At 34.2% G+C, this 72,089-nt stretch overlaps 2 protein-coding genes across 3 annotated transcripts; one reads left to right on the forward strand and one right to left on the reverse strand.

Annotated features, from left to right (window-relative positions):
- Positions 1–1,849: 1,849 nt before the first annotated feature.
- LOC111511832 (Myosin light chain alkali) lies at positions 1,850–13,049 on the forward strand. 2 transcript variants are annotated; one of them, XM_023167851.2, is made up of 7 exons: positions 1,864–2,075; positions 3,304–3,331; positions 5,507–5,647; positions 5,719–5,886; positions 7,276–7,362; positions 9,446–9,502; positions 12,784–13,049. In XM_023167851.2, exons 1-6 carry the CDS (start codon positions 2,073–2,075, stop codon positions 9,469–9,471), a joined length of 453 nt encoding a protein of 150 aa, XP_023023619.1. In that variant the 5' UTR covers positions 1,864–2,072; the 3' UTR covers positions 9,472–9,502; positions 12,784–13,049. The 2 variants fall into 2 exon arrangements, with proteins under 2 accessions (XP_023023621.1, XP_023023619.1); XM_023167853.2 differs by lacking the exon at positions 9,446–9,502 and having other exon boundaries at positions 1,850–2,075.
- A 3,273-nt stretch (positions 13,050–16,322) lies between these two features.
- On the reverse strand, positions 16,323–41,695 carry LOC111511836 (myosin light chain alkali). The gene is made up of 6 exons (XM_074177911.1): positions 41,566–41,695; positions 29,696–29,723; positions 29,504–29,641; positions 22,741–22,911; positions 22,595–22,681; positions 16,323–16,472 (listed from the first exon to the last, which is right to left on the reverse strand). Exons 1-6 carry the CDS (start codon positions 41,566–41,568, stop codon positions 16,414–16,416), a joined length of 486 nt encoding a protein of 161 aa, XP_074034012.1. The 5' UTR covers positions 41,569–41,695; the 3' UTR covers positions 16,323–16,413.
- Positions 41,696–72,089: the final 30,394 nt, after the last annotated feature.

The raw sequence follows: 72,089 nt of genomic DNA on the forward strand, positions 1-72,089 counted from the left end.
TAACATTGGGGTTTTAATTGTAGACTCGACTTCAAAAATTTCAAGTAAATTAAGTAAAGTGTCTTTTTGGTAAACATGTAAAATATCTAAATCAGAATCAATATCAAAACTATGGTTTTTATGCTTCGCAAATCTACTGCACTCCACTTTAAGATATAATGGACTTCTACCACAGAAATAGGAATGAACGTTCATCAAATTTTTCTTGTTTCAATATAAATTTTCTCGTTTGTTCTGTTGTAATTTCTACACAAGCTGCAGATATTCTGACGCGCAGTTCATCTACTGACTGCGGTCTGGACTTGTGAACTTTTTTAATTCACAGTACGCCAAAGGAAAAAATCTAGCAGTGTCAGGTCCAGTGATCTTGGCGGTCACTATGTCGACCTATACATCGATTTCCATAATTCTCTTATATACCAGCATTTTGTACAGAAGACCTACCTAACTGAACCTTTACTGGTAAGATATATATTGTCGTTCGTATGGGGGCGACAGCTGATTAACGGAAAAACAAATTTTAAAAACAGATTTTTTTAAAACAGATTTATTTTATGGGAATATTGCCTTTTTGAGTTTATAATCCAATTAGGATTATCCTCAGACCAGTACCTTGAATTATGGGACGAAACTACTCTATTTGTAGTGAACGTAGAAGAAGCCGTTCGCCAGCTTGAATGAGGATTGTTACGAAAATATTGCAAATATTCCCACAGTATTTCTATTCTCACGATGTGGATTGTTTTTGTTTTTAAGCATATGCCTTGATACACAACCTGTTTCTTTTAAACCATAATTTATACGTTCAATTTCATCTCGCACACTTAGTTCTCCCATGAACTAATTCCTACCGCTTCACAAAATATAAAAAATATATTCAACGAAAGTTATGTTTTGTGGAGGAAAATCAATTTTTGGTTGACCTATTTTGGGAATTTTCATCTTCCACAATCTGAAAAATATGAAAATTATAATGGAGAACTTTATACAAGTGTAGAAACGGCAAACTTTTCAGTTTACCCCGATAAGTTTAATAAAAATCAAAGTATTTTTCACGGAGAGAAATGTTTTTTTTATCAGTAACTTGTCGTATTTAACAATTTTGCATATGAAAAAAATTGCTAAGAAATGATACAATACTTATCTTAACGTTTCAGATTGTAAAAGGTAAAAAATTACCAAAAAAGGTTCATAAAAAATAAAAAATAATATTCGTTTATTCAATTTGCCACATAGTTTTCAACGACTACTCGATTTTCATTAAAGTTTCCAGTCTGTCTGTCCAGTCTTCTCTCAGAAGTTGAGAAACTTGTGCGAGCTAAGGACTAACGAGGTCCTACCTTTTAACGTGTGATTCCTAACACGGTAGGTCCCTCAGATACTTGAATTAATTCATAAAAAAAATATTTGATTCGATCACAGAATTATTAATATAAAATATTTTTTTATGAAATTTGGTATACCATCATTTGAGAAGGTGACCAGTCCCATGGCGATTTAGAATTTTTCCTAAAAAATCGCTAATACGATTTCTTGTATTTCAACCTGTAAAATATGCGCAGCAGGCCTCGGTTCTAGAAAAGATATGAGTTTTAGGCAGGTATCCCGCATTCATGTGGGTCACAGTGTATTACATAACGTGTTTCGAAAATCGGATACCGGCATCTCACTGGTAGGATTCAACTTTTTCGGAAACCACATTATAACCGTGATTTCACCTAGCCTTAATATCACGCAGCCGCATTGATCAATGACACATTATAACTTCTCTATTTGAAAAGATCATCAATTATTTCTGTGAACGCCACTGGCAATATCGCATGTATCATTTTGGGCACATATACGGATTCCAAATCTTTACTCGTAACCGACGAGGATCCTCCAGATACCTGTCTCTACCTCGTTGCCAAGTTGCGTTCATCAGTCTGAGCCGGTTTTCAGGGGTTTCAGTTTCAGTGAACGGTCGGGCACCGAAGCGCCATCTATTCATATAAAACTTGGGTCCCGTCTTACTCCTTGCTCCACTTCTGGTCATTTCTTACTAGAAGGCAAGTTAGCAGTACAATCACACAATGGTAAGTAGTTTTTAAAACAACGAGCACGACTTTTGTGTAACTTTTTCTGTTTGGATTTTCGAAAATGGAACCGAAATCCAGCTTGGGTGAACCGGCTTATGTCAGAGCTTTCAAGTTCTGGAAAAAGAAGATTTACAAATCGAAAATAGTATTGAACTTTTCTCACTTTCAAAGTATTTTTTACAATGATTTCCTTTCAGAAATTTCATTCGCCAATAGGTATTTTGGATTTGGATTTAAATTTGGATTATATATGTTGTGAAGTGTCCGTCCGATTTGGTTTTTATATGTGCTTTTTGATAGTGTACAGTGCTGGACAAATTTTAAAGAAATTGTGGAAAAGTGAAACATGAGAAAGGTGGAAAGGTGATAGCTGATATTACAAGAATACGCTTGTTTTCATGTTTCTTTATCGCTTTCTAAAATATTTCCAATAAACTCTTAGAGATTCACATTTGCACCTTGCTACTTGCTCATCTCAAGTAATATTCAGTTTGAATATTCTGGGGGTTTACATAATTTCTTGTAATTTGCCAGCAAAAATGTTTTGGTAGTATTGGGCCATTTTGGTGTTTCTGATGTAGTGTCGTATCAACTTACATAACTTTCTTTTCTGTCTATCTGTGTTTCTGATGTAGTGTCGTATCAACTTACATAACTTTCTTTTCTGTCTATCTTCATCTGTGTATCTATGTTTCTATCTGACCTGTATCTATCTGTATCTATCTTTCGTGTTTGTGTCCGTAACTACTCCATAACCTATAAGCACTGGAAAATGGATGAATTTGGAATGGTATTTTATAAATGCATTCGATTTTCATAAATTTGAATGACTGTATATATTGCCAAGCTTAGATTAGGCATATGGTGAATAACAAAAATCAAATGCAACTTTTTTTAACCTGAAGAATCTAATCAAAATTTTAAAAGCACACTAAGAAGTGTGCTTTCTGTTACATTCATTTATAAAACAAAATCTCTATTATTTTATGACGAAAATCATTTTTTTTAAATTCTTGGTTCCAACTAAAAATTTGTTCACTATATGATTACCTACCATTATTATATTGTTAGCGACGATATTGTCTTAAACTCAATAAGTTGCAAATTCTTTTCAAAAACAATCAACCCTCTGAGAACATTAAGAGTATTGACCTCCAATTCATTCCATTTTTCAGTATGAATACAAGCCACTGTGATATAACTAAAAAAATATTATCCATTTCAGGCTGATCTTAGTGCCAGAGACGTTGAAAGTGAGTAGATATTTATTTATTCAAATGAAACGTGTGGTAGTTGAATATTTTTGTGCCACGCAACACTTCTGGCTAAATTTAAATCGGGATCTTATAAGGCAAGACTTGCCAGGGACTACAGAGAGGGCAGATCTAATTTAGTAACAGAAATAAAAGTTCACTATAATTAGAATGGACGGAGTTTTCGTTTCGTTTCCATTATTATTTTGTAATAGTGACCTAGTTCATTCTAATAATGACATTGGGTGACATACTCGTCTGCTGTCATGATTATAAATGAGTTAATTACAAATAATTGACTGTGAGTCAACGATTTTTGAATTAGTCATTGGAATTTTAATGAATTTTTCCAATTTATAATGTTTTGAAAACTTATTATCCCCTTACTGAAAACGTTAGTTCTGTTTTTAGAAAAAGAGTTTGTCTGCTTTTATATTGAATATTATTGAATGTATTTAATAAATCGATAAACTACCCTGTATAATTGAAGCTATTGAAGCATCATAATGTAATTTGTTTCAATAATTCGGTATGGTCCTTTTTTGTTCCCTATACTTCCTCTGAAGTTTTCAGATTTCACTTTGATCAGTTTACTTGCAGTATTATCATCATTTACTGATATCAATATCAACTTACTTAGGTTATGAAGTAAATGAAAAGTAATCTTCCACTCATCTATGATGTAGATTCAACAAATGTAAGCGAACAGGCAAAAAAAATACCTTAATTTTTTTCACTTTCTACATAATGAACCATTTTTCGGTAGACATTGAAAAGTTTTTAATAATTTCACATTTATATTTATATTCAAAAACAATTCCATTGTGTACTTATGACGCACTGTTTGGAAACTTTGGTGTAGTAATGAATACTACTGGAGTTTTTTCCCAACACCAAATCGTTATTTTTAACACCTCGACACGTGTTTCGATCACCAAAACTGAGTTTCAATCCCCTCTTTGAAGATGATCACTTGATGATCGAAACACGTATCGAGGTATTGAAAATAACGATTTGGTGTTGGGAAAAAACTCCAGTAATATTAATTTCATTGTGGAACGTTCACTGTGGTTTATTGGCTTTGCTTTATTTCGGATTCTCCTAAGAATCTTTGAGTTCTTCATGAAGGAGAAGAACACTCCTGGTCACTGACAACTGCACTTTCAACCACTTTTTTAACCGGTGAAATTTCATATAAAGAATACAAATTATTGTTTTTATTCATTGTAATAATATTCAATATATGTTCGATTTTTTCAATTATATAAAATATAATAAATATAAGTAGTCTACCCCAAATATTTTTCATGTAATTTCAACTTTTCTGAAATACGAATAAGAGTCGAACAGTCAATATTTCATTACGGAGTATAAGATAATATTTCTGATGAATATTTGATTAAACCTAATCATTAATATTGAGCAAGAAATTTTAGTGAATTTCAATGAATTTGTTAGGTACCTACTCCTGAAATTTTTATTATTGAAATAACATTCATTAATTTCATATCATGTAGCAGAAATTACTGAGAAAATGTTCAAAATATAAGAACGTTCAAGAAATGATAAATTCATTGTGTAAACAGAATAATCAGTTTCATCTCAAACAATTGACTTGAATCTTTGAGTATTAATCAATTATCTTTAAATGTATTGATGAACACTTTTTTCTGTTGGTCCCGTTTGAGCATAAGATTTTTAAATAGATATAAAAGCGTTCAAATAGTTTTTCAAATTGAAAACCAATTCAAGTTCAGAACAATTGTCCAATGTCCAATCATCACTAATTAAATGTGAAAATTGGTCAATAGGCATGTTTTTATATTTTTTTATATCTACAATTGTGTAATTGGCAAAAATTATTATTATTTCATTCTGATGTACTTTGAAAATGTGTGTAGGGCACTTTAGTATTTTATTTGTCGTTCAAGTATCGTCCAAGTTTTGATTTTGTCGTAATTTTAACTCAAATAAACCGTTTTCATTTTCATTGCTGAATAAGTTGTGTAACTTCAATACAAACTTTTCTTTACTTACAATTTTTCAAATAATTTCAATCAAATTTCAATATTTTTCCTTTGCTTTCTCAAGAAAAGCCCCTGTGATCCCAATTATTCTGTATTCACTTTACATATTCCCAAATATCTCCAAACATAATGAAAATTTATGTTTCAGGGGCAAATTTTGTCTTCTCCATCTACGATTTTGAAGGCAATGGCACTGTTGATGCTGTTAACTTAGGAGACATGCTCCGAGCCCTCAACCTCAACCCAACATTGGTTACAATTGAAAAATTGGGTGGAACCAAGAAGAAGAGTGAGTACATAATTCGATAGAATCTGAAAGAATGAGTTGAACGGAAAACTATTGATATTATTTATTCTCAGATGAAAAGAAATTGAAAGTGGATGAATTCCTTCCCATCTTCAGCCAAGTAAAAAAAGACAAAGAACAAGGAAACTTCGACGATTTCTTGGAATGTTTGAAACTGTACGACAAGGAAGAAAATGGTACCATGATGGCTGCAGAACTTGCCCACACACTTCTTTCTCTTGGTGAGTTCAAAAGTGTTTTTGGGGTAATACCAATTTTTGGATGATATGGCTCATTTCACTGGATATTATCCGACATTTCCAATACTTTTGATGACTTCATCTTCCATTACAATCTTCTTATATTCAAAGGTAGACGGTGATGTATAAGAATACTGGTTTCGGGTTGAATCGCCTCTTGAGTTTTTAATTGTTCGACGTTTCGGCTTTGACTTTGAAGCCATTTCCAAGAACTGAAAAGACTGCATTGAGGTCCAATCTACCTACTCCTCAGATAGTTACACACCCAAGCGTAGCTTTTTCAGGTTATTGGTAACCTATCGACCATAAAAATGTGCTTCATGTTGAAAAAAGGTTATTTCGTCAACAAATCGTGTTATTTTGAACAGATCAGTATTCATATACACTCTTCTCCCCGAAAGTAGTTTTTCTCGTTTCTAATTATATGACGGTACAGCATCAAGAATGTTCAAATCTAAAAAAGTCAATATACTTGAAAGAAGTAGAAAACTTCATTGATAAGTTCATAAATATGATAAAGTACTCAGTATTTCTGAAAAAGAATTACAGGTTCTACCCAGAAGCTAAGTTCTGGTCACACCAGTACGGCAGAAGAAGGGGTAATACACTGACCCTAAAATAAATTAAATCTGTCATCTAAATGATAAATTTCAAATATCTGAATTACATAGCCTACCTTGTATGTACCTTGTTATTATTTTTTACATTTTCTTGTCGTGAAGAAGTATTCTAGACTCTGTTGAATCTCGTAAACGTTGCTTTGTTTCCATCATCAAGAACGTTCTCCTGTCTTCAAGTTTTACTTTTTTTGTTGATGATTTTAAAAGAAATATCCCTTGAAGAACTGTAGTTTCAATTATTCTTACAATTTCAATCATCGAAGGCTCTTCATCGGAAATATAATGAGGTCTTCTTCTTTTGGAGAAACAATCTTGAAACATGACCTGAATTCATAACCAACCAGTTCAATACATACGATGAAAGTGTAAATCTGCTTTTCTGTGCATTAGTATGGAATAATATCAAAAACGACGCAATCGGTTTGGATGCGGTTTTTGCTCTAAAGTATTATGTATAGCTTCACTTAACATTTAGTATTTGATTCAATGCAATCGGTTCATAAATAAAGAGTTACGTCAATACTGTTTAATTGATTTGACTAAAATTTTGGTAAACTATATTAGAAGTTTCTAAAACGATTTTATTCGAGATTCAAAGATATGTAAATAGATGTGAACATTTTGCTGTTAGAAAATCTGTTGGAACTCTAAAACTCAAGTTTACGCGAACGTAGTCGCGGGCCCCACCAAGTATTGAATATATTTGACAGGAAAGCACAATGATTATGACCAATAAAATATTTCATTCCAGGTGAAAGGTTATCAGATGCTGAAACAGAAGAAGTATTAGCAGATTGCATGGGACAAGAAGATGATGATGGTTTCATCCCTTACGAACGTAAGTACCTACTACATAATTCAATGGTTTGTTCATTAAAAGTGAGAGTTAGAATATGAGAAGAAAAACCTCTTCGTTTTTTTTGTACCTTGTTGTGTGTTGTACCGTGTTGGATTTTCGTTATATTCTTCTGGACGTAATTTCGTACGTCCATATATTGCCTGCCTCCTGTGATTCAGTGCCTCACATTCGCAAAAGATGTGTAGAGTTGTTTCTATCCCTTCGTTGCATAATCTGCAGCTGAGGTCTCCGTTGTACACACCCCATTTTATTCAGGTGTCCTTTAAGCGATTAATGACCGGTTAGTAACCCTGTAATTATTTTGAGCCGATCCCTACTATATTGAAGTAGTTCTCCGGTTCTTTTCTCGGACGGTTCCCTAATGAAGGTTCTACTGTGTTGTCCAGTACTCTGTGTGCTTTTCATTGGTCCATATCCTAATATGGTTTCGTATCAATGATATTGGTACCCCCAGAGCTGGTTCAGGACCTATATATGAAGTTGATGATCCGCGTCTAGCGCATTCATCAGCTTTATCATTACCTGAATGCCCTGGCACCCAGTACAAAGTTAATTTGTTCCTGTTTGCAAGTTCATTCAGTTCTTCATGGCATTCCCAGACCAGTTTTGATGTCACCTTCGGGTTCGTCAGAGACCCTAGTTGCGCTCTTGCTGTCCGTTAAAATATTGATCCCCTCATTTCATTGAAGAAAAACCTCTTGTCGGTGATAATTTTTACGTTATTTGAAATTGTTTTTTTTTGATTATGCAAGAAGTATAACCTCGACCAGTAAAGTTTTTGTAGGGATATCTTATTGAGAATTTTTTTTTATTTCTACCTCTCCACAATTGAACAAAAACTGTGGAAAACTTTCATAGAAAAAAGAAAGAGAATATTTACAATAAAAACTCTTCATCAAAATATGAAGAGCATACGCTGAAGTTTCTATAAGTTACAAACTGATATTGGAAAACCCTTTCTAAATAACTACTTCCACATGAACATTCAAAAACACAAATGAAAGAAATCCTTTCAAAACAACTACTTTCAAACGAACATTGAGTTACACGAAAATCATTTTTTATATTCAATACGTATTGACCTTTTATGGATTTCTCACCTTCCACAATCTGAGAATTGTAATGGAGAACTTGATACATGTGAAAGGGCAAACTTTTCATTTCACCGCGATAAGTAAATTGGTAAACTCAAATAAACAAATAAAAAAATTATATTTGTCGTATTTGATAATTTTGCCTAACAAAAGAGAGCTAATAAGTTATACAGATTCTTCTCTTGATGTTTTGGAGGCTGAAATCTGAAAAATATAATACATCTAGCAGTTTTTTCTTCAATATAATCTAACTCTCACTGTACACATTATATCCACAATGTAGTTACCTCAGACTGAAAAACCCGATGCTTGTCAAAAAGAAATACACAAAGAAAATGGTGTATTTCCTAAATAATATAGGTAATAGATAAAACCATGATTCATGATCAAAAAAATATTTCAATACGGCACTCATTGAGGCATTATATTTTTTTAATTCAAAGAATATATCAATAAATATTAAATAATTATTGTTTTTCGTTTAGAAACCCCTAATTTCATGATCAATTGATTCAACACTTTTCTGTACTATCCAAATGAACAAAATAAATATATTTAATGGAAATTAGAGGTTAGCAGAAATTTTATACAACGTCAAACTGAATAGATGATTCACTCTTTCGTCACCTAAATTATTCTGTACTCATGTGTCTTTTTCTGGAATTGAATTTACATTATATCATTTCCATGAAATTTTGCCAAGACCTGTGATTTCTGTTACTCACAGGTGGCCTTTCTCAAAATTTAACTAGTTAATTTGTCATTCCCTATGAATGACGTAAACGTTTTGTAGAGCACTGGGTTTCATCCAAGTTTGATCCACGAACAAGGGAATCTATTTTTATCACGACAGTAATATTTTCGGCTCTATTGAACCCATTTATCCTGGTAACTAAATAAACAAAATGTAAAAAACAATTTTTTGTTTGTGGACTCATAATAATGAAGATTTTCTTGCCAATTTGCAGCATTCCTCAAAAAGTTGATGGCGTAAGCAGTTATATTTAGATTTTTTTTATTTTTAAGTAAGTAGTTATTTTTGTTATTTCGCCGTCTTTGCTGCTACGCTTTCATCATGGTGCTTGCGCTGCTTGAGTAATTAACATTTTGGATATTTCCTTTGATTTGGGAAAGTTAATTGGCAGGATGTTGGTCAAGTGAGTGCAGTAAAATGCATTCAGATATCATATGACATAAGTAGATCTAACAACTATTTACAGATGGGAAATATTTCTTATTTACACGTCAGTTACAATATTGACTATTCATAGGTAGACTGATTTAAATTTTTTTGATAACTGAAAAAATTAAACTCAAACAATTTTTTTGTCAGAAAGTTGTTCTGCCACTATCAAACTCAGTTTTGAAAGAGAAAAGGAAAATGGTAACTGATAGTTACAACACAGAAAATTCAAAGCAAAAATTCAGCTTCGTCTTGAAAATGATGTATTCTTTTTAATAATATCGCACTTGCCAGGATCAATTAATTTGAAATGGAATTGAAGAAACTGCTTTTCAATTTGATTTTTGGAAAATGTTCATATTTTTTTAATATTTACAACCATTGAACTACCATATAATAACAAAAATATCAGTTATGAACAGAGTACTATGAAATAAACAATAATAATTAAATGATGATGATAATATCACCTTCAATATAGAAAATATATCCAAGTTAAACATATATGATGAGCCATCTAAAACGTACATCAACAAGAATTGCCGAATGAAGAACTGTTCACAAACATCCAAAATACGCCAAATTTGGGGGACAAGTTTTGATTAAAAAACTATTGGGAGTCGAGTAATACCTCATTTCGACTTACAAATCAATTGATGCTTTACTTTTGTAAATAGGTTTACTCGTTTGGAAAAATGTAAAATTTGAATGGATTTCCTGTGAAAACTAATTATGATAACAGTAATGAATTTAATCTGAAAATCTTTTCCGGCTAACCTACATACGAGTAAACTTTCATGGCCGTAGTCTACAATTTTGATGTCTGACGTTTCGTCTGTTTTGATGACTACCACAGTACTTTGTTCGTTGCCTCAGCGCATTTGATAATGTCTACCTCAGTCTATGTATATTATTTGTGAGTAATGTGGAGGAATATTGCTGGAGTTCTATCGCAACACCAAACCGTTATTTTAACACCTTGATACTTATTTCAATCACAAAGTGATCATCTTCAAGAGGCAGATTAAACTAAATATACGTACAACTACGTATACCTACCATAGATACCTCTGCTAGGTACCTGTGTCTTAAGTGTTTTGAATTAATTTCACATTGATGCCTTATTTACTAGTCTTAAATTGATTTTACAATCTGTCCTGATGTAATATTCAGGTAAATCTGATACTCTCGTAGGCATCTAGATGCCTGAATATTGCATAAGAACACATTGTAAAATTAATTCAAGACCAGTAAATAAGGCAACATTGTGAAATTAATTTAAGACACTTGAGATGCAGGTACTTAGCAGAGGTATCTATGGTATAAATAAGAATAATATTGTACGTATATTTAGTTCAATCTTCCTTGTGTGTGCGATCACTTGGTGATCGAAGCACGTGTCGAGGTGTTGAAAATAATGGTATGGTGAATGAATTCCGGAAGAAAGAAGGGATCCAGAAGAAAATTTCCAAATGGTACAAACATTTCCAGTGTATAGAAATTTTTGTACCATGTGAATAACCCTGGGATAGTTATCGGCCTATTGACATTTCAAAAATTACACTTTTTCGAAAAAACACACATCACGTACGCTTATAATATATTTTTGTATACTTCTGTTCAATTCGCAAGACAAAATATTTGAATCTTTTGGTAAGCAAAAACCTGATACTCGCTGAACGTTTGAAACTGCAATCATTCACTGATATACTAAAATTCCATAATAGTAGCCACTAATTCCTCAGATATATATTTTTTCATTGTGATTCTGTGATTCTGTATATTTTATCATTTGTGATTCTATATATTTTATCATATCATATCAATACATGAATTTAGTGCCTACTATTACGGAATTTCAGTATAGAAGATTGGACATGTTGCAATGGTTTCAAGTTCAAAACTCGCGACTCTTACAAGTCGCGACATGTTTTCGAACGTTTGCAATAACGTTTTTCCCTGGCAGTTCTGCATGTGGTATATTTTCGGTGGTTCATCATTTACAATATATGTAATATCATATAACTCACATAACTCACATTTTTATCTCATGAGAATGAAATATAGCTGAAATTATTTGAAAATACAATTAAAAAATCCGTGCTAGGTATTCAAGTTGAAAGGTTAGACCTCGTCAAACCTCGTCAAACCTTGGCTCACACAAGTTTCCAATAGATAAATATAAAGGCAAGCCTATGCAATTCAACTGTGAAAACGGAACTACTAACCCAACTGAGTGAAAGTACTGATCGTTTAATCAGTTCAAAAAATAATGCCTTTCAACATTTGAGAAACTGTTCTCCAGAACGATGTAATCGTCCTTGACGAATGGATTGTATTAATTTTCACAGGACAGATGATTCTATTAAACATCATACAATAAAAAAAATATTTTGTGAAATATCTGAAATAAAACAAATTCGCAATAATCCAATTCACCTCAACTATATCTTAAGATACTTGAAGCAATATTGAAGTATATCATCTTTCAAATTTCCAGAGTTGAAAAATAGTTGTTCACCACGACGAAATCATAGTAAGACTGTGATGAACAGTAGAGAGGGATTTTTTGAATAAGTACAAAAATATTGGTTTATTGCTAATAGGAACATTTGGATTAACAGAAGTATAAAAAATATCTCTCGATGTTTCTGAAGTACGAAACCCCTAACTTTTATAGATTTATATGAAGTAGTCCATGGAAGGAAGGAAAAAACAATTATTTTTTTAATGCAGAGACAGTGTTTTCTCTTTCGAAATGGATATGATACGTATCCAAACTGCTATATATCCAACATAAAAAACATTTCAAGTTATATCTGTGTCAATTTCTGTTAATTGAGTTAAAAATTATTATTAATTATAGTTTCATCTTTCTAATTAGTATTTAAAATCATTTGTTCTATAGTATGTGAATTAAATTTAGTAGAGGCCAGTTGCTGGAGATGAATAATACAAATGAATAGAACTAGGATTGACGATTTGTTAAAAAAAATTCTTCTTTCCTTACAATTGCTCACCGTATTATTGTTCATAGATGTTGTTACTAACATATGCCCTGCCTATCGCTTTCAGTGTTCACGTCAGAGATGCCAACGCATTCATAAACATGATATTTTTTAGTCACCTGAAAATGTGCTGTTTATCAATATGGCTTTTCCAACTCGAACAACGTACCACCAGGAGTCAAACTGAAGACCAATGATCAAGTTTCTTGGGCACTGCCACCACCACACCATCTATTTAAAAAAATGCTGAAACGCAATGTATTTATTTTCAATTATTTTATTATCTTATGTAAAAATATAAAAAACATTCGTTTAATATTGTATATTATGTCCATAAATAAAAAATAAAATCTTGAAAAATACATTCATTGCAGAACTGAAGTATTTGGGAAAAGATTTTTATTTCAATCAACATCTTGTTCATACTTCGTCAGTGAGTATCTCAACATGAAAACAGGTAACAGGTAACATACTTCCAAATTCTGACTTTGAACATTAAATATCGAGTTTTCTGGTGATCTGAAGATTGAACCAATAATCTGAGCGGATCACTACGGAAATAAAATAATATACTTATGTTCCCAATTGAAATTTGAATGCGAGGTTGCTATATTTTTTAGAACAAAGAAAGCGAGTCATCCCAGAACAAAGCCGATTTCGTGAAAATTGATTTATATTATCGACAATTTTTTACAGTATATTCATGCAGGATACGTTTCTGAAAGATAAAATGGCATGGCAAAGACCTACAGACCTTTGTCTAATTCATCGAGTATTAAAAGTGGAGGGTGAAAGTTGAAACTTATGTTTCTGTAAGGTCGCTCTATATCTTTTCAACGCATTGGGGAGGAACAGTTCTAAGTTTCAATAGAACTGACAGTTTCAATAGAACTATTTCATGTTATCACCTCGTCAAATTATTTTTAGGACCTTTTAAAAATGTACAGTTTCAAAGTGATTTTCCTAATTTTTCTATATTCTATCTTTACACAAAGCCTTCTCAAAATCTTTCTTCTTGTATTCAAAAGAAATGGGGTTTATAACTGTAAAACGATTTGTCACTGGATTCTTCGAACTTGATTTTATTCTGTGTTTTTTTTGGATGCTATGTGTGGAATTTTAACAATCTCGTTTACAGATTTAAATTAATCTCTTGTTGACTTGAAAATTTAACAGAACACAAAATCAATATTTTTTCTCATTTCCTCGGTAGTGGTCAGAATCAAATGTATAGGTCCAAAGCGGGTGTTAGATCACAAAGGACACTGATGGTAGGTAGCCGGTCGGTTCGACGTGTGTGCTTTGTTTACTCACTCGAATCGACTGCCGTGTTAGTCGGTGGTTCAAGCCCCAGGCTGAACGATCGATTTTCACTTGCTATCGTCCAACTCGTGTTAGGAATCACATGTTAAGAGGTAATATTAGCCGTTAATCCTTAGCTCTCATCAGTTTCGACTTCTGAGGGTTGTCGTTCGTAGGGGTGCGATAGCTGGTTAACGGAAAACATATTTCAAATAGATTTTTTTAAGCCTAAGCTCAAAGTGTGTATAACAAATTGAGTGAAATTGTTCAATTGTAAAAAAATATGTTACTCTTCGAGAAGTATCTGAGGCTGGGATCTCAACGAATCTGAATCACTTCGAATCAAAATAACCACCATGATTTTATACCACACATGGAGACCAAATTTGTCATCTTATCTCGGGAAAATTGTATTTCTAGTTGTCATTTAAAGCCTTGATCCTTTTGGCAGAACTTTGAGAAAATTGTCCATTGACTCAACAATACCCTTATATGTCGCAGCTATTTTCCAGGATTTTTGGCCGTGGCTTGCCAGTTTTTATACCTGACGTATCGTCTACTAGTGCGGTAGACATTATCAAAGGCGTTGAGGTATAAGTCAAAGTGCCCGAGTTGGTGATGGAGTTGTTGTTCCCAACGCAAAAACTACAATGCTCAAGTCAAAAACGTACGTTCAATTTTGAGTTAATACAAAGTTAGTTTGTGATGTAGTTATGAAGAGGGCCCTGCTATAGGCTTATGCTTTTTCAGGGTTGTACAATGCTGGTATTTGACTCCGGTTTTTTATTAGATCAGTGGGCGTGGCTTGGTGTCTCTCAATTGGATTACCTGGCCTTATTTAGTGTACTATTAAGATGGGTAGCCAGATTTCATTAGAACTCATTGCCTCTTTTTTTCTATTGAGATTATCTCTATGTTTTTGAATTTCTGTTGCCTCTGTATATACCCTTAGATAGTAATTTTGAGTTTTATCAGATATACTGTATTTTCGTATGAGATAAAGTGAGTGTCTTCTTTGTTGAGAGCATGTTATTCTACAGCTGATTTGTCGATTAGACTGAGGAGACAATTTCTCTTGTGTTCAGAGAGGCGTGTACCTATACTTCTTTTCGAGGCTCCAATATACACCGACCCGCAGCTACAAGGAATCCGGAATACTCCGGGTGTTGTTACAGGTTCTCTGGAGTCCTTAGCTGACCTTAGACTTTCTCCAAGGATCACCTGAGTATACGCTGCTATGAATAAGCCCTCGTTGAAGCTGTGTCGACTGATGCTCTTACTTTCTATACCGGTTGGGAGAAATTTGAGCCAATGAATAGAGTAAGAGTTACAAAGAAGATAAAATGTAGACGAAGTTGTGGAACCTATTCTCATAATGTTGAGAAATCCGAGCAGGTCTTCTTAAAGACTGTTATATTTTCTGTCCCCACCATAACATTGAATTTTCATATGAGATCCTGTGACTATTTTTCGGGACCGAAGACCGTCGATTTTTGGATTTTCTTCATGACGTTTCGCTGACACAAGTGGATAGCTTCTTCAGAGGTTTATACAGTCTGAGTTATCTTCGATGGCTGGATATTATGGCTGCGTAAAGCGCATTTATGTTGACTCAGGTAGTTTGGTGTGCCAATACCTGTATCTGGATTAGATAAATTGTCGACTTTTTTCAACCTGCCGTCAAGCTGCATATTATTCTTGAACTTATACTGGGATTCCATGTTCAGTTGAGGTTCACAGCTTCTTTTCTGTTGCTCCTTCATGCTCCTTAGGCTTTGTTCCATGGGAGCATCTGTAATTCGTGTAATTCAATGTTCATGTGGGAGTAGTTGTTTCGTGGGGACTTTTTCTAAAAGTAACTCCTATGCATGATCTACACATCTTTGTAGTTTTTTAACTTGATTGCTTTTATCCTTCCTTCGAAAGTTTCCCAAAGATTTGTTTGAATATGTAATGTTAGTGTTGTACTATTGTTTGTTTGTTTACGAACTCCTAGAAAACTTTTGTCAGTAAAACTGTTTGAAAAGTCAATAAACTGAAATATACTACTGAGCCAGATGTTTCTTCATTCACGGGCACAATAAAATATGTTATACGAGTATCCAATTTGATTAATGTTGTAATCTACTGATTCAAGAAAAACTATCAACAGTACCACTTCACAATCCTATCAGCAGATTCTAAGGAAATCATACCAAACCACTACTGAGTAAATAAACACAGTTATTTGACTCCATCACATCCGGTTCATGAAAGTTCAATTTAAATGATGTGTTAAATTAATTGGGTTTTTATAGAGCGTCTAAATAAACAAATATTATTTATAAATGATAGGAAACAAATACTGCCAGGCAGTGTATATCTGTTTATTTGTTATTTTCAAGCAGCGTTATGTAGCATATTCACAAGCACAGGCAGCATTATCAAAAGAGTAATTACTGGTTCACTTCTTCTTCTGTGGTTTCAATGGAGGGTCCAATTCGCACATTCTTCTCAGGAAAGCTGAAAATATACATGGGTCATGTAAGACACTCGAATAATTTAGAATTTCTCTAGAGTGATTCACAAAATTTCATATGATATTTTGCAGCATTTATGACTGAATAAAAAATAACATTTCAGGCTTCTGAACTGGCGAGGAGTTTTGAAAGTGATCTAACCAGAATCACTCAGTTTTCAAAGTTATATTTCCAAAAAAAATAGGATTGATTTAAAAAACCAAACTAACTAACCAAACTATTCAATTGAATGCATTGATTACATTCCATTGAAACTGTGAATATAATTCAAATCATAACTATTGACCAGGAATCCCATCTCACTAAAACACTCAGGGGGATGAAAATAAATTGTGATGTGAATAAAAAAACTAATATGGAAAATCTTGATAAATATCTATTATAAAGCAATTTATCACTGTTCAACCTTTGATGTATCTATAATGTAAACCCGAAGAGGTTTCGATAAATTATGATGACCACAAATAGAAAAAGCAGCCAACAATTGACATTTGAAACATATAATATATACAGGTTACATAATATGCAACTTGATTATTTTCACTAAAATGGTTTGTGGTAACTCTTATTGGAAAGCAGACAGGTGGTTACCTCGTTCACAGGCAGATGAGGCGATGACAAACCTGTTGTTGTTGTCTACTCCTACTTAGTTCAAGGAATTCTATTTTCAAGTATCGGAAATCATCGACTTTATGTTGGTGATATACACTGCCTTGCACTGACGAGTGGCCAAACAGCCCGAAACCGGTCTGAAAGTGTGTTCCAATAATTTAAAATCTATTGCGGCAGTTGTATCGCCAATAGCATATGCAGGAATACCTTCAGTGAAGAATCCTGCACTGACACCTGTCGGATATAATCCAACGCCCTTCGTGGTATTAGCCAGAGGTGTAGTTGTTTTCTGATAGGTGTCAGTCCATTAACCTACTGTATAGGGAGTTGAGACTGGCTTGAACGAATTGTTTTTTTAGATGATTTGATTTATAGCCAGTCTTCAATTATACCCACTGACTATATGTGAGAAGTCAATTTTATTTTCAAAAAATATTTGTAGGTTGTTCCTCTGCGAGGGGTGGATATTACAATCAATATCAAATAGGAAAGGTACCAAATGACATATCACTTCAATAAGGTTTCTAATTCCCTTTCCAATGGTATTATGATTTACTCATAAGACTTTTTCCGTGCTTAGAGTATAAGTTATAAAGTTACTATTTGCCTTCAGTAGAAATGAAGTAATTGAATAGTTATATCTTGATCTTAGTTCCTTTGCGTTCATCAAGCGGTAGCAGAATTGCAGATACAGCTTTATTTTTTGTTACTTTCTCTACCTTTGAAATATTTTGAAGCAGCCAGTAGCGGAGAAAATTCAATAAATTCAATTAACATTCAGTTTTACTTCAATATATTCAATAACGAATTGAGATGATTTTTATTCAAGGAATGGAAAAGTTGGAAAGTGGTCAAAGAAAATCAGACCTTCAAGTGAGTCATAGATATGTTCTTGATTTCGTGGCAAAGTTTCCTTAAACTAGTTCAGGATTACATGTAGAAAAAAATTAAACTTGGAATCCTAAATGAAGATGTTCGAGTGGAGGTTATACAAATATTTGTTGCAGAGCCCACCAGTTCCTCACAAATAGTAACAGAACAACATTTGCTACTGTTAAAAATGTACCAAAATACATAATTTTCATTGCCATAAAATGTAGTTTCTTTTAGAGTTGTATGAAAATGGTTCTGATAAAACCATGTATCACCTAGTTAGTATCATCCCTAATATCCTGCCAAAAATCTGTTTTATCGATTTTTAAACATTGTACCACTAAAGTAGTGAAAGCCCATGAATATTTCAAGAAAGGCGTAAACACAGAGAATCAAAAATAGGGCAGATTCAATTAGAAATACCATTATCGGTTCTCAATTGCTTTTAAGGTGGTCCGTTGCGAAGCCACGTTTCAACATCGACCTAAGAACGAAATTTGTCCTCTAGCTTTCACTGCAAACCAACTAGATGAATTTATGATCCAACATCGCTGTTTCGACCCGCCGTATTATCATCAATGGTGCTATGCAAAACCACCCATCTGTTTTAACAAGGACAAGCCTGAAAGTAGGGATGATATATTTCCTTGCGAAGACGTTGCGAAGCTAAGCTTCGACATTGAACGCCGAACGGCATTCGGCTTTTGTCTTTCACTGTAAGGCAACTATGAACTCATGATCAAACACCAAACAGCGCTGTTCCGACCCGCCAAAACTTCATCGATGATGCTAGGCTGAACCATCCGTCTGTCCCAAAATGAAAACAAGCCTGAAAATGAAACCGATGACATCTCTCCCTGCGAAAACACCATCTGTGGGATCGAAACAAGACTCAATCCTTCACCATAAGAGTTAAACGAAGCTTCCAAAGCGGTCCGTTGCAAATCCAAACTTTGACATCGCCCGCCGAACGACATTTGTCGACTGTCTTTCACTGCGAAGCAACTAGTGGAGACAGAAATCAAAAAACAAAACATACGTCTTCCAATACCAGGTAGCGCTGTTTCGACCAATCATAAGTCTCATCAGTGATGTTTCTGTCAATCACATAAATGGAGACTTCGTAGTCAAAGTAGCAGAGTCAAAAAAAGAGTATTTTAATTTCAATGTACTTTGAGTTTTACTACACTCACCACTTTGTCGAATTATTAGAAAATTTAACACATTTTTAGATTTTTTATGGTTCGAAGACGTGGAGAGAACTACTTTTCTATCTCAAAAATAAGTTAAAGAAAAGATAATAGCCAAGGAACCAGTAATTTGTATCCTCATCTTTTTATTCTGAATGTAATATGATTACAATAGGCTTGAACATTTTTGAGTAATTGATAAAAAACAATCATTTGTTAATAACTGACACGGTTAATGACAAAATAAAACAAGTTAAAACAAACAGATTTTGCGAATTTTTTTCATGAAATTCGATAAAAATCACTTCTCGAAATTGAAATAATCACTCATCTATAGGGTATTTTATTTTAAATTTGCAGATCGATACCTAGTTTTAATTATGATAACCTGAAAAGATATTCACAAAATGAGTTGTTACTTGCTTGATGTTTTCTCACAAAAATTTCAATTCATTATACATTCGATTTTGAATCGTGATTTTCATTTTCATAACTGATACACACTTACATCGAAATGTGCATTTTCATTCGGATGGCCAGCATCCAAATTCAATCTTTGACAATATTTACAAAATCAATATTCGAAGATCTTCAACAAATTACTGATTTGGGCAAAAAATTATAAATATACTGAAACACAAAATGAATCTTTGAGCATATTGGATATGTGACAAATTACAATGTTGACACATTCATAAACTAATGAATTCGTTACCAGCCGCAGAGTGTTCGTGTATCTCAAATAGTGCAAACTAATATTAGAAACAGAAAATACTTGTTTGTTTGTAACTGATAAACTAAAAAAGTGCTCAACAAATTGTCAGTTCACCTATAGAAAGGTACATTGTAATTCTATAATATGTGATTATTATTATCATATTTTCCAGAAAATTAGAGTTCCCTACCAAAATTGCAATCATTTACTTCAAGATTGAGTTGCCTACAAAAGGCAACGATTTGGAGTGTGCGATAGAGAAAGTCTTTCATATTTGTGATTTAAGTATTCTTTTGTTCCCATAGATGGCGTTTTGGCAAAAGAAGAAAGGAAATAGGAATGCATCTCCACTTCTCATTTTTTAAAGATAGCAGATCGAAACAGGTGCTGGATGATGCATGCAGCGCTTTTTATCTCTGATATCAATCACAAACTATCCCATTACCAGATCTAGAGCTCTTGGCAGAAAAATATCTAATCAGTGACCCATTATTGATTTTTTTTGAGTGAAAAGTTTGTGAAAAATATTAGTTTACACAGACATTGAATGTCATGTTACTTCTTCGACACCTCCACTGACATCTGTTGGATATAATCCAACGCCCTTCGTAGTATTAGCCATGGAAGTAGTTATTTCCTGCTAGGTGTCATTCCATTAACCTACAGTGTAGGTGAGTTGAGATAGGCCTGAACGAATCGTTTTTTTATATAATTATATGATTCACAGGCAGTCTTCAAGTATGCCCCCTTACTATATGTAAATGTCTTGTCTTGGATATATGATGGAATTGGCCGATACTTCATGAAACTCCATAACTAACGTATTCAAAAAACACTTCATTTTGAGACAGTTTTACAAAAACGCAGCAAGTGTTTCGCCATACAATGGCTTCTTCGGTCGTGTCTTCACTTTTTTTAAAGATAAATACAAGCACAACAGGAAAATCCTTAAGGTGCTCTAACAGCAGAGCCTGTGCGAAAGTAGCGATCACATTAGATTTGAATTGGTGGAGATTAAATCCCTTTGGAAAAACTTCCTCAAGAAAATTATTCCACATAAACGCAGTTCTCCAGATGAAAGAGTTCTTGAACAGTGAATTTCGAGGTGTACTGAGGTGAACATTAAAATGATGAGCAGCCACAGTCTGTCGCGTATTTCTGATACGTACCGCTCTTGGTGGAATCAGATGTGCCAAGTCACTTGAACACTTCCCGTGAAAGTATCTATAGAAGAGAGACAAATCTCCAATCTTTCTTTGATGCTCCAGGCTATCAAGGTTGCACGTGATGTGCAACTCCAATCAGGCGGATAACTCTTTTCTGGGTGGAATCCAGCAACTTCAGGGTATGTTTGGGGCAGAGCTCCATACATGGAAACAATACTCCAAAGAAGGTCTTATCTAGCTTTATAAAGCATCAAAAGTTGCTGAGGTGTGTACAGTTTTCTGGTTTGGAACAGTGTTCCAAGCTTTGGAAAAGCAGCCTTTGCAATTCCAGCGACATGATTGTGTCATGACATATTGGTCTCCATTTTAACCCCCAACAAACTTATCGAACTAGAAAGCGGAATTGTCTGACGTGACATTATTATATCCGGTTCGAAGACATTTATCTTCTGCCACAAACACCCGATGCCTGGGTGTTTGTGGCATTGAATTGAACCTGGTTACTTTCACCCCAATTCGAAATCACTTCTAGATCCTCATTGCGATATGCAACCTCCTGCTGTAGGTGAAGATGTGCCTCCGTAGCTGATGTCCTGGAATCCAAATGGAACTACGAGACAAGTGCGCTGTCGTCAGCAAAGCGGTATATTGGATTCTTGATTTTTCCAATAAGTCGATGATATACAATAAAAAGAGGGTGAGAGACAATATGGATCCCTGGGGAACAACAACGTTGATGGTGAAATTATTCGAGAAATATCCATCGACGGCTACTTGCAGGAAACGTTCTTTCAGAAAGTTGCAGAGCCATATACAGAAATGATACGACAAACCATAGCATTGAAGTTTTGTCAGCATACCACATACGGTCCAAGGCCTTAAAAATATCGAGCGCAACAGCTCTTGATTCCCCATGTTTCTCGATTGCGTTATTCCAAATATGGGTGAAGCCATATTGATAATCGATCAAAATGTTGAAGCCCTCCGAATATGTGAGGATATGGTGGTTTACGACTTTCTCTATGATTTTTGATATCACTGACAGCAAAGCGACTGGTCTATAGTTATTTGGAAGATTTTTCTTGCCCTTTTTGGGAATAGGCTGAACGTGAGCAATCTTTCAACAAGAAGGAAAAACCCTTTTTTGTGAGACAGATTGAAAGGACTGCAAAATAATGGTGCGAGTTCATTTGCGCACTTTTTAAGTACGATGACGGGTACTTCATCAGGACCAGACGCCTTGTTGATATTGAGCTGTTTCAAAATTCGCCTTACTAGACGCTGTCGGAAAGTATTTTCCGGCATTATGGATTCTAACTTTATTCTACATATTCAATGCTTAATATACCTCATTTTACAATTTGAAGTACCTCAAAGTTTTTGTAAAACTGTTTAGTGAAAATTTCACAATTAAGTAATTTTTCAATACGTTAATCATGTTTTGGACCTACCAAAACTCAAGCTTGGGTTTGAAAACCCAATTTGCGATCCAACAATATTGCATGCAACAATATTGTGCTCTTTCTTATTTAAGACATTAGGTACTTACGAATGTATGGTATTTCACCATCATCGTTCTCTTCATCTAAGCAGTCTTCAAATAGTTCTTCCACTTGTGCGTCTGTCAATTTTTCACCTATAATAACAAAATAAGATGTGCAAAAACAATTTTACGAATTATCACTGCATAGTTACCTAATGTTAATAATGAATGGTTCAGTTCACCAGCTTGCATAAAACCATTTTCATTCTTGTCATACAACTTGAGACATTCTATGAAATCCTCATAACATCCGTAGTCCTTGATTCCCTTCCTTAACTGTACCACGATGGGTATTAGCTCATCCAATTTGAATTTCTTCTCTCCTATGAAAGATATAATTCAATGAAGAGTGTTTTTTGATAATATGCTACTAATATTGTCATCATCATGTCGAATAACTTAATCCGGAAAATATATTTTAATCTGAAGGGTTCAACCTACAAAGTACAGGGTGCTAAAGTTTTGAGAAAACATTGTTTCATGATCACTTTGGTATGACTCTCTGCACTGAGTTACTCTGAATAGCCACTGCTTTCTTTCATAATAAGACCTATGGTTGGTCAAAAACGCGCTATCAGGTGTTGAATCACAAATTAATTTAATTGCCTTTCAGTGACAGCTACAGTGAAAGTCAAAGGACGAATCTGGTTTGGTGGTCGATGTCGAAGCTTTGCTTTGCAACGGACTGCCTTGTGGAGCCTCATTTATCCTTGATATTCGGAGATTGAGTCTTCTGTAGATCTCCTGAATAACGTCTTGGTAAGAAAATATGTTATTACTTTTTCTTAGTAAGGCTTGTCCTCTAGCCTAGCACTACCGATAAGATCTATCGCAAAACAGGGCTGTCTAGACTCGGATCGTCAATGTTCTGGGCTCTTGTTTCAGAGGGGTTGTCTTGCAACAGACGACAAATCACGTTCACTGGTCGTTGTGTAAGTTTGACTTTGCAACGACCGCCTTTGAGATCCCCATTTATCTTTCTATCCCATGAATGCGGTCCTTGTAGGGGAGAGATGTCATCGTCGTTCCTTATTTAATCAAAACTCGGAATACGGTAATACAATTCAAATTTTCATGAAGAAAAAAGAGCCCAATTGAACAACCACCGTATATTCTAGGCCACAACGTTAATGGAAACTGCTCCTGGTGGCGAGATTCCACAAATGCCTGTGGCTGTTCTTTTTTTCTTTTAAAATTTCAGCACCCTGTACTTTTAAAGTTAAGAACTTGACTACATGTATTCGTATCAAATTTTTTTTTTCAATATGGACCCAAAAAACCCTCAAAATCACTTACAAGTTCGTTTTTGGATTCATAGATAACAAGAAAAGATATGATGGTGTCATTTAGTCTCAGTTGGAGATAGAAGATTACACATTTATCTCAAATCAGTCCAATTTGTTATTGCCTTATTATACTACCATCACAAATCCATTCCTTATATATATATATATATATATATATATATATATATATATATATATATATATATATATATATGTCTCTCATAATGATATCGTGAGCAGTAAGTCGGTTAATTTGTTTGACGGTAACTATTGAACAGTAGGAAACACGGATTTCAGCTCTTTTGCTCTGAGAAATTCACGAAAACAATCGCAATATTCAAAATTCCATTTTTGGGTTAATCTTGTCGCAGACATATTGAAAATCGGATTACACTCTGACCCAGAGATTTTCAAAGGGCTAACAGAATAAGTTCATAGCTGGCAAGTTATGTTTCTATTATTAATAATAATAATAATAACAATGTTTATTTACCAGCAATAGAAAGAATTTCCAAATACATCGTATGCAATTTCAGATAGAATACAATAAAAACAAATCAATCTATTGCTCGCCCTAGATAATGGGTAATAAACATTGAGATAACCTTATAAAATCCTAAAGTTGTGCATGGGAATTTTCTACTTATTGTAATTATGTAATATTCGAACAGTATTTTATTGTGAATATTTACAATATTTTCAGAAAAAGTGAATAACAATGAGAGGAGAAGCAAAAACTCAGTTCATTTCTACTGTGATGGAAGTAGAAACTTGTATAACTTATTTGTTATCAATTATATCTAAGATGATTTTGTGATCAACACTAAGGAGATACCTTATGAATATATTTTCTATTAATGGTATCGAATTGACTTTCATTAGATTATTTTTTTACATATCGTTTAGAGAGTTATAGAATCTATTAGCTAAGAAAATTAAACATCGTTGTCCCACCGATTCTTTTGGCGCCTGTAACTGTACCAATATTTTTGTTTTGTTTCTTGTAGTATAACTATGCTTTAACTGTTGAAGGGTGTATTTATTTTTACCTATGAAAATTGTTGTAGGGTAAGTATAACTTGGCGGGTTGACTGTCCTTGTTCATATTTCACTGCCTGAACCACTGTGCATGCTGTTTTTGGCTTGGGATGTGGGGGTTGAGCAAACCAGCCATCGGATGTCTGCTTCCACGTAGCCCCGCTGGATACGGGAATGACAGAATCCTACTTGTGGTTCTGATATTCCCTAACTGAATGGCATCCCAACGATGGCTTAATCCTAAGGTGTGTGTATCCGTACCGAGGGAATGAATGACACTGAGCTTATAAGCTGTCTCTACGGAACCTTCGAGATACCTGGCGCCCTCTCGTCGTAGCATCGCCTTGTCAAGGTAATGCGCCTTGTCACGACTGTGTCGTAATTGTCCTTCTTGGGACTTTTATGGACAGAGTAAACTTTAAAATTATTTTTTACGCTGAGTCTACAGAGGAGATGAATGTCGAGCTTACGACTCCAATTGATCTCCCTGTAAATTTAGATCAGGAGCGAGTCTCAGAGGAGATGGATGTCGAGCTTACGACTGACCAACTGACCTCTCTGTAAATTTAGATCAGGAGCCAGAGCTTCTCAACTATCCAACTCCTGATCCAATAACTGAACTTAAAAAAAAGGTTTGGTGGTACAGCCAGAAAACGACCGAGTCGTCTCCTCAAGAGCGGGGTACCTTATGAAACCGCCTTGAACCAAATTATTGAGCAGCCTACGCATAATCTGTCTCAGGTGGAGGAACAAACCCCCTATGAACAAACGTTTGCGCTCAAGTGATGATTCACCAAAACCAGAGGCGAAAAAGTCCTGCACGGTTGAATCTAAGGCATCGTCAGATATAGCTGACGTGCAAAAATCCTCATAAGGAAAGGTTGTCGCGGGTATCAAGGTAGAAATTTTGCACCTTTACTATCCGACTACCTCATTAACGATGAAACAGTAGAAGCATATACTTTGTGCCTGCGCCGCTGGGAACCGAATCAGGTTTTTAGAGTTCGGCAGAGTCGTACTCTTACCATCTAACCTGAAAAACCAAATACGTATATCTGCACTATCTCAAGTATTTGAACATGGGTATTAAGAACATAACCCCAGCTAAGGATACCATATCGCAGTCGTGACTCCACAAGGAAACGAGTATCTAATATTATTTTGAAGCGTTTTAATCTATATAACATTGGTGTCAAACTTTTATTTATTCCATCGATATGATGGTTCCATCTTGAATAACAATCGATTGCAACTTTTAGATATCGGGCTTTTTCTACTTGTTTGATGGTAATCTGTTGATTAATTTTCCTCAATGTGAGTTCTTTGAATGTAGGTAAGTTGGTTCTGTAACTGTATAAATAAAAAGTTTTCTCAAAATTTACGGTAAGTAACTTATGGTCAAACCAATCGACATTATTTCACAGATAGTTTTCCATTTTTATTTTCAGACTCTCCCAGGTTTCTGCAGTGTATAGAATGGCAGTGTCATCAGCGAAGCTCACTATTTGACCTGTAGTTTCATGGATGGTAAGTGAACTATTTATATATAATGAAAAAAGTTGTGGTTCTAGCACTATACCTTGTGGTACTCCATATTTTTCAAATTAAACTTCATTATTATATTTTTAAATAACTGTAGCATAATTTTTGTTCATATAACCATAATTGTATATCATATACTTCTTATATTTTAATGATATGAACTGAAATTTATTTCCCTACCATTTTGTCATAAAACTATTTAATTCAGATATCTTTTTAATTTCCATAGTAACATCTGGTTTAAGACGACAATCTCTAATATACTGGTTCATTGAAATGAAATATTTTATATTGCTTCTACTTATAGCCAGCAACACCTTCCTTTGATGGTATCTGCTCATATTACTATTATTATCATTATCCGAAATGGTTACGATGATCGGTCGCCCTGATCGAAGCCCCGAAACATTCGGAGGGCGCATCAGCACCATCAATCATTGACCACTTCCCACAACATGACCTAAGTGATCATTGGATCCGAGAGTCATGTTCCCCAAGCATATTATGCAATTTATCAAGAATGACAGCCTTCTGCATTTTTATGGCCAAGATTCCTGCCTAACTGCGGGAAACTGATATGACCCTGACATACGTGAGTAGAGAGGGAATTAGTCCACCAAAGACTGCAATAAACAGATAAAATCTGTGGAGCTCGAAAAAAAACTGATATTTCATCTGTTTTTCTTCTTCTTTTCGGACAATATTCGTTCAGATGAGGCGACATCTCCTTGTCAAATATCGTTTTACCTGATGGTAAAATATCAGGCTTATCAGCTTGTTTCAGCCTGAGGATGGTTACAATCATCATCATTATCAAAGGTTGCACCGGTCGGATCCTGTCTCCGAAACTGCAAACATTCAGAGGGCGGCATATGCGGGACCACTCCCCATACCGATAGGTGATTGAACATAAAATTATGCATAAAGGAATTATATTGAAAGAGGTTCATTTTTGGGGAAAATAATTTTTGGCCTTTACTTGTATATGAAAGTAACTTATATGAATGATCTATACATCTTTGTTAGGAGTTGATTTTGAACATAATTTCTTTCTTACTTCCTTCGGAAGCTCCCTACTACTTTTGTATAGTTTCATCTGCTACTGAGTATTTTGTTCTCTGTAATCGTGACTCTGGCCGTGTAAGCCTACGTTGGATTGAAAATATTCTTCTTGAGATTATATCTTTGAGATGAAATTTCGTTTTGATTTAAAAATGACTTTTATTTTTAAGCATCTATTCACGTTTTGTTGAAATACATACCACCAAAAAATTACATTCATGTGCATCATTCAGATGACAGTCATTCATACACAGGGTGTCAAATTGAAAACTTTTCAGGTAAACAATATGAGGAATTGAAAATGGACGTCAAATTTATTGTCAAGGAAGACGCTTTCAAGGACTATTAGTAGCCCTCGTGATTCAACACCCTAGGAGGGGTAGATGTTACCTTTAGAATTTTAAATGCGAAAAAAGGTCGAGTATTACATCATTTTAATTAGCGTACAATTCTGCTTCCAATGATTCCCTGAGTTGTTATTTTTTATGAGCATTTTTCGAAAAGCAGCGTTCTAAATTCACACATGTAATTAGAATCTGCCTGTTCTGAGATGCAACCTTTCAATAAAAATGGTTAGAAGAGTAGGTGACACCGTTCCAACCCTTGAATGACATGAATGAATATATTACGCGTGGGATTTTTTATTTGTTGGTTATTGCTCTTTTACAAAATAAAATTCAACTTGCGAGAAAGATATTTCAAACATAAAATCTACGGTTATCTTATAAACTGTTCGAAATGTCGCCCATTTTTATCTAAACAGTAATAAAGTCTGTTTTCGAACTCTCCTCTAACATTACGAAAAACTTCACACCCCCTTTCCCATTTAAAATTCTAAGGGTAACATCTACCCCTCCTAGGGAGTTGGACGACGCGGGCTACAAATAGTCCTTGAAAGTGTCCCCCTTGACAATAGAATTGGCCTGTTTTTTCGAATCCTCATATTGTTTACTGGTAGGAAGATATTAAGAGTGGGAAGTTTTCAAATTGACACTCTGTATATGTAGTATGTTGATGAGAAATTGAAATGATCTGTCAATATGGATTTTTAGTGATGCTAGTTTCGATCCAATTATCATTAAAGTATTGCATGTACGACATTCAAAAATCATTTGCTAATTTACATCCTCAAAATTTTCAATAATCAATTTACAAATGTTTCATGTGAAACGTATTTAAAATACATCGTTTTTTTTAATACTCTTACAATCTTGAGATTGATTAGCATCTGGCATCCCAACAAAAATGTTATTCAAATGGCGTTTCTGAAAGTATTCTTTTCAAGCCGTTTCATGAGAAATCATTTTTCAAATGATGTCTTCCATGTAGACTACAAATGACGTCTTTTCAAATTACTCTCATCCATGTTTCATTGATAATATAATTGTAATAAATTGTATTTCATTTGCAAATTGGATTGGAAATAATCGTATGATTATATATTCCATCCACCAAGAAGGTGAATGTTCAGTAATACGTTGATATATTTACTGACGTCCTACAAAAACCATCAATTGGCTCAAAGGCAAAGTTCACTGGGAAGAAACCAAATGTGCATTTCAGTTGATTAAAATAGTATTAGAAAAAGTATTTAAAAATGAACAGTAAAAGTGAATTCGCAAAAAAAAAGGCGAATACAATCTAAATTTAGCAGAATTTGCACGTCATTTTTGTGTGAGAAAGCTGAAAGATGAGTACCCTCAGAGTAGCATATCAACCAATTCAAGCTGAATCCAAGTATTTCATACTTGTTTCGTAAAATGAAATATCAAGTCAATATGAAATAAAATATTCAGTTCGTTTCAAGATATTCATATCATGCTAATTCGGTTAGTGAAATGGGCGTCAGAACAAGTTTTTCAGTTCTGGTGGCATTATTTTATCTCAGATATTATAATTCTATCTTCCGACTATGGAAATGTTTGACAAATTCAAAAACATGTTGAAAAATATTACTATACATATATAAACTTAAGATTTTCCTTACCTTCTTTCTTTGTTAAACCCACTTTTTCTAGAATTTCTAGACTAGGATTCAGTCCCATGCAATAAACAAATTTTCCTAAAAGCGTCCCATCCAAGGTTTTATCGTTATCACCAAAAACTTCGATACAAAATTCTGCCGCTGTAAAAATTTAACGAATAATATAAGAGATATTTAAGGTGATCAAGAACTTACTCTCTATTTCATGAGGCTTCAACTCCGTCTGTAAAAAATAAATATGATTAATTCCTTCATTTATGAATATAATAGGTTTTTTCTGGTTCTACGAAATTCAGGTTCTAGGACGTCAGGATCATGCGCAGTTGCTAAAGAGCGTTCTGGTTCATTGAGGATAAGTTCGGATTGATCAATCCTCTGTTCTGGTTTCGACTGCGAAATGATCCTGAACTGTCTTGAACTTGAACTGTCCTGAATCGTACTTGCTCTCGAGACTGAACTGTTGAGAACTGTTCCCGTTGCCCATGCGCATTCATGTGAACATTTTTTTGGACTATTTTCTAGGATTTTTTATTTATTTGATCTAAATAATTGATGAGTGAGGTTAGATAACGTTTGAAATGACTTCAAGGATACGCTACATAACAAAATGGACATGATCAACAGTATTTTCTCGTCTTCATCTCTACATATATACGATAGGTGTCACAGTGGTCTCCTCAAAATGCGTTGTGGTTTAACCAAGTGTCCGAGACTATTTCGGACTGTTTGAGATTTTTTGTTTGTACGCATAATGTCTTGCGCAGTTTCCAAACAGTTTTGGAAGTTAGAACCAAAAAAAACCTAATGATATGAGCCTGGAAACTATATATTTTTCCCAAATTCATTGAAAAGAGAGACGACATCAACTCTAATGAGTATTCAAAAAAACATAACTTATTTTAGACATTTCAGTTATCACCCGAAGACGATTGTGGATACTAACAATCGAAACGGTGAAGTAACTGTTAGGAATCACACGTTAAAAGGTAAGACCTCGTTAGTCCTTAGCTCGCACAAGTTTCTCAACTTCTGAGAGTTATCGTTCGTATGGGGGTGACAGTTGATTAACGGAAAAACAGATTTCAAACAGATTTTTAAACTTGGTTTGGAATCTTTCAATTTTATATTTTTAATTTCCATTTCTTGTTAATAATTTTTTAATATTTCAGCTTGTGTTAATAGTTCAATTTTTTTATTTGTTTTTTTTTTGGGTGTTGCTTGTATATTATTTCATTGTAATGAAATTGTATTTTTAGCCTATCTTTTTAATTTTTTTACACAATATTTCAGGGATTTCAAATCAATTTATCTCATATTAGACAATGGAAGTCCGAATAGATGCACTACGATACATTGTCAACCACCTTCAAACAAATGGTACCTTCAGTTGTTTGAGCATGTATTAGATATTTCTGAAGAAGCTATTATTTAGTGGAATACATTTATGCTATGTTTATGAAATTCATACAATATTGGTATTTTTCAATATATTTTATCAAGGATACCTATCAAGTATATTCCAAGTTCAATAAAATTATTTAATTTTTTGTATTTCTTTTCGAAAGCATAATGACATTTTGGTATTATGTAGTTTAAGCGGTGGGTCGAAAATAAGGGGATCTATTCGCAGAAGGTCGGGAGGAAATGAAATTTGGTGGTACACCTAAGTTTGCGACCTCGGTGGCTTGCCGCTCGAGGGATGGGGAGATGAAAACTCTGCATCGCGATGCTTTAAGAGGAAATTGAGCTTTGTGGTAAGTCCTATCAAAAAAAATTCAAATGAAATATGTACAGGATAAAATCGTGCATAATTTTGAATTCAATGTTTTTTTGTCTACAACCAATAGTTTCCGCTGTACGACGAGTCAAAGTTGGGGGGTTAGTTTGCAATGTTCAACAGAATGAGAATTTCAGCGCGAATTAAAACGAAGGTCGCTATGAAACAATAATGTAATATTTTTCTTCTAAAATAGTTATGATTTCTGAGTCAGATGTCCGATTTGATTGAAGATGTGGATTCATTAATTTTGCAGAATGTCATCGAAGTTGCTCCATCTTTTTCCTCCGTATTCGTTGTTGGAGAATATGTAGATTTGCTTGTCTTGTTGACTCTTAGAGTCAGAAAGATCCCGAATCTTTATTTACGCAAGCCGGGTAGAGGGAAAAGAAAGGATTTGTTCTATTCACCTCAAAGTTTACAATATAGCGATGCTGTAGAGAAAAATATGTTATTTTTGCCTGCCTTCAATGGATGTGATACTACATCGGCGTTGTTCAGTCAAGGCAAAATTCGATTCCTCAAAACTTTGGAAAAAACCCAATATTAACAGATGCGATTCAGGTATTTGTCGACCCCAATGCTGAATTAACGGAAGTCATTGCCGCTGGCGAACTATTTATGTTGAGGCAGTGCAGGAAGCGAACATAGTAAGTTGGACTCTCTGCGATATACGAATTTTGTACGAGCCGTCTCAAAAAATGCATTCAAATTATCGGCGATGCCACCAACATCTGACTCGTCCAATATCATTCATTGCGTACTTATTGTCAAGTACAGAGATGACGGGGAGTTCAAAAACTTCCAGAAGATCATGGATGGCTCAAAATAACCACAGGACTGGACGCAGTACGCATGACAAAGGAACCAGCTCCAGATGTTTTACTTAAAAGCATCTCGTGCAGATGCATAAAAGGTTGTGGATTTGCTTGTGGTTGCAGTAAGATGGGATTGAAATGTTTGATTATTTGTTTACATTGTACTGGGATGTCCTGCGAAAACACTCCGTACCAGATTGCGTTAGACGACGACAATGCAGAAGATGCCACAATCGTCCTGGATCAGTTACAGGACAATGAGGACCAAACATACAACGCCGAATTTGATGAATAAACCCAAATATCGACTGTGGATTAGGCTTCTTGAGGATACCACGTTGAAGGGTGGTGTGGAAATGAGTTGAAAATAATACTTTTTTTCTGTGACGGGAAAAAAGTTTGACATTTTATCTCTGATGACGGGTAACAAAATGTCAATTTTAAATTACTTTTTTCCCCGGAAAAAAGTGAGTACCCACTTTTTTCACGGATATATATATATATATATATATATATATATATATATATATATATATATATATATATATATATACGGCTTTTCATGATGAGCGTTAATTAGCCGTTTCTGGCAAACTATTCAACGGATCAACCTGAAAATTCCACAGTTTACATAAGTCAATATGATCTACACGCCTAAAACATTTTAAACGAAGCGGCGTTGTCGCTTCTACTATAAAGTAGCGGCTTCTTTGATTTTTCAAATGAAACACCCCGTATATAATATCATATTATGATTAATTATCACTTTGTCAACAAATTCATATACTATTTCCCTATACCTATCTATTACCGTTTAGAAGATAGAAATTAATTTCGATATTTTTTTTACCAGTAAAACAGATTTCGTTTGATGTTTCTCAATTAGCCACAGATAATACAATGAAAAGATAATTATTAAAATACTCCTCAACCATCGAATGAAACTTCTCTTCAAACAATAGTTTTATTAACGCTGAAACACGAACTGAAAATAATAAACCCATAAATTAATGAGTTAATTTAATCGTCAGTGTATTTCAGAATATGTTCAAACACATCTCCACCTCTACTCAAACAAACATGTAATCTCTTCAAAAGATTGTCATGTGTAGCGCTTCTGGAGTCAAACTTTCGAAAGCAGTTGTAACTCTCGATTTCATATCTTCCATTGTTGTTATTGGAGTAGAGTAAACCATATTTTTAATGAAACCCCACATGAAATAATCTAATGGATTGCCATCTGGTGTTCTAGGAGGCCAACGAAAAGGTCCATTATTACCAATCCATCTGTCTTCGAAGATTTCGGTTAAAGCTTCGCTGACTAAATGAGAATTATGGGGTGGAGCACCATCCATTTGGTACCATACACGTTCTCTTCCAGGTCTATTATTTAAAATCATTTGAATTCCATTCCTCAGTAAATCTTCATATTTTGATGCATTCAAATTATCATCATAAAACTCGATATAAAAAATTGACTTATGGCACAAAATACATTGAATTGCCATCTTTCTTGAAAACCCCTTTGGCAGGCAACATGGGGATTTTCTGGCGCCCAATAATGACTGTTGTGTCTATTGAAAACTCCATTTTTTGTGAACTTGGCCTCATCTGTCCATATGATATTGTCAAGGAAATGTTCATCCTCTTGAGTCTTGACAAGTAACCATTCAAAGAATTCCACTCTACGAGGTAAATCAGTCTCTTTCAAATGTTGGACACAGTAGAACTTATAGGGATGCCATTTATGCTTATTAAGAATTCGACAAATTGTCACGTAGGGTATACCTATCTCCCTTTCAGCCTCGTGCAGAGAAGCATTTGGAAATGCATGAAAGTATCCCAAAACTGTTATACCATTGTCATCATCATCCACTTTAGTCTTCTTACGAATGATTTTTGGACGAAAGGTTCCATTCAAGCTACAGTTTTTTAGTAGTTGATTTATCACATTATTATTCGGCTTCGGAAGTTGTGGATATCTTTCATGAAATACTCGGCATGTTCTACTTGCAATTCTGTTGCACTCACCATAAATTATTAATAAATTCAAGAAATCTTCATTACTGTAACCTAATCTTGAAATTATTCTATTATAATTGGTAGCTATTACAATCAGTCAAAACCACCAACGAAAGTCTGATGTTAAATAATTGGTTTATTTATTTTTCCAAAGCACACTATTAAAAAATAATAATGTGTACTGTTGTACGTTAGAGACCAATACCTCAATGTATACAAATTGTAACTTTTTCTAAGGTAGGCACATACCAATTTCGAATTGACTGATCTGAGACAGTTAAAAAAACTGGATCAAAAAGAAATATTACTAAGTATAAAAAAAAATGTTGAATATCCAAAATAAGTGATGAATTCAAAAAAACGAGCAAGAAAACCACGTCAGTTTCCGTTTGAAACAGTTTATCTCGAAAACGGTTCAAAATAGAAATAGTATTATCTGAACAAAGTTAATCTAAAATTGGATGTAGAGCTCAAAAATGTTGAAATATACAGGGTGTTCCATTTGAAAAAATTGAGTTCCACTCATTTTTTCATGAGATCAAAGTATCTGCATTTTTTGAAGTCCCTGTATGAGGCAAATGAAAATATGACTCGGAGTGAAGATCCTCATAGTATCACTCCACTCCATTTCAAATTTGATCGTTTTAGTGCAAGAGAGTTCAAGATTATCAGCATTTACAAATGTTCATGTTTGGTAAAAAAAATATCGAAATTAATTTATATCTTCTAAACGGTAATAGATAGGTATAGGGAAATAGTATATGAATTCAATAAATCTAAAGCAAATGGAACTTCATACGTTCAAGCCAGTCTCTATATACCTACACAGTAGGTTTAATGGACTGACGCCTATCAGAAAACAACTACTCCCCTGGCTAATACCACGAAGGGCGTTGGATTATATCAGACAGGCGTCAGTGCAGGAATCTTCACAGAAAATGTCCTGCATATGCAATTGGCAATACAACTGAAAGAGTCGACCTTCAATTATGGAACGGGCACACTTGCAGACCGGTTTCGGGCTTATTAGCCACTCATCAGTGCAAGATAGTGACCATCATCGACCTAAAGTCAATGATATTCCACAATTGAAAGTCGGAATTATTTCAGAGTATTTCATTCCTCTTCCGAAGCTGGAGCGAACATCAAAAATGTCACTCCATCTAGTGGACGAGGTACTAACCAACTGCACATCCGTAATTTGCCCGATTCCTCTAAATAAGGAATAAAAACTTTCTTATTAGTCAATGGGCTATGCTTGAAGACTGGCAGTAAACAAATCTAAAGCAAATGGAACTTCATACGTTCAAGCCAGTCTCTATATACCTACACAGTAGGTTTAATGGACTGACGCCTATCAGAAAACAACTACTCCCCTGGCTAATACCACGAAGGGCGTTGGATTATATCAGACAGGCGTCCGTGCAGGAATCTTCACAGAAAATGTCCTGCATATGCAATTGGCAATACAACTGAAAGAGTCGACCTTCAATTATGGAACGGGCACACTTGCACTTGCACTGACGCCTGTCTGATATAATCCAACGCCCTTCGTGGTATTAGCCAGGGGAGTAGTTGTTTTCTGATAGGCGTCAGTCCATTAAACCTACTGTGTAGGTATATAGAGACTGGCTTGAACGTATGAAGTTCCATTTGCTTTAGATTTGTTTACTGCCAGTCTTCAAGCATAGCCCATTGACTAATAAGAAAGTATATGAATTTGTTGACAAAGTGATAATAAATCATAATATGATATTATAAAAAAAAAAATATATATATATATATAAGTAAAGGTAGAAATTTAATTTTAGACTACAAAAGTTACATTTCCTTTATATCAAAATTACAATTATCAAATGTGCGTTGCATGAATGATGTGTTCCTTGAACTATTCGGTACAACAGTCGAATTTTCTTGTGTTGAAATTATATTTTTTCTGCCATGGACACAACTACCGTTGATGTACCTGGTCGCAAATCGGGTGTAGGTGTTATTTCAGCACTGTCAAACGTTCCAAATACTTTATTAGCTATTTCTGTCCGGTATGCTACCGATTCATCAACATACCCTTCAGCGACCGTTAATGACTTCCAACCGCCATGTTTCTTTAGTGTCATCAAGTCTCCCCCAGATTCAACTAAAAGTGAAGCAAACGATCTTCGAGATAAATGACCTGTATATGAATTGGCATTTTCAAGTTGAAGAAAATTAGCCACTGCTTCAGGTACCTTATAAAACTGATTGCTACCCACAACCTGATTGATACATTTTCCATTGCGATATGCATAAAACAGGCGGGATCCTTTGATGCTGCTGGACGAAAGGCTACGTACACTCGGTAAAATTTAATATATTCTTCAGTAACTACAAATTTCCTGTTTACATCATTCTTTGTTTGCTTGAGTTTTACAATTAATAACGTTCTCGAATCTTCAATATCATCTAATGTTACCTGGATGATTTCACGAATTCGACAACCTCCTGCAATCCCAAATACAACAACAACCTTGGCCATTAAATAAACTTCATCGGGAGCATTATTTAAGAAGTCACTAATATGTGTACCTACTAGTAAATATCGCAGCTTTCTTGGACTTTTAGAAATGTAATTGTTTGAAATATTTTGAAATGTCTACATTATTATTGGATTGCAACATACTTTTAATCATTGAATAATTCGACCACACTGTTGATGGCTTTTGTTGTTGTGCCAGTTCCGAAAAATAAGCCAATAACACCGTCTCCGAGAAAGAACTGCATGTCTTTTTCATCTTCCATTCCATGAATCTTAAATGCGCGGTTTCATGAATTTTCCGCGATTTAGCTGGCAATAATTTTTGTTACGCTACTTTTGCTGCTTTTACTAACTCCGGTGGAGTCAGAGAAAAGTCAGAATCAGACATTTTTCAAAATAACTACTGACCACAGTTTTTAAATCAAATCAGAGAATTAAATTGACTTATATTTGATTTTTCATTTATTGGTTTCCTAGCAACGCTATAAGTACAACAGCCTACCTGTTTAAAAGTTCAAATTTCACATCGATAATTTTCTGACTTTAACATATTGTAATAATATGTTTTTTCAATATTAAATCGTCGTTTTTTCCGTCACAGAAAAAAATTGTGTATTATACACGGGAAAAATACTAGATTTTAGCTCTCGGTTTTTTGCCTCCCTCCGCTTCGCGTCGACCTTAGATTCTGATAATTACAAAATGTTTATATCGGAGAATAGGAGCTTCAAAATATCATAGCATTTATTATATAGGGCCAAATATATCAAATTGGACATCTGCAGATTCAGAAATCATTACTCTTTCAGAAAAACAATATTACATGATTGTTTCACAGCGACCTTCGTTTTAATCCGTGCTGAAATTCTCATTTTGTTGAACATTGCAAATCAACCCCCCACTTTGACGCGTGATAGAGAGGAAACTGTTGGTCGTAGATGAAAAACGTGATGTTCAATATCATATATGATTTTATCCTGTATATATTTTATTTTAACTTTTTTTCGATTGGATTTATCACAAAACGTCGCGATGCAGAGTTTTTATCCCCCAACCCCTCGAGCGCCAACCCTCTGACGTCGCAAACTCAGGTGTACTATCAAGGAACCTATGTCTACCATTCCACCAAATTTCATCAATAAGTGAAATGACGCCATTAAATTTTGAAACAGATAAATGACAAACTCATAATTTTAATTATTGTACAGATTTGAAACAATCCAGCCACACTTCGCGGTTGAAAGTATTGATTGTTTTCTAATAGTAGTTGAATGTGCTGTTCATGTTTATTATGTAATCACAGATAAGAAACAAGGTCATTTAATATTATACATGAAATCTAGAAATATTGGTTATGGAGATAGAACACGATTACTGACGATGAATTTGCTAGCCTGTTTCAAAAATAATCCCGTTTTGCAGTATACAACGATTAATAAAACTGAAAATAAAATTAACTCTCTTTTTTGGATGCAGTAAATAGTGATATCAAATTGGACTTATTTAACTGAGTTCACAGAAAACCCACATACTTCGAGTCGATAAACAGACATCAATTATTCGAATATTGAATCCAACCACAGTAATTGATATCAGCTCAGAAATATTTTTTCTTTTGTTTTTCTTTCGTGTAATTCAATGTTTATATGGAAATAATTGCTTCGAGAGGACAATTCCTTCCAGTTTGTGTCTGAAAGTTACTTCTTCGCATGATGTAAACATCTTTGTAGAGAGTTTATTCTGAAATTGATTGTTTTCTTTTTATTTTGAAATATTTCCACATTGAAATGAGGAAATAGAAAGCCAAAACCTGTCTTTCCCAAAACTCCCTTTCTCTCCTAAAACTGTATCCCTTTCAATGTTAACAAGATTCCTATGGCCGATATTGAATAATTAAGCAACTAAACGTACTGCCATTAATAACACGAGATTCAACTAATTTGTGACGTAATTTAATGGATGAATTGAGTGCTTCATCTTGTAATATTATCGAGTTTGATGCTGAAAAGGTAATAGGACAAGTGTCCTATTCCGAAACATCGGATGTCAACCATTGAGGAGGACAGCGTTCTATGTAAGTAACATTTTCATATACTTTTTTATATACTATATCGAGTAGCAATCTTGTATATGATATCTGATTCAATTCCATAACGAATATTTGGAAAAACAAGTCGAATAGAGAAAAATGTTTTTTATATAATTCGATGTTCATCTAGAAATAGTTGTTCCAAAAAGTATTTTTCCGTAATTCAGTGTTTATATGAAAGTATTTGTTTCGAAGGGGCTTTTTCTTTCAGTTTGTGTCTGAAAGTTACTTCTTTGTATCTTTGTGAAGAGTTCATTCAGGAATTGATTGCTTTCTTCCTTCATTCGGAATATTTCCACCTTTTCTCGTATAAAGTTGAAGAAGTGGAAAGCCGAAAACTTTCCTTTCCAAAAATACCAATGAATTTCATAATGCCAAGTAACCTTGAAAAACATTCAAAAATATTTACTATTTCAGTTGGTTCATTCCAAAACATCAAGTACATTTTTTCAGAGGAAGAATGCATTACAAATGACGCCATATGATCAAAAAAATTATTTTGAGTGTCGTTTATATATTAATGTACTTTTTAAATTATATGTTATCTTTCACTCTTGGGATTTATAAAATTATATTCTATTTATAATTTTTAACATTCTCGTAATTGACTCTGCTACGGTAACCTCATTTAATTTTACTGAATTCTCTTTATGCTTATATCATATTGAATTTAAAAGAAACGACAAACTCTATAAATTTTCATAAAATAATGTTTAAATATTCGCCCACATTTTTTGTTTGGTTGGAATATTTGAAAATCGAATATTTTCACATCCTATGAGTTCCTTTACAAGAAATTCCTTTCTGTGATTCATTAAAATTCACAAAATTGTTGCCAAACTGCTACTCAGCAGAAAATACATGGATAACTGATACTTTCTCTCCAATATTAAAAAAAACATTCTTTATCAGTAGTTACGAATAAAGCAAGTTTTTGAGTAAAAGTTTATTCTTCATCTCATTTTTCAAGAACATAGAGTGTATCGAAAACTAAAATGAAATGAAACCAGCTTTTATGAGTCTTCTAGAAATTTTCAGCCACAGTATACTTATATACATCCAAAATTATTTTACTATTATATCTTTTTTTTTTGATAACAAACCTATTTTTTTAGGAAATTTAGTTCAAAAATAAAATTTTTATTTCATCAGTTCACACTTCCATTGTCTAATATAATATAAATTCATTTGAAATCTCTGAAAAAAAAAGATCAACCGAAAATAACACTTTTATTGAACAAAAAAATGAAAAATGGAAATATTAATAAAAGCTGAAAATTAAAAATATTATTAACAAATTTAATTTTCTACTTTTATTAATATTGTTTGATAAAATTGTTACTTTCGGTTAATCTTTTTAATTTATTTTTTCAGGGATTTCAAATCAATTTATATTATATCAGACAATGGAAGTCCGAACTGTTGAAATACACCACGAAACATTGTCAACCACCATCAAACAATAAAATTCTTGTCTCAACAATAACTAACAACCGGTCGATACTAATATGTACACTAATAAGCTGTTGTTTTTACAGATTGTTTTTACAAATGTGATTCTTTATCAGTAGTTACGAAGTTACGTTGTGAATAAAAGGTTATCCATCATCTCAAGAACATAGAGTATAACGAAAACTAAAATGAAATGAAACCAGCTTCTATGAGTCTTCTAGAAATTCTCAGTCTCAGTTTATATAGATCGAAGATAATTTTGCTTCATATCTATATTTTTTGAATGTTGGTAACGAACATCTTATTTTTAAGGAATTTTAGATTATAAATAAACATATTGTCTCAACAAAATCTGATAACTGGTCGATAGAAATATGTCCACTAATAAGATTAGTTACGAGTAAAGCAAGGTCCTGAGTAGAAGTTTATTCATCATCCCATTTTTCCAGAACATAGAGTATAACGAAAACTGAAATGAAATGAAACCAGCTTTCATAAGTCGCCTAGAAATTTTCAGTCTCTGTTTATATCGATCCAAAATGATTTTACTGTATTTATTTTTTGAATGTTGGTAACAAACATAATTTTTTCTTAAGAAATTGCAGGTCATAAATAAACATTGTAATAACTACTAAAAAGCTATTATTTTAACAGTGTACTGGTACAGTTACAGTTTACAGTTTTAGAAAAAAGGTTTTTAGCTTTTCCTTTCTCATTCAACAAAAAATACAAGAAAATATCACTACATAGATGTGTAATCATGTACATACCAACTTATTTGTATGACGTTGAAAGTTCCCACAATTTTAATTTATTGGTGGAGGAGAAGAATTTTTTTTATTTTCGTGAAAACGTTATTGATTTTTTCTTACCCAACGATATATTTATAATGAACCTGAAGTAGGTGAAGAAAAATACCTATATGATTGGGAAAGAAAGTTTTTCCTTCCTTCCGAAGAAAGGAAGGAAGACTCCCACATTTTTTTGTATCAAGATGGAGCAGTAGAAAGCCAAAAACTTTCTTTCCCAAAAATTAATCACTCCTAAAAATATAGCCTTTTTAATATGAACCTATATGATTATTTTGCAAAAATGGATAATTTATCGTATTCAAAAAGCACACTTCAATGTGAGATTTCCACTTCAAAGTTTACAAAACCGCGACACGTGTTTCGCTATAGGATATCATTTTCTGGCATCACAGTAGAGTGTGTTTCCTGATACGATATAATGGATTTTTATCAAGTATCGGTCAGTTTTATCATATTTTATGTTTAAAATAAATCTATGATTATCGACCATATTGAAATTATTCTTCATATACCATTCATATTCCGAAAAACACTAGTACAAATATATATTCTACAATCTAGGGTCTGAAAGCTTACATACCATATTGGACTAGGATGTTTCGTTGCAGTTTCTTGAGAAGATATGCACGAGTGAGACCCAGTTCTAAATACCCCAGAGGTTTTATATAGCGTATCTAATTTAAAATCTAATTTAAAACCTATCGAACATCGTTAGCATGTCAAACCCCATTGGCTGGACAAAACAGTCTATAAAAAAGTACCGGTGAATTCAATACCACTGCATTGCCTTAATTAAATTGACAACATTAATTAGCGTGCGTTGCCAAACTTATACGCAACAAATATCGCAAGCTCTCTAGGGGTTTTTGTACAAGGCTAAAAATGTCGTACTTTTTTACGAGACCTTCATATAATATATTCTTTATACGCAAAGGAAGGGGCTAGCTCTTAAGGGAGACAGCTCACAGTTGTTTTGTTTGAGTTTTCAACATATTTTTGTTCTCCTAATTAAAGATGTAAAGTGATGAATTTTATTCAAATACTAGTTTTAGACACACGAGATTGTGGCTTTTTTTAAGAACAACACACAAGCACTACAGGAAAATGCTTAAGGCGCTCTCAGAGCGGTGTCTGTGCGAAAGTAGCGATTCACATTGGATTTGAATCTCTGGAGATTAATTCCATTTGGAAAAACGTTCTCTGGAAGTGTATTCTACATAAACGCCGTTCTCTAGATGAAAAAGTTCTTAAACGGTGAAGTTCATAAGTGTACTGAGTTGAACCTCCAAACGATGAGCAGCCACAGTCCGTCGCGTATTTCTTGGTGGAATCAAGTGTGCCAAGTCACTTGAACACCTTTCGTGAAAGTATCTATAGAAGAGAGACAAATCTCCAAACTTTCTTCGATGTTCCAGGCTTGCAAGGTTCCAAGGTTCCACGTTATGTTCGCATCTCTAATCAGGCGAATGTACTCGATTTAGCTCTTTTTGGTGACATTTTTCAGCCCTGTCCAAAAATTACGACCAAGGTGTCATTCGATTCGTATTTTTGCCTAGAAAGTTCAAGGGAAAGTCCGAAAACGCGCCGATAAAAATTACAAAAGTTATAAACAATTAAGTGAAAAAAAATGGGGCTTTAGTTTTTTCTTAATATCTTGGAAAATTTTCAAATTTCCAAAATTGAAAAGATCAATGAATTTGCGTGAAAAAAGTCGCGACTCCCGAAACTGTATCTCGATTATATATAATTTTTACAGAGCCCTGAAAATAGAGCCAAAAGCGGGTAGTCTGGGCTCCGCGCGCCTTTCGTCACTCTTACATAAAAACAAAAAAAATTATTTAAACATATTAAATGTAAATATTAAGGAATGAAAAAATTCATGTAATGTTGTGATACATCAATAAACAATAATCCGCAGTCAAAAAAATGTTATCCCAATTTCAACGTTAATTATGAATTTGTTAATTAATAACTTTTTCTGAATTGAAAGTTAATATAAAAATCCCTATAATTATTAAACTGAAACCCTGGCATTTTTTCCTTTGGTGAAGTTATCCTTAATAGGCAGAAAAATAGATTCCCGTTGCCGAAATGAAAAAATTTTTATTTTTTATTTTTTATTAACAATTGAAAATTTTAATTTTATGAAAAATACATTACAATTTTTTTTTAATTTTGTATTGTTTCACTGTCTCATGGCTAAAAACTAATTAATGATTTTTTTTTATTTTTTACAGCTATTGTTAATACATTTATTATAAACAAATACATTGTTTACAAGCAATTCAAAAAATTTTTTTGCATTATGTCAAATGAAAAAAATCATGATTTTCAGAAAAAAAATGGTTTCTCAAAAAAATTCTTTGTTGCTAAAAATCCGTTTGTTAATTAACAGTCGTTTTTTGCAACTAAATATTAAAATTAAGGAACCGTTTTTTTTAAATCATAAATTCTATTGTTCTTTAAGGTTTGAAAAAACTTTTTTATTCTTTTTCTAATTGTTCATTTAAAAAAAATTTGTTATACTTAAACAATTTTTTTTTTTTCAATACTTCGTTCTATAATAAAAGTAACTATGTGTTTTTTTCGATTTATTATATTTTTTATAAAACTTTTAATATTGTGATACCTTGATACTTGTATTTTTCATTCGCTCCTTCGCTTTTATAATTATAATAACTTTTAAAATATTGCAGTTATGACAAATATGCTTCAAGTTTTTTTTGTTCGTTATGAATTTATTAACAATTTGAGCCTTTTACTATTCCAGACGAATAAAATACACGAACGATACGAACTACTTCACTGTTAACTGAATACTAGAACTGTATGGCATGCTCTGGAGATATATAAATGATGTTCAGGTTAGGTATAAAGGTAAACCCTCCAAAACCGTAAGCAGATGTTTCTTCCACGTAACAAAAAAATATGGCATACAGGTATAAACCGGAATTTTAAAGTAATTTAAAAATTTGTGAGCATCGGAAATTTAAAGAAGGTTAATAAGTAAACTCATTGAAATTAAATTAACAGAATGACTGATTGCTTAATTTAATTTTCTTAAACTCAATACAAATATAACAATAAGTGAATGTTAATGATCCTACAACTACTAAAAGTGCAAGTAATAAAATTCTTATGATTTATTGTTACATGACACAAAGTTTATGTTGAAAAGACTTGAAAATTTTCCTTTTTTTAATAAATAACGATCAATAATTAAATAAATAATAGGACTACAACTTTAGTGAAAGGCTTAAATTGTTGATGAATTCATAATGAACAAAAAATACTTGGAACATATTTATCATAACTGCAATAGTTTGAAAGTTATTATAATTTTAAAAGCGAAGGAGCGAATGAAAAAGACAAGTATCAAGGTATCACAATATTAAAAGTTTTATAAAAAATAGAAAAAATTAAAAAAAACACATAGTTACTTTTATTATAGAACAAAGTATTGAAAAAAAATTTTAAAGAAAAATTGTTCATTACAAAAGAATAAAAAAAAATTTTTCCAAACCTTAAAGAACAATAGAATTCATGATTTAAAAAAAACGGTTCCTCAATGTTAATATTTAGTTGCAAAAAACGATTGGTAATTAACAAACGCATTTTTTAGCAACAAAGAATTTTTTTTAAGAAACCATTTTTTTGTATCATGATTTTTTTTTAATTAACATAATGCAAAAAAAATTTTGAATTGCTTATAAACAATGTATTTGTTTATAATAAATTTATTAACACTAGCTGTGAAAAATTAAAAAAAAATATTAATCAGTTTTTAGCCATGAGACATTGAAACAATAAAAAATTGGAAAAAAAAATTGTAATTTTTTTTATTGAATTATAATTTCCAATTGTCAATAAAAAAATAGAAAATAACAATTTTTTTATTTTAGCAACGATAATCTATTTTTTTGCCTATTAAGGATAACTTCACCAAAGAAAAAAATGCCAGGGTTTTAGTTTAATAATTATAGGGTTTTTTATATTAACTTTCAATTCAGAAAAAGTTATTAATTAACAAATTTATAATTAACATTAAAATTGGGATAAAAATTTTTTGACTGCGGACTATTGTTTATTGATGTATCCCAACATCACATGTATTTTTTCATTCCTTAATATTTACATTTAATATGTTTAAATATTTTTTTGTTTTATGTCAAAGTGACAAAAGGCGCGCGGAAGCCAGACTACCCGCTTTTGGCTCTATTTTCAGGACTCTGTAAAAATTATAAATAATCGAGATACAGTTTCGGGAGTCAGGACGTTTTTTACGCAAATTCATTGATCTTTTCAAATCTTTTTTCAAATTTCCAAAATTTTGAAAATTTTCCGAAATATTGAGAGAAACTAAAGCCCAATTTTTTTCACTTAATTGTTTATAACTTTTGTAATTTTTATCGGCGCGTTTTCGGACTTATCCTGATACTTTCTAGGCAAAAATACGAATCGAATGACACCTTGGTCGTAATTTTTTGACAGGGCTGAAAAATGTTACAAAAAAAAGTACATGTGAACTAGACTATAGCGAGCGAGCGAACGTATGCTTGTTCGCGTTCAGAAAAGATCGAGAAGAAGGCGGTACATCAAAAGGTGCTCGCACGAAGTAGATGGATCAGCTACGACTACGAACTTGAAGATATTCGCTCTGGTGTGGACGAGACATCAATATGTCGAGCAAACACGAGCGAACATGAGCTAACACTAGCAGACATAAACGAATGCTCGCTCGTGCTCGCTCATGCTCGCTCGTGCTCGCACCTTTATACGGATAAGTCATTCAAGTGCATTATGTAATATTGGTGTTATTTATGGTGACGTCTGGTGTATGGTATATGACCAATATTGTGAAACATTAAACTTGGATCGGTATCTGCTGCACGATTGTTGGAAAAAGCGTCTTTGATATGCTAGGAGACTCGACACTCTTACACCCTTACTATTCAATTAATTTTTGATCACTGCTTAATCTTTGATATCATTGCTTTTTAGACGTTTCTTTTGGGGGATATATCGCTGCTTGTTGTGAAGCTGGAAAGTTGGAAAATTTTCTCTGGACCTTCATATGAGATACAAGGTGGCTTATTCATTGGAATGGCGAACTGAGCTGTTAGTTGAGAAGAAAAGTTCATCCATTGGATATATTCGAAAGCAAGGATCACGGATGAGTACCTCGTAGAAGAGATTTCGTTTTTTTGTCAATTTTCGATTCTTTTACTTGTTTTTATTACAAAAGCAATAATAATAATGAAAATAGGCATAATAATTAAAGTAGTGATAGTGATAGTTATGATAGTGTTGTTGAGATGTTAATAAGGCCAATATATCTTTCCTAGTGAAGTGATAGGTATATTTCTCTAAACTTTTTTTTACTCTTGCAAGAGCCCTCAATTATATAAGGTAGGGACCAGTATCAATGTAGTAACTTATCTACATCGTTTTCATATAGTAATATGCATATCGTAACAATTCGTTTATGTTAGGGGACTACAGAGTAGTTAATTTTAGGTGTTTTTTTACAGCAAGGGCTTCAAAAACCTCTTGGCGCCCAAATCAGTTCATCAAAATTGTAATAAGTATGTTAAAATCTTTTCAAAACCTGGTAATTAACATACATACAGGTTGGACGTTATAATACAATAAAAAGAGGGTTGGAGACAATATGGATCCCTGGGGAACACCAGCGTTGTTGGTGAAAGTATTCGAGGAATATCCATGACGGCCACTTGCAGGAATCGTTCTTTCAGGAAGCTGAAAAGCTATACACAAAAATGATCCGACAATCCATAGCATCGAAGTTTGGTCAGCAAACCCTCATACCACACATGGTCAAAGACCTTAGAAATATCCAGCGCAACAGCTAATGATTCTCCTTGTTTCTCGATTGCATTATTCCAAATATGGGTGACATAGAGATAGAAGGTCGCCTGTTGATCTTTGTTTCCAAACCATATTGATGATCGCTCAAGATGTTGAAGCCTTCTGAATATTTGAGAATATGGTGATTTACGACTTTCCCCATGATTTTTGATATCACTGATAGCAAAGCGACTGGTCTATAGTTATTTGGAATATTTTTCTTGCCCTTTTTGAGAATAGGTTGAACGCGAGCAATCTTCCAACAAGAAGGAAAAACTCCTTTCTTGTAAGACAGGTTGAAATGTCTGCAAAATACTGGTGCGAGTTCATTTGCGCACGTTTAAAGTACGATGACGGGCACTTCATCAGGGCCAGACCGCCTTGTTGATGTTGAGCTGTTTCAAAATTCGCCTGACTAGTGGCTGTCGAAAAGTAATTTCCGGCATTGTGGATTCTAGTGTGGAAATAGTGGGTGGTGCCTTTCCCAGAAAATCGACGGTGGTTAAAGTTTCATTAAAAGTGAAAAACTATTTTAATCAGTGAAAGGTAATATCCATTCTATTATATGGGTTGATATTTTGTATTTCAGGTAAAAATTATTTCTTGAATTCTTTGACATATTTGTTGCGTTGTCATCTTGACATAGATTATCTATGAGGTGTTTCTAACGTATAGCATTAAGTGACACACTTCTTTCTTAGAAAAAAGATTTAACAACTGTTAGCTAAACAACAAAAACTATTGGCTAATAAAAAATAGAATAAAAAAAAGAAAATTGATGTAAATAAACAGTAAATGACAACTTGAATAAACATTCACTAATGATGGAAAAGACTGGAAAATAAGCTCCTAATCCAAAATAATGTGAAACAATGGTAAAATAGTCCAGTCTTCCCAATGGAAGAGCACAGGAAAGCAAAGCCCAAAAAATACGCGTCAATTTCGATCAAATGTCTGTTTTCTTCGATTACCTTGGACTAGTGCATCAGGAGTTCTTGCTACATAATCTTACAGTCAATAAGGACTATCCTCCAGTATTCTTTAAAAAAAAATTTATAGTTTTTGCATCACATCATTCGGATGACGTCCACAAGACGACATCCGGTGAAAAGGAGAGGGTGCTGGGTCGACTAAAGGCGCAGAATCCTGACCTGAAGGTAGCAAGATGGTGCACCTTCCATCATGAGGTTAAGATGAACCCACAAGGACACCTCTTCGTCTTCGGGATCGGAGAAGATGGTATGGCTGTCCTGAAGAAGAAGTAGATGAGGTTAAGCTACGCGTTTACCTCACTGACTATTAGGGCAACAATAAAAGAAACAAAGGGTACCTCTGAAACCCTAGGTCCTTGGAAGTTGAAACACCTAAAGTGGATATTGACCCCAAGACCACCATGAAACCCGAAAAGGAAGTCGAAGCATCTGAACAGATGACATTCGATGACCAAAGATAACTTTGTATCCAACAACTGTCTCATGGGCAAGGACGTTGGAAAAAAAGTAAAAATAATACAATGCAACCTCCAACACAAAAAGGCGGCAACGGCAACACTATGTCGCCACCTTGATGTATTGGAGGAGGCAATAGCTTTGATCCAGGAGCCCTGGATGATAAAGACCAAAATTACTGGTTTCAGTAGTTTAACTGGTCAAATTTTCAGCTTACCAAGCAACCAGCAACCTAGGACGGCTGTCTACGTTCCTAGGAAATACAGAGCGTTTTCCGATGGCACAATTCAGCACCTCAGATCTCACTGTGGTCAAAGTTGAATGTCCAGTTGGGGAAGGCAAATATATGGCGTTGATAATCGCATCGGTGTACCTCCCTTCAGATGCAGCCACCCTACCACCGACCAGAGAAATGGAAGTACTAGTGGACCACTGCCTCAACCAGAGAGTGGAGCTCATATTAGGTTGGGACTCAAACTCTCACCACGTGAGCTGGGGCAGCAAGGATATCAACGCCCGAGGTAAGTCACTATACGAATATATAATACAGAAAGATCTAACAATCTTGAACAGAGGCACGGAGCCAACATTTATTAATGCCCGTAGCCAAACGTTAATAGATATCACGCTCACGACAGCCGAAATATCAAACAAAATCCAAGACTGGCAAGTCTCGGACCATATCTCTATGTCAGACCACCGCTGGCTGACCTATACGGTAAGCCAGGATCTCAGAACTACTGTAAAATCCCGTGACCCGAAGAGGACGGATGTAGCTCTCTACAATCGACTCTTAAGAGGAGCTCTGCGGAAAACAGAGGTCCTGACTCCTGGCAACAATGAAGAACTGGAAAGGTACACAGTATCTATCCACAACAAAATAGACACTGCCTATAAGGAATCCTGTCCAATGAGGATGGTTCAAACGCATGGCACAACCAACACATGAAGGTGCCCTGAATTGGAACACCTCAGGAAGACAGCGAGAACGACCTTTAAAAAGGCAAAACGTACAAAACTCGAAGAGGACTGGGTTATATATCAAGCCAACCTCAGAGAGTTCAAAAAAGTCTGCAGACGAAAACAAAGAGAAGCCTGGAGAGCCTATTGTGAGGCAGTCGAAGACTTTCCACTAGCTTCTAGGCTACAGAAGGCACTCTCAAATGACCACCATAAGACTATCGGCATCCTGACGAGGGAAAATGGCGACAAAGCCGCCAACCTCCAGGAGAGTGCTGAGATTCTTATGGAAACTCACTTCCTAGGTTCTGTCTTTCCTGGAACGGCGAACTGGACGGATGTACCAATAACACCCTCACAATATGACTGGCAATATGCTAGTACAGTAATTGATGAGGACAAAATAAGATGGGCTATTTCGGGCTTTTCCCCCTTCAAGTCACCAGGGCCTGACGGTATAAGACCAGCCCTACTTCAGTGGGGACTGGACACTCTTATGCCACACTTGGTTGGAATATTCAGAACCTCTCTAGCTCTGAGGTATATTCCCAGTAAGTGGAGAGAAGTAAGAGTAGTATTTATACCCAAACCAGGTAGGATGGACTACACCCTACCAAAAGCATTCCGACCAATTAGTCTCACATCGTTTTTCTTAAAAACCATGGAGAGGCTATGTGAGCGGTATATAAGAGATGAAGTACTTGTTAACAACCCACTTCATCCAAATCAGCATGCATATACCCCGGGAAGGTCTACTGATTCGGCCCTTCACCATGTGGTTGGCAGAATCGAGAGATCATTGGACAACAAAGAATCCACCCTAGGTATATTCATAGATATTGAGGGAGCGTTTGATAAAATAACCTTTCCAACAATTACCCAGCAACTACACTCCAGGAATGTACCCCTGGTAGTAGGAGAATGGATACTCCAGATGCTCTCTAGCAGAGCAATAAGTATTAATGTAGAAGACATCAAAGTTAAAGTTCTGGTCATGAGGGGATGTCCACAGGGAGGGGTCTTATCACCCCTTCTCTGGAACATAGTTCTGGATACCCTAATTAATCACCTTTATAAAAATGGGTTCTACACAATTGCATACGCAGATGACATAGTTATCTTGCAGACCGGCAAATTTATAAACACACTGTGCGATAGAGCGCAGGATGGGCTCAAATTGATAGAAACATGGTGTAAGGAACACTCACTGTCGATCAATCCCAAGAAGACTGAGATGGTCCTTTTCACCAGGAAAAGAAGTTTAACGGGCTTAAAACCTCCCGAAATCTTCAAAAGCCAACTAAACTTCTCTGAAGAGGTTAAATACCTTGGTATTATCCTCGACAAGAAGCTAACATGGAACTCTCATCTACAGAGTAGAGCAAAAAGAGCATACGTGGCTTATGAGCAATGTCGGAGGACAGTGGGACGCGCATGGGGTCTTTCACCCCGTGTAGTCGCCTGGATCTACACTGTAATAATAAGACCTATGTTAACGTATGGAGCCATTGCATGGGAACCGAAAGTTCTACAAGCAACGGCCATCCAAAAATTATATCAAATACAGCGACTGGCTTGTTTAAACATCACAGGAGCCATGAGAACAACACCAACCGCGGCAATGGAATTAATCACGGGTCTGACCCCTCTGGATCTGTACGTTAAGGAGGTTGCGTTAATGGCCATGGTACGATTGCACACGGCTGGTGTAAACCTAGAAGTAGGAATGGATCGATTGAGGCTGGGCCTATGGCGGGAAGCGCTTACTGCGCAACTTCTGCTGCAGGCAACAAGTGATGCAATTGAACCCAGGTTTGTGTTTAATAAACCCTACGAAATACAAATTAAGCAGAACACAGAGTCAGATGCTACAAATGCAATACGGATTTATACAGATGGCTCAAAAACCAAAGAAGGTTCAGGATGTGGAGTGTACTCCAGGTCACTAAGCCTAAGGATTAAATGGGAATTGGAAGAAATACCAGCGTGGTCCAAACAGAACTGGCTGGTATCTCAATCGCCACAAAAGAAATAACCAAGAAAAGAATTTCTGGCAAAAACATAACAATCTGCACTGATAGCAGACAAGCACTATTAGCTTTGAACAGACACCATGTTACTTCAGGGCTAGCACTAGAGTGCCACCAAGATTTAGCCAAAGCCTCTGTAGATAATAACATTATCCTGAGATGGGTTAAAGGGCACGAAAGGAGTAAAGGTAATCGATTTGCCGACCCTTTAGCCAAGGAAGCGGCTGGACTGAGAATTTTAGGACCAAGTGGCACCCACGGCCTGATGACTTCGACAATTGCGGAACTAGTCAAATGTTAGACCCATGCTCAATCTTTAAAGAGATGGGATGAAATCAAAGGATGTAATCTTGCCAGGATCACCTTGGGCGACCCTGGGAAGCTGGCGCCGAAGAAATATCTGGCGATGACCAGGAAAAATCTACGCCTTACAGTAGGATTTCTGTCTGGCCACTGTCAGCTTAGGAAACACCTACATAATATGGGGCTAGTGGACACACCTCTATGCAGGATGTGTGAACAGGAAGATGAGACTGTCAGGCATGTCCTGTGCGAGTGCCCGGAGTTATCGTCAATAAGAGAGTGTGTGTTCGGCGAGTCTTGGCCTACACCTGCCGATATAAAGGAGATGTCTCCCAGCGACCTGTCCATCTTCCTGGAAAGGACAGTATGGACGACGACCTAGGAGGACAACTCCTCGGGAGGATGTACAATGGGTCACATGTGGCCTAAGTGCGTGGGCTTACACTCACCCTCCCTACTCTACAGATACAGAGATCACATCATTGCTTGTTCGTAATTTAACTGTAGTGCTGTGAAACAGCACTACAGTTATCATTAACTAAATTTACTAATGAAATAGATGAAGGTAAATATGTTGTAGCTGTCTTTTTAGATTTCAAAAGGGCCTTTGAAACGATTGATAGAGGTATTTTGCTTCAGAAGCTGAGAAGATATGGGCTTGAGGGGATGGTCTATGAATGGATAGGTAATTATTTATCAAATAGGAAACAGAGAGTACGAGTGAACGATTATTTCTCATCATATATAACAAATCACACAGGAGTGCCACAAGGTAGTGTGCTTGGTCCCCTATTATTCATTCTGTATCTGAATGATATTCAATCATTTACAGACTGTGAGTTCATCAACTTATTTGCAGATGATACCTTATTGACCTGTACTGGAGTAAATTTAGAAGAAACTGTTGGCAGAATGAATAAAGTTCTAGAGAAAGTAGAAAAATATCTGAAAACCAATAAAATGAAACTTACCGTTGAAAAAACAAAAGCAATGATAATCACTACTAAATTTAAATATAATCAAATAAATACAAACAACATAAATATAAAAATTGAAGATGAACGTATAGAAATAGTAACATCAGTGAAGTATTTGAGATTTCAACTTGATAATTGCTTATCATTCGACTACCACTTCAAATATATTGAAAAAAATATGCAAAAAAATTTAAATTTCAACTCAAGAATCGCCAATAACTTATCAACAGACACAAAAATTATGGTATATAAATCAATAATCCAACACCATTTTGACTACTGTGCATCTATTTTATTCTCTTTTAATTTGAACAAAGTACAACAAATACAAAAACGACAAAATCGAGGAATGAAAATAATTTTGAAATGTAATAGGTATACACCAATTTATACCATGCTATCTGCTCTACAATGGCTCTCAGTATCCAACAGTGACAACAGTCACATTCAAATAAATATAAAAAATACAAGAAATAGTACGAGCAGTTTATTTTTTAGAGGTTTTGTCCAATTCAATTCAATCAAATTCATTAAATCTACTCTATCATTAAAGATTTTTGAAAGCGAACTGTTAAAATATATTCATGATGGAAATTGAAAAATTCCTTTTTGTTCAGTTCAAATTATGTATCTATATAAAGTTGTATTATTCATATAAATTGTTGATTATATTATATTTTAAGTTAACTAACCTGTATATTAGGGAATCCTAATTCAATAAATAAATAAAAATAAAATAAATAAATAAATTATATCTGAGGAGGACTACTTTGAAGGGGGCAAAATAGAAATTGACGAATTAATGAAAAATAAAAATTCACCATATTTTTTGAACAGATTTCGTATAGTCGTAAATAATCGATTTCATCATTAGTATATAGGTACTCCAAAAGCAACTTTAACGTTGGTGTCATAGTTATTACGTAAATATGTAATGTACTGTTGTTATGCTAATTGATACAAACCGGTTTCGATGTATTACCCCTCATCTGTAGGTGATCTACTCGAATAATTTCAGTATGGTTATGCTGCTGGATGAACGAGAAACATCTGCGAGACTAACCTTGAGGTATCTTGCAAAAATGTCTGGCGAATAAAATTCAATAACCAGCGTGGAATTAGCCGGGGAAGTAGAGATTTTCCGGCAAGCATTTATCAGAACCTAGGATGTAGGTATTTGGTCGTCGAGATTTTATTTCGAAATATTAATTATCTAGAGGGTATTCAATTTGTCTGAAGTGCTTGATACATCAAAATGCTTTTTGTTGAAGTCAGAACAAGACGCTGAAGTTTCCGTTTCGCATTGATTGTTTTCATCTGATAATTTCTGAATGGTCTTGGCATTTTTAATTTTGTTCGTGAGTGAATTGTCTATATATCCTTCAACGCCATTGGTAGACTTCCAGTCACCGTGTTTCTTCAAATTTGTGATGTTTCTACCGATATCAGCAAATAAAGTCGCTGAAGTTCGAAGAATGCTATGACCAGTGTAATTTTTCAGATTGGGTAAATTTAAAAACTATGCGGATTTCTAATCCTCGATTCCCCAAACTATGATTACCAACAGGCTAAATTGAACATTATCCTTTTTTGTAAACGTATAACGAATAATTTCTTGTATGGCGTATGGGACGGCTGTGAGAATAAACATTGCCTATGCAACAACAGGTTTTCTTAACCTACAACCAAAGTTCTCTCAATATATGTTTTGGAATCTGGTATTTTAACAAAAAACATGTCTTTCTTGTCGTTCATTAGATCAACTGACATTTAAGTTAATTTTTCCGTTCTACACGCACCGTCTAACCCAATAATTTTTGCTACCTGAAAATAAAGCAAATTAAATCATCTGAAGGAAAAATTCGTACAGGCCAGTCGCACTACCCCTACACAGAGAATAACTACTCCCCTGGCTAATACCACGAAGGGCGTTGGATCATATTCGACAGGTATCAGTGCAGGATTCTTCACTGAAGCCAGGGAAGTAGTTGTTTTCCGATAGGTGTCAGTCCATTAACCTATAGTGTAGGAAGTTGAGCCTGGCCTGAACGAATTGTTCCCTTTGATGATTTGATTTATAGCCAGTCTTCAAGTATGCCCACTGACTATATGTGAAAATTTTTCTTTCCTCATACGAGGAATTGGACAAATTTCGGACGGTTGGTTACCTCGTCCACAGGCAGATGGGGCGATGGCAAACCTGTTGTTTGTTGTTCACTTCAGCCTAGTTCGAGGAATGATACTCTGAAGGAATTTGATTTTCAATTATCGGAAATCATCGACTTTATGTTGATGATAGACACTATCTTGCACTGACGAGTGGCCAAACAGCCCGAAACCGGTCTGCAAGTGTGTACCAATGATTGAAAATCTATTGCGGCAGTTGTTCCTTTAGATGATTTGACTTATAGCCAGTTTTCAAGTATGTTTAGAGCAAATTAACTTCATAATTTTGTATCCTAATATCGTAATATTTCGTTAATATTAGATATGTTTCATTATTTGCTTCCCTAACGAATATATTGGTCTGCTCGCTGTTGAAGCGGATTTCGTTAATCTATAACCAGCATTCTTCCTTTTAAGAAATACGATAACCTTTAGAAAAGTGGCCATGGTTTCATGGTTTCAAGGTAGCGGATTTGACAGTTTCAAATTTTTGCGCCAAATAAACCAGAATTACATCCTCTGTATTAGTTTTGCATTTCTTCATATCCATCCATTTCGAGAACAAATCAAAAACGTTTTCGTACCTGGACTTTGGTTTTTCAGGCAATAATTGTGCTGTACCTGCAGCTGCTGCATAGAAAATTTCGTAAGGTACACTAACTCACTATTGCTGCTGCTTTCCATAATTTATTGCGATAATTTCAAACAAAAACCATGCAAACTTTCCGGACTAGTCCGGAAAAATTATACTTTCTCAAAGAAAAAGCATCCGAAAGTGGGTATTTCCCGGACGGTTGTCGAAAAATAGTTTTTTGAAGTAAAACATTTTGGTGAGAGTTTCTGTTCCTGTGTTCTTTGTGCATGTGGAACATGATAGAAGGGTTGTTAGTGAAGTTAGGGGCGTTGATGGGGTTTCTTGGCTAGATGCTGCTGTTGGACTTGTCCTCGCAGATAGCGACGAGGGCATCTTGACCGGTGGTCTGCGATGATGCTGATTTACGTTATGCGAATTTTTTTGATATTTGAATTAGTTTCTTGGATTTTTGATATTTCATATCAAAAATGTACATTATTATCATACTATTATGAATACAATTAAATATGTCGCATGCCAATCTTTGGTATTATTTCTAGTGATTTCTGAGAAATTGTGTACTACGTTATTTTAAAAAACAATCCATCACCAATTGTTAATTTTTCCTCAAATATTGATTTGTTCTTGATAACTGTTGCCCTATAACAGAAATCGTTGCCGGAATTTTTTTACACGTTCAATCTTTTCTGAGTTACACAGTAGAAATAAAATTTTCAATTTTCTTTGAAATTTTCTGTAGTACTGCTTTCAAATTTTCTATAGAACCCATGGAGATGTACAATTTTTCAATACTTTCAAGAGTATTGTTTTTGTTAGTGTGTTTTAACACATATTTTTTTAAATCATCATTTCCTAAAATATCCTTATCAATGGAAAATGAAACCCAAGTATTATTTTATTTGGAAAAATCATGAAATAAAAATCAACTCACAGAAGTAGGTTTAGAAAAAAAAGGAAGAAAAAAAATCATCTCAAAGGTGCTGCTTCGTTCCCTCCTATTCATAAAACAGGACATATGCCTCATCACTCAAAGGGATTTTGGTGAAATTGGGAACACATGTGAATCATTGTATTCATGTCATGTGCCACTATATGGGTGTCTGCAATATGCTGTGTAATGCCCGTTGTAAGTAGTCCCACTGTGATTTGAAAGTGCATATAGATTATAACGACAAGGAGCCACATTGTCTGCTGCGTAATTGTCCATATCTAATCCATCTGGAGAAAAGTCAATGGAAACATTCAATTTGCCTCTGAATCTTTCCGTTGAAGAGAATCTTTTCAAATCAATTACTTGAATACAGGGAAACTTATAGATTGATTGGGACTTTGTACATTTTCTTTTTTCCTTGTACCTCGAACACGTTGGTTTTCGTCTCCATCCAGAGTTTCTCTCGTGAAGAAATCCAAGCGATATGACAAACTCAATTGACCTGTTCCTAATGGTATGGGGAGAAATAAATCCCACAAAGGATCGAAAGTTACTGATGAGTGTCCACAGTGTCCATAGTGGATTTTAATTGACCATCAAAATTGTCTACAATCCTAGAGTTGTTTACATTCAAATATCTCAGCCAGAACTCTTGTGCTTTTCCGCTGTCACTCAATTTTTCGTCAATATCCGTTAAGATCGGTTCAGATTTCTCTGTAATTCTGTTGAGGTTAAAAAAAAATATGGTTTTTCCGTTAAACAACTGTCGCACCCCAACGAAAGACAACCCTCAGAAGACGAAACTTGTGCAAGCTAAGGATTAACGAGGTCTTACCTTTAAACGTATTATTCCTAACACGAGTGTGACGTTAGCAAGTGAAAATCGATCGTTCAGGCTAGGGCTTGAACCACCGACCATCACGGCAGTCAATTCGTAGAACCGTAGAACCGCCTGGCTACCGACCGACCAGGTTCTTATGTAAACCTCCTGAAAGATACTTGTGATGCACTGTTTGGAACCTTTGGTGTAGTAATGAATATTACCCAATATTTCCCAACACCAAATCGTTATTTTACCACCTCGACACGTGTTTCGATCACCAAGTGATCATCTTCAAGAGAAAGATTTAGTCTTCCTCTGGTATGGGTGAAACATCGTTTCAGCGTATCACTGAACTACTCAGAGGATAGTGGTAGGTGGATGGGTCTCAAAGTGAGTGGGTCTATTCGACCCTTCACTCTAACCTGCAAAGGTTTATTGTAGCCCACACCTATTCAAATTTGACCGAATAAATCCAATTTCCTAATGGAGCAGATGAATTCATTTTGTGACTGAGATTCTGCCACAAACTGAGAATCTGTTCCAGTTAGCATCGGGGTAGACACAGAGTACGTATTCTGCTACCAAGGTTTCAATTTCCTAGTGAAGAATAGTCATTTTCAATGTTTCAGATCATGGTACATATTCCGCAATCTAGTGAAAATCTCTTAGGTGTATACAAGAGTTAGGAGAACTCTCGAGATGCTACTAATGCTCCTTTGTTACAAGGAGGAAATGTGGGGTCGTTCAGTCGACGTTCATCTTCTCAGGTTATTCATAGGATCAGTTTAGGAAAAGATTCTTTTCTTTACTGATGCAGATTCTGCTTTTGCTGCTCAAAAATTGAGTGCAAAGCAGATTCGTAAAATATCCTGCTCTTGAAGAGATGACAAAATGCTTGCTGACTGCACCACCTAGCCACCTAGATTTGCTGAAGAGTTAGAGAAATCGGAAGCTCCTGCTTTTGATCCTTTAACGCAAGGATAACTTCTTGGGTTGTTTAATCGACGTCCATCTCCTCATGTTATTTATAGCGCCTACTCAAGAGAACATTGTTTTCTCTCCTAATGCAGATTCTGCTTCTGCTGCTCAAGAATTGCTACTTTTGAAGAGGTGACAAAGTGCTTGCTGGCTGCATCACCTAACCTTCTGAGTTTGTTAGAAAGTTGGAGAACTGAGGAGCTTCTACTCTTGATCCGACATTACAGAGAAGACATTTAGAGTAGTTTGAAAAACCTCCATTCACTTTGTAAACTCAGCTCGGAAGCAACAGAACTGAGAAGCTCCATCTCTCGATCCTGTGATACAGGTATAAGAGTTTTGGTTATTTAGTCGACGTTCACCTGTTATCGAAGTACTCTTTTTGACGTATCAAGAAGAGTACTTAGACCACGCCACTGAAGATAATCGCTGCAGTTACAGTTGGAACGTTTGGAAATTGTAACCAAAGAAGACCACGGCAAAATCCGGAAACCAACCAAAACAATTTCGCTCTTGTATATTTTTTCATTATTTTCGATAGAAGAAAAATTATTGTATTGTATATATCAACATTAATGAAATACCAAACTTAAAGCTCAAAAATTAAGTAAAGAAATGCTTAGAACGTTGAAATATTTGTATTCAACAGAATACATATGACAAACTTGGGGGAGTGATTCTGTAGTTTATAACTTTTGCCCACAAATGCTTCGTTTTCCGAGATACGGGATGTTGAAGTTTGTTTGAAATACTGACTATTTATGTTTTTCTCTGAAACAGGTCGAGGTAGTTATTGGGCATTTGTAGACATGCAATTAGCACGCATACGGGTAATAATCTCAATGTTTTCAAAGAGAAAGATGGTACTTGTGATGCACTGTTTGCAAATTTTGGTGTAGTAATGAATATTACTGGTGTTGTTCCCAACACCAAACCGTTATTTTAACACTTAGACACGTGTTCAAGTAGATTATTCAGTTTAATCTTCCTTTTGAAGATGGTCACTTGGTGGTCGAAACACGTGTCGAAACACTTCGCCACCAGAAAAATGAAAAATACGCGTTGAGATGTTTAATTTTTTCTGCATAAAAACGGCTTCTCATACAACAGAAAGGAAAAAAAATTGTCACAAAATTTCAGTTTGGAATATTTCAGTAGCGCACTCTTTTTTTTAATATTACTGGAGTTTGTTCCCTACACCAAACCGTTATTTTGACACCTCGGCACGTGTTTCGACCACCAAGTAACCATCTTCAAAAGGAAGATTAAACTGAATAATCTACTTGAACACGTATCTAAGTGTTGAAATAACGGTTTGGTGTTGGGAACAACACCAGTAATATTCATTACTACACCAAAATTTGCAAACAGTGCATCACAAGTACCATCTTTCTCTTTGAAAACATTGAGATTATTACCCGTAGGCGCGCTAATTGCATGTCTACAAATGCCCAATAACTACCTCGACCTGTTTCAGAGAAAAACATAAATAATCACTATTTCAAACAAACTTCAACATCCCGTATCTCGGAAAACGAAGCATTTGTGGGCAAAAGTTATAAACTACAGAATCACTCCCCCAAGTTTGTCATATGTATCGACTAACACCCTACCCTGTATACAACAAAAATAGTCTTGACAATGAGAAAATAACTTGATTTTTGGCATATTTCATTTACGAAGTTCTTTTTCAAATTTGAAGAAATATAAAGCACCAAAACAGAAAAATGAATAACCTTTCAAAAGAGGTATACCATTGAAATTCGATAGGATTTAGAAACAAGCTTCAAAATATGAAGGAAAGGTTTTCCTCCTAAAATAAAAATCGATGGGTCTGAGCATTGGTTTATCCTAAAATCTAACCATGACAATTCGGTCTTATTTCGTTTTGATTGGCAAAAGATTTCACCCTTATGAAGCATTTTTTCTTATCTCTTGTTTGGAACAATCGGCCTTTTTTCAACTGTTATTAATCAACATTAAAATCTGAAAAAAATTAATTTTTCAATCCAATCAAAACAATAAAAGTTAAAAAAATCTTCTTGAATTCTGTTTTTCCGTTACGAACGACAACTCTCAGAAGTTGAGAAACTTGTGCGAGCTAAGGACTAACGAGGTTTTACCTTTTAACGTGTGATTCCTAACACGGTGTTCTTATCCTTTGGTTCACTCATCAATGCTGCCATACATCAACTTAATTCGTTACTAATCGCAAAAGTAGATTTTTTCTGACTCATCAGTTGAAAAAACATGCTTTGGTTTTCAAGTATTTAATATGCTTGGTGATTTAAATAGGTTATAAATGTGTTTTCACCTCTTTTCCAACTCAACAACAACTCAACAATGAACTTTTTTTTTCATCTAAATTTTGTTGAATTCTCATTAAAAATTATAATTTCTCAATTTTAAAATCACCTGAGAAAATTAATATTGTTGGTTCTCTCCGAAATATTGAAGCGTCATCAGTTTCATCAAAAAAGAAGAATAAATGAATGAAACCCATCTCAGAATCAATTTTCCCCTACTTCCGTTGAATACATTCATAAGGACACATTCCATGGGAATTTTACATTTCTTCAAAATCAAATTAAGAAAAATCAATTCCACTTCGATATCACCACTAACTAAACCCCTACTAGAAAATCGTGTATTTTCACGCCACGCCAATCATTTCTTTGTCAATCTGGTTCACCCCCAAGCGGTCAATTTTACATCTCCTCTTTCCGCGATGCCGAAAGGATAATAGCCATTATCCTTTACGCTCATCACGAATTTCCATGCGCATGCGTAGCATGTGAGAAGATTCGATCGAAATCCTTCTGCAACCAGCTTCTCGTATCCTACTTCCTAGCTGCGATCAAAAATCATCGAACAAAATCGAGCTTTATCGCCTGCTCCGACTCATAATTGTACTCGTAGTGTTGTATCGCTACTGCGATTTAGAACCTAAAACAATAATAAAATAAACGCTGTAGTTTGTCGTTTGTTTAATTTCCCCGTCATTCGAAACGGGAGATTCGCCAGTGGGAAGAGTTTGTGTTGTTTCTGAGGACATAATGACAGATTTGTGCACTAGTCAGGTGGTTGCTCCTGAAAAACTTCACGTTAACGGTGCTCAAGGAAACACAGGTAGGTGTCTTTAATTCAATTTAGTTTCAACTAGACAACTTACCATAAAATAATTGCTTTTCATTTGTCGTTTGAAATAAATTAATAGTTATTCGTCATCTAGCTGAGTGTATTTTTGTTTTTCATGATTATTTTTAGTCACACGTTGTTTTCATGCAGGTGATATTTTTCATTCGTGTACTTTCGGTCCACAACAAACTGTGCTTCGATGTTCTTTTCGAAGAGTTGCGAAACTTTTTTAAACTTTCAAATATTCTGATTTTTTTTTTCATTTATCAATAATTTTTACGTAAAAATGGAATACCTTCCAAGCCGATATTACGGACAAAAAATAATTAATCACACAAACAAGCCTTGAATTTTGTAAATATATTTTGATTTGATTTGTTGGAAGCGGGTCAATGTAAATAATTATTTTAGTAAATTATTTTCCATGAATGGTACCACCTACGAATTAGGAATAAGTATTTTGGAAAAAATCACTGCTAATAGTACAATAATAGTTCCTTTATAATATTGATATTTTTTTAATAGGAAAATCTTATTGATCAAACACAATATTCCTTACATAACAGATATATTTAGTACCATTCATTGTCTGATGAGCTCATGGCCTTATTTAAAATGCCTTCATATCATAAGATTTATAGGCATTCAATTTAATTTTATAAATGAACTGCAACACGCAAACTCGATGTTCATAAAGACCGAACTGTCTTGGAAAACATCGTTTTTTAATTGATTCAATAAGCATAGATTAGTGACAAGTCACCTTTATAAAAAATAATCAACGTCAACCCGCCAGAGACTTATCTATAAATAACGATTATGTAATAGTTATTTTACTAGATAATGAAAATGCCAAATAATATTGATAGTAGGTGCACTGCATCGGATGATGAAATGAAATGAACTAAAAGGTCAAACAAATGAAGGAGATCAATGTGCGAGTCAGACAATTAAACCATAATTTTTGGTGTAGGTGTATAAACGCTCGTATAGTATACCAGTGAGGTCGAAACTTGTTGAAAATATAAAATAAAATGTACATATAAAATATATTAAAAGTGTTAAAAATTTGTCTATCGGTCATTGGATGTAGTTCTAATATTCAACTCAATGTATGCAGTTAGTGAATAAAAGGAGTGATGGAGCAAATAATTCTTTTGGTCGGATTTGAAAATTTTTGATTTTTTTGCTAATTTTATACATTCAGAAAGCAGGTTATAGAAGTAGCCTCCAGCATACAGGGGAGATTTTGTGTACCATGTTTTGTTGAATTGATTTAGGTGTATGTTGTTTTATATCTAGTAGCGTGCTCGTGAAGATCGCATTTTTTGTAAATTCATCTTTATTATTAAATGTATACATTAAAAACTTATATAGGTAAACACACGGGATCATTTCCTGTTTTGAAGTATTTTTACAAGATTCTTTATAATCCATGCTAAAAATGAGTCTAATGAATCGTTTTTGTAAAATGAACACTCATGATACTTCATGTAATGATATTACAGCTGATTGCCGTGTAGACAAGAGCGTAATACATGTTAATCAATTGGTTTCTGTGAAAGTTCGATTTGATACTAGTAAAAGCAAAAAACAGTTTATTCAGTTTTTTTACATATGTTATCAATTTGGTTGTGGAGGATTAATTTGTAATCCAGCTCCATACCAAAGAATTTCGTGTTTTCTGATGCTAAGATATCGCTGTGGCCTTAGTTGAACTTCATATTGTTGAAGTGTTTTTGGGGACTACTGAATTGGATTAGGACCATTTTTTCCATATTATTAATGAAATGATTTCCCTAACACCATTGTGTGAAGTTCTTCACTACTAGTTGTATATTTTTGGGAAAGAAAGTTTTTGGCTTTCTACTACTACATCTTGATACAAATAAAAGTGATTATTGAATCTTCCAAAGAAAGGAAGAAAGTAATCAATTTGAAAATAAGTAACTCTATACATGGATGTGTAGATCATGCAAAGAAGTAACTTTCAGATACAAACTGAAAGAAAGTCCTCCTGAAACAGCTACTTTCATATAAACATTGAATTACACGAAAGAAAAAAATTCTTTCGAAACAAATACTTCTATATGAACACTGAATTATACAGAAGATTTTTTCTTTCCCAAAAATTAATCACTCCTAAAAATATAACCCCTTCAATTCAAATAGTTGTATATCATTCAAGTCAAATGTATCGTTACCAGTTAATATAATTGTTCAATCATCTGCATAAATGAAGACCTGTTCTTTCTTAATATGGAGAGGTAGGTCATTGATATACAATAAAAATAGCAGAGGACCCCATACTCCACCTTGAGGAGTCCCAAAGAGAATATTTTTTTCCTCTGAAAGTTATTTATTGACCTCAACTTTTAGGGTTCTACCGGTCATGTATGAAAAAAAACAAAAATTGTATGGGATCTCGTATGCCCATTGCTTCTAATTTTATCTTCAAGAAGTATGGATTGATGGTGTCAAAGGCGCGGGTGTGGTCAAAGAAAAGTCCTACTACATACTTATTTTTATCGATATTTTCATAGACATACTGAATTATATCTGTTGATGCGGTCTCAATGGAGTAGTTGGGTCGGAAACCGTGCTCTGACAAGGGGTATATATTTTTCTATGCTTTAGGTAATTTATCAAATGATTGTACACAGCAGTTTCTATAACTTTTGAAAAGCAGTTGAGTATACATATCATTCTATAATTTTCTATACAATGCGTGTCTCCTTTTTTAAACACTGGGGGAATGTTTGTGATTTTTTCTTTGGAAGGCAACCTTGTGTAACTGATAGGTTCACAAGAGTGGCCAATTCACTTGCGATTTCTTAGACACAGTCTTTCAGTAGTGAAACTGAAATCTCATCGATCCCTGCAGATTATTTTTTTAGACCCAGGATAATGTGCTTGATATCACAGTCGCTAATAGGTTTGAAGAACATGCTTTGTCGAGAGCTTATCTCATTTTTGGTACAGCGGTATAGTTATTTTGAGGCAAGTTGAGAGAATTTATTTTCCTTTCCACTGAGGTTGAAAAATAAACTCCAAACAGATTTGCATCTTTTTTTTGTCGGAATTATTTTCCCGTTTTAAGTTAAAGTTAGGTTTCCCTTTTCGTTCTTATTGGTATTTTTTTTCATTTTTACCAGATTCCACAAGGTCTGTGATTTGCCATTAGAATTGTTTATTAGGTTAGAGTGATATATTTTCTTTTCAGAAGATATTTTTATATTGAGTTCCCTTTTCATTTGCTTATACTTTTCATTCAGACAGCAGTCACTTTTGTTTCGAACTGGGATTGGACATAATCTAGTATCCCTTTACCTATGTATTCAATTTATCATGTAGTGTTTGCAATGGTTTCTGATAACTTGAACGTTAAGTTGGTAGAGCCATTTTTCAGCAGCTTTTTTTTTTATTTTCCAACAATTATTTCATTTTCCTTCATTACATTAAACAATTTTTGTGCCCAATTGAACTCTTGGGTTGTTACCATAGCCACAGTTATCACTAACAGTAAACATTGAAAAAATTCTACTTGAAAATATCTTTTGACGAAAAAGTACTCACTATTTTTTTGACATTACGAAGGGTAGAAGTTTGAAGCTTGAATATATGAAAATTGAATATCTGTCTCGTGTAATACATTTCAGTAAGTAAGAATATCATTGAAATTGAAACATGAAAGGTTTTGACATGTGTGTGTTTTGATGTATGTCATGAAAAAACACATTTTTATTTATATTTTATATACGTCGAAAATTTAGCGCATATACTCTCAACAGACGTAATAAAGCAATGATTGAGTACAAAATTTTCAATGAAAATCCTTATAATTCTGCATCAGGAAAAAACGTAAGATCTGATGAAAACCTAGCAGTAATTGCAATTAGGAAAACTCATACTATATGGAGTGGTCTTTACTTTGGCCTACCACAAAGCTTTACGTTCGTGAAGAAAAATATTTCACCTTACAAATATATTACTGTTAATTGACATCAAATCAAATGAATTAGACTAGACGCATGCACCATAAACTCTCAACACCTTCGAAAATACTGGTAAGACTGTTATTCAATTAAATCCTAAATGTTTCAGTGGCCATTCATGAAAATTTTTGGGGTAATAATTGTGTTTTTGTTTCATTTGTTAGCATTTTTTGACATATCATATGTACGCAGTATACCGTACGGAATAGATTTCGCTGGTCGAATTCTTTACCCAATCCCCTGACTTTCGAGAGTTGTGAAAGTACCATTCCAACAAATAATCTTACGAATGAAATGGTTTAGATAATTTCTGTGGAGCTACTTTCTCACATTTCAGATGTACTATTTTCATTGCGCATCTAGAATAGTTCTTTTTTCATGTGTTTGCTCTTCTTCTGATCCATTAAAGAACTGGAGAAGGGATTGTTCCGAGAAACAAAGTTTAGTACTCTGGAAGATCGCCTTAAATATTTGAGGTTTCCTAGATACTATTCAAACTTTAGTAAGGGTCGTTCAACATCTCAGCTTATGTCGTGAAAACCTGTTTTTCCAAAGGAAGAGGGTTTCTTTGTCTTCAACTCAATATCCATTGTATGTGTAACCCCCATCGGCCACGGTAGGATTCTCTACAATAGATTGTTTCGAATTATCAAATCAGAAAATCATTGATTCAAATGAACTATATACACTAGTATATAATATAATTTCCAAATCAACCTTCTACTCATACTCATTGTCGCGGAATATATATTAACAATGCATTATCTCGGTTTTTAAATGATTTTGTTAAATAAATATTCGTCTACCTTGCGTTATATGTTTCTTATTAGAACAGGGGTCAGGTGAACAAACTCTAAGTAAATATTTTGATTTCTAGCAATTTGTGAAACGAAAGTTGGGTTTTATAGTTGAAAACTATGATGAATTGATGTGTCAATTTAAGTCAATTTGGACAAATTATATTCATATAAAAGTTACACCGTTTGGCCCAACGGTGTATCAAAATCTAAACAACGTTAACATGAAAGGGATGTGATAGATCTAGTTTTTTTTATTTGAGATTCAGAAACCGAAAGGTAATCATCATAACGAAATTTATTCCGAAAAACTCGTTTTTGGATGTAATTCTAACGAAACCTAACTAAACCAAGACAAATACAGACAGAACTAAGATGCATATACACTGGTGTAGCGACTAATAAGTGTAGAATTTCCATACAAATCTGTCGGGTAATATTGTTTACTTGATTTCATTTACGTGGGCCACGTTAAAAGGTAGATGTGAATTGTGATGACACTGACAAAATATTATTTTAGGTGATTATAAAAATGAACGAAAGTTTTTCGATTCCTCTGAATATTATTTTTGTTCATCTATAAAAATCTAGAATTATCAACAATGTAAAATATCAAATCTGTTTGTCAGTTTTTATGCGTTGTGAACAAATTTCATTTTTGGGAGAATATTGACATGGACATATTTATATTAGGGTGGATAAACACGTTTGCTTGTCATCTGAGCCAAGTAATATTACACCACAGAATTTTTTCCAAAAAATGTATATATTAGACTTGTCTTTTTGTTAATTAATAACGTAAACCCTTGTACCTAGCATTAATTACTGCTATTTTTTAGTGCAAAAATGGATATAATGTAATATTCAGCAGTAAATTGGTACAGTGACAGTGCGCTCAACAATCCAAAGGTCTTGAGTTCGATCCCGACCTAGACCAAATATTTTTCTTAAGAAAATTCATCTGAGATGATTGTGCAACGTTACTTGGCTGACGGGTTGCGAATAGCCGTAATGCATCTTAGGTGGCACGGAGATTTATTAACATTGCCTGCCCAGAACACGAGATTAATGACCAATGTAGTCGATGCAGTTGACACCCAATTATATACATACTACTTGTTGCCTGCGGCTTCGCCGGCGTAGAATTTGGTTTCCCACATTAAGTTTCGTGACAGACCATTTCAAACAAATAGTTACAATATTTATTTATCAACTCAAAATTCCAGATTTCCAACTTCAAAACTGACGAAATACAATCTATGAACCCCTATTTCCCCCCTTGGGGGTAGAAATTCCTGATTTCCTTTCAGAATACGTATTTACGCTATACAAAGAACCTACCTGCATATTTCAAGATTCTAGGTTCAGTAGCTTCGGCTGTACGTTAATATAAGAGCGGGCAACAGCTAGTAATTTATATTTTTACTTTAAAAATGCAGCAACGAAAAAAATATATCCCAACTGTACTAAGTAATGAATAGCTTTGGGAATCGAATTATTTTACCTATAAAAAATGCACAAAACTAACACAGCCGTCAACGACGTCTGCCCTCACGTCTGTCCGCGTTCGGGTCGCGTTCTCGGCGATGGCGCTTCATTGCATAGACCGCTTCATTGCTTGACAGATATTCAAAAATGTGCATTGTAAAAAAAGTATCCAATTCAATTGTACGTATGGCTCAGTATTTTGCATACAGTGGCTACCATATAAGAGGTAGATATATGCAATCGTAGACTTTTATTCAGAACTATTTAAGATAAACAATCTTATCTGCTTTTAACTCCAATGGTATAGGAAGCGCACGCCAAAATAGCTCTAATGGAGCAAGAAATTTTCCGACTTAGTTAATACTTATCGTTATATTATGACCAAAATTACACAAATCCTTTGTAAATTATAGCGTACTCGTATATGTCATTCTGATGTAAAAGCTGTGTTCATGTACAGTTTCATCTAAATCCATTCAGTCGTTTAGGCTTGAAAAAGCCAAAAACATACATATATCCTCACAAATTTTCACATTTATATTAGTATAGATTGTGAAAAACATGTTGTCTATATTATTTGGGGATATTCAAAAAAGTTTCAACTTTAAAAATTAAAGTGAGAAAAATAAAAAATGTTTCATAAAGAACTATGGGACTTTACTTTTGTTGATATATTAGCAACTTGCCATCTTCCTGCTACTTCTGCGAAATCCGTTGCTGCTGCCTATTTAGGATAAAGTTCCAAACTACAAAAATATCGAAATTTGGGAAATGATTATATCTTGCGCCCAATAGCTGTTGAAACTTTTGGTGTTTTTGGAAAGCCTTATCTTTCATTAGTTAAATTGGAAAAAAGGTAACCGATGAAACCCTTGAATCAAGAACCACATCTCTTCTCATTCAAAAAATTAGTATAGCCATCCAAAGAGGAAATGTGGCTTCTTTTTACGGTACTCCTCCTGATTCTAAAAAACTTGATGAAATTTACATGTTTCCTGAAAACCAACTTTATAAAGAAAAGAGAGGTAATAACAAACCACCTCAAAATAATATCTACGCATTGGTACAATCTAGGCTCCAATATGTCATACTCAGTTGGGGTGGCATTTTATACATCCACCTGAAAAAAGCTGAGGTATAACAAAAAAAAATAATTAAAATTATGTACAATAGAAAGAATAACTACCCCTCTAATTATATTTTTAGAGATTCAAAGCTACTTGATGTGCGACAGTATGTATAATATAATATTATATATCTCCATGATATGATTATAGTCATGATTATAGTACTCGCACTAAAACGAAAGGTAATGTACAGCTAAACGCAACAAAAAAGTCAATTGATGTTATATATATATATATATATATATATATATATATATATATATATATATATATATATATATATATATATATATATATATATATATATAACATACCTTTCTTTTTAAAAAGGTCATTTTATTTGTGTCCTTTAGTCTTAGTTTAATATTAAATTTTGTCATCGCCTTGTTTAAATGTAAAGTCAATTCTGCACATCAGTTATGCATTGCGCAACTAAAGAATTTCCACGCACAACTTCGGTTTTAGTGGGTTTCTCCATGTTTGTTTGTATTGCTTTGTTTACATGTTACTATCTTGTGCTGTTGTATATTTATGAATAAACATTATTATTATTATTATTATTATTATTGAAAACAAAAGAAAATGGAAAAAATTATTTCTCTCAGCAAAATTCTGAAATTGAAAACAAAAGAAAATGGAAAAAATTATTTCTCTCAGCAAAATTCTGAAATGGGTTTCAAAGATATTTCGAATGGTCCAGTAATAAATTCTTCAGTCAAAACCCTTGGGTAATTCCCATTAAGACGCCCAGGAGTTTCTTCGTTATCTTTCAGAAGGTTTACATGGAGACGTTAATATAATTAATGGGAAACCTAAACCAAACTTAACGGAGATTGACGAAAAATCGAGCGACAGCGGTTGTAGATAATTTCGTTCGTCAATTGAAATCTACGATGAAATGCACACACTGTGGACACTCATCAGTAACCTTGGATCCTTTCTGGGATTTGTCTCCCTCCATACCACAAAGAACCGACCAATTGAGTTTGTGGAAATGCTTGGATTCATTAACAAGAGAAAAAACTTTGGATGGAAAACCGGCAAGGAAAGGAGAAAATGCACAAAGTCCCTATCAATCCACTAGTTTCCCCATATTTCCAACGGAAAGATTTAGAGGCAAATTGAATGATGTCATCGAATTTCCTCTAGAAGGATTGCATATGGATAATTTTACAGCAGAAAATGTGGTTACTTGTTGTTATAATCTATATGCACTTTTAAATCACAGTGGGACTACTTACAGAGGGCATTATACAGCATACTGCAGACACCCGTATACTGGCGCGTGGCACAAATACAACGATTCACACGTATCACCAATTTCACCAAAATTGTGAGTGGAGAAGCATACGTCCTCTTTTATGAAAACGATGGAACACACTGAGGGAAAGTTTCTTTGTGCAATAATTATGTATTTGTTGTTAAGTTCAAACAAAATGAATATCAAACAAGAGAAAAAAAATTATAACATATCTTTATAAATACAAGTGTTTATAAAAAGGACACGAAGAAACAGGAATGTTTAAGCTCATTATTCAAACTTTTATGTTGTCATTTATTGAATTGATATTTAATACAATAACAAAATATTTCATCCAGTAAAATTTTTTTGGGGCGATGTGTCCATCCCTTGATGAGCCCTCGGAGTCTTATTTTTGGCGTTGAATCAAGATTATAAATAATGGACGTAGAATTTCGGATTTTGACAATATTATTGTTAATGTCATGCTCTCCCAGAATATTCTATTGGAATTTCATAAATATCGATAATTTTTCAGATATTTACTAAATGTCTTTTTTTCATCTTGAAAATGATGAGCCATGTCTCATATTTTTTAGGAGCTTTATTTTCATTTGACGCGACTAGACTATGGGTCGATCATATACAACGTGTTCAAGAAAAGGTGGGTTATCATGGGAATATCGAAAACCGTATGAGAGACACAAAGTCGATAAAATTAGAACTCACTTTTGAACTTATTTAAATGATGTTTCAAAATTTGGAAAATTTCAATCGTGTGACACATAAGAGAAGAAGTTGGTGAGAAGGCTAATCGGGTACAGTTCGAAAAGTGACAATAAGAAAGTGATTTTGTTTTCAGTAAATTTTTGGATAGAAAAATTGAAATACCCCCGGAAATACTGAACCTTTCTATAACGTTATTTAAATAAGTGTTTCTTTGGACGAATTTTTCCTTTTCTTTCTCTTAGTCTTGAACATGCAGTATAACAAGAGACGAATATCTTCTGACATTTCTTCCATATCATGGAATATTGCTTTATTTTTGTAATATTAATAATGCATAAATTCCTAGAATATTCCATTACCGTCTAAGAATAACGATTTTTTCTATATGTGAATTACGTTGCCAAACAATGAACTCATTTCATAACTTTTTCATCTCATGAATGAATTGAACAAATTCACGTACACTGCCAATTAGTACCCTTCCTACTTGTCTGTGTCGATATTCCCGTCGTGTTCATTTATATAAACGCACAAATGTTAATTTATTCTATATATATATGAATCATTGTATGTGACATCATATTTTTCAAGAATGATCACTTAACATGTTAGTCAACAGTGGGAAAAAGTATAGTACATCGCTTTTATGTGTTTGTGTTTTTGACTAGATTGAAGGCTTAAAAAGCATAATTTTCATTTCATATATCATAATTGACGTATCAAGTAACTATTCATCATTCTGATCACATTCAAATAATTGATTTATTGCTTGACTGAATACATAATCATCTAATTATTCAGTTATTTGTTGTTCGCTCAACTGTTTCAGATACCCTTATTAGGTATCTAGAAACAATATCAGTTGCGAAAAACTATGAAAGTTATATTATGATTGATTATCTTTCTCATTTCTCCAATATGTACTCCAATATGTGTTCTTGTGATATACTGTTTGGAACCTTTGGTGTAGTAATGAATATTACTGGAGTTTTTTCCCAACACCAAATCGTTATTTTTACACCTCGACACGTGTTTCGATCACCAAGTGATCATCTTCAAGAGGAAGATGATCATCTTCAAGAGGAAGATGATCACTTGGTGATCAAAACACGTGTCGAGGTGTAAAAATAACGATTTGGTGTTGGGAAAAAACTCCAGTAATATCCAATATGTTTTGACAAATTTGACTAATTTGAAATCTATGGAAGAAAAAAATTAAATACCAAAAGTAAAAGGACATAAATATTCGCATGAGTTATTTGAAACAGAAATAGTTGTATCAGATTCATTTGAAATAACTGTTTTTTTAAAAACAGCATCGCTGCACTTGATGTTATGAGAAAATAAATATTTCAAAATAAAATTCCGAAACATTCATCTCTCCCAACTACCTACACAGTGAATTCTAGCCGGAAAACAACTACTTTTCCGGGCTAATACCATGCTGAATATTGAATTATATTCGATAGACATTCATGCAGAATACCTCACAGAGATTACTCTCGCAGATG

This window comes from Leptinotarsa decemlineata, unplaced genomic scaffold (assembly GCF_025532065.1).
Source record: "Leptinotarsa decemlineata unplaced genomic scaffold, Ldec_3_MD MMD2_tig00003335_RagTag_RagTag, whole genome shotgun sequence".
Classification (NCBI taxonomy): domain Eukaryota; kingdom Metazoa; phylum Arthropoda; class Insecta; order Coleoptera; family Chrysomelidae; genus Leptinotarsa; species Leptinotarsa decemlineata.

What these genes read in the sequence shown, in the direction of transcription:
- LOC111511832 (XM_023167851.2), top strand. An exon ending in TAGTGCCAGAGACGTTGAAA is followed by an intron (nt 3,332 to 5,506) that starts GTGAGTAGATAT and finishes TTTATGTTTCAG; the next exon opens with GGGCAAATTTTGTCTTCTCC. An exon ending in TGGTTTCATCCCTTACGAAC is followed by an intron (nt 7,363 to 9,445) that starts GTAAGTACCTAC and finishes GCCAATTTGCAG; the next exon opens with CATTCCTCAAAAAGTTGATG.
- LOC111511836 (XM_074177911.1), bottom strand. An exon ending in GGGTTTAACAAAGAAAGAAG is followed by an intron (nt 22,912 to 29,503) that starts GTAAGGAAAATC and finishes TATCTTTCATAG; the next exon opens with GAGAGAAGAAATTCAAATTG. An exon ending in TGGTGAAATACCATACATTC is followed by an intron (nt 16,473 to 22,594) that starts GTAAGTACCTAA and finishes GTATATTTTCAG; the next exon opens with CTTTCCTGAGAAGAATGTGC.